Raw genomic sequence first — 60,948 nt, 5'->3', positions numbered from 1 at the left:
CCCTCTCCTTTCTCTCTCTTTCCCATAGTCCTCTCCTCCTTCTACAGCAGAAAACTCCCCCGTCTCGCTCTCTCTCTCCTCCTCTGCGCTCCTCTCTCTTTTTTCCTCTCTCGCTCTCCTTCTCCTCTCTCATTTCCCCCTCCCTCTATGCGCGGTCTCTCTCTCTCCTACATCTCCTTTCTCTCCTCGTCTTCTTCCTCCTCCTCTTATTTCCGCTCTAGTGTGTCCCCTCTAAAATATGTGCGTGCGAAATCTCTGACTCGCCTCGACCTCAAAGTGTGCCCGCCCTCCCTCTCCTGTGCCTCTCCTCGTCCCTCCCTCTTATCTCTCCCCTCTCTTGTACTCCTTTTCTCCCCCCCCTCCTCCCCCCTCTCTTTTCCCTCTCCTGTCTCTCGGAATCCTCCTGGAACCTAAATCTAGTTTTCTCTCGCTTCTTTCCTACTTTCCTCCTCTCTCGCCTCCCCTCCCCACCTCCTCTCGGAATCAAAACCCTCTTTCTCTCTCCCTTCTCCCTCTCTCGCTCCCGCTCTCTCTTTCTCACCCCCTCCTCCATCCCCCTCTCCTCCTCTCTTCTTTCCCTTCCCTCTCCTCTTCTCTCTCTCTCTCTCTCTTCTCTCCTTTTTCTCTAGAAGCTCTCCCTCTCCCCTCTGTCCCCTCTCTCACCCTCTCTCCTCTTTGCCTCTCAGCTCCTTTCTTCTCTTTTCTCTCCTCTATCTCTCTTGTTCTGTCTTCTCTCTCTTTCTCTCTTCTCCCCCTCCCTCTCATTCTTTGCTCTCCCCCCTCCGCTCCCAACGATAGTGCCCTTAACTCGCTATATCCTCTGCTTCGCCTCTCTAGATCCTCCCTCTCTTTTCTCTCTAGATTATCCGTCTCCTCTAGTATCTTCTCTTATTCCCAATCCTCTTGTTCCCTCCATCTCCCTGAACAAAGTCTAGGCCTATCTCTCTCTTTTTTCCCCCCTCCCTCTCCCAAATCTCTCCTCTCCGCTCTCTCCGCTCGTCTCCGCTCATGCTCTCTTTGTCTTTTTCGCCCTCCTCTCTCTCCCTCTCTTTCTCTCTCTCATCCTTCTTTCTCTCCTCTCCCTTTCCTTGCTAAAAATATTTCTTCTCTGAAAAGAAAAAGAAAAAAAAGGAAGTTTCCTCTAGTTTTGCCTCATCCTCTCCCCATCTTTTTTTTTGTGCCTCGAGACCTCCTCTCCCCCCTCCCCTCCCCCTTTAGAATAGCGGTCCCGTGCACAAGCTTCCCTTAATTCTCGTGTTTCCCGTCTTCTCGCTATCACGCTCACGCTCGCTTCCTTCCACTCTAATCGTCTCTATGATAGACTTCTGCCTACCACTCCGCGCCCATCTGGATATCTACGTCGCGTCACTTCTCCCGTATCGCTTCTCTCTCTCCCTCCGTTGATTATCACTGTTATCTATCCTCTCATTTCTGCCTCTACTTTCCTCTCTCTCTCTCTCACATCTCTCTCCTTTCTCCTCCCTTATTCTCCCTCTCTCCCCCCCCCCCTTAAGGGATTTGTCCAACGGCAAACACCCAATGGGATTAAAGAATTATTATATGACAGGCGAGAAACAACATTTATTCATATTCGCCTCACTACCAAACCTCTATATACGGTTGCCACGAATCACTACTCCTTTTTACATGAATTACATGTAACGTTTTTGAGTAGAATGACGGAATCTACATGGTACAAAGATCTCAGGTTAGTCACCTTTTCGCCCGAATATCTCTATTATTTTTGCCCGAATTTGACGGTTTTGCTCCAGGACCGTTGTAACCGTTATGTACACTCCTAACTATTACGTTACCAATAAAGTTCTATAACGCGGCGGCTCTTATATGGCATTGGTGACTTACTCCTCTATCGATAATTTCAGAATTTGGAAAAAAAATACAAATTCGTACTTACATACTCTCCAGCACAAAAGATCGCCATACACAATATAAGTTACGTCCATTGTATCTATGACGTCTTTCACGGGTGATAACTGTTGACTCAGTACGCCGGCGTGCTACCTATCCTACATCCTGTTTTTTTTATTGTAGTCCCCTCCCCCCTTAGCGCCTCTCTCTCTCTCCTCTCTCTCTCTCTCTCTCTCTCTCTCTCTCTCTCTCTCTCTCTCTCTCGCTCTCTCTGCTGTCCTCATTGGTGCTACCATTTGAAATGGGAAAATTACATAGAGGTTCTAATAGACCAATCAATTCCTATCTGGCATAATTTTAACCTTAACTCTCGCTCTCTCTCTCTCTCTCTCCTCTCTCCTCTCTCTCTTACATCTCTCTCCTCTTCCTCTCTTCTCTCCTCTACTCCTCTCCCTCTCTCCCCCCTCTCCTCTTCTCTGCTCCTCTCCCTCTCTCGAATCCCTTTCTCCTCGTCCATCCGGGCTTTTTCTTTCCTCTTCAATCCCCCCCTTTGGCGATCATTTCTGAAATGTGGACATGAATATAGAGGTTCTAATAGAGCCAAATCAAATTCCTATTGCCATCTGGTTAACGTTTAAACTAAATAAAACTGATATAGGCAGCGTATCAACACACACCGGAAGTACAGCAATATAAAGTGTGTGCCCCTACAAAGTCTTGATCGTACCCTGGCATGAAAATGGGGGGGGGGTGTAGGGGGTGGAAGGTTCACGTTTCATTTAAAAAGATTTAATTGATTTTTTTCAATAACAACCGGCCAGATTTTTACTGAAAATTACACAAACATCGATCCTTACACAAAATCAGTTAAATGTGATGGGTTTTCTATCCTTTTGCAACTACAAATTGGCACGGTGTAGATTGCCGTTGGTAGACCCATCGGTCCTATTTATCGCTCCAACCAGTGCACCACGACTTGTAATCAAGGACCGTGGGTATGTGTGTGTAGTCCTGTCGGGTGGGATTGGTGCCTATACAAGATCCCTTGGTAACAAATAGAAAATGTATGCTGGGTTTCCCTCTCTAAGACATATGTCAAAATTACAAATGTTAAAATCAATCGCCCATGATTAATAAGGCAATGTGTTCTAGTGGTGTTAAACTGGTGTGTTTTTTAATGGAGTTCAGTATATTTAATTCTTCTTTACTTCATTTACTTTGCATGCTTCTGTCCAGGTAAAAGTTCAAGTGCACATTTTCCTGGCAACACTGCTCAGTTGTCCTGAACTTGTCTGTCCAGGACAGAAGCTAATCGTCATTTCTTAGTGGTCATTGAGAGAGACGCTTTATGTAGCAGCCACTGGGATGTTAAGACTCACTATGGGTTGAAACAGAGCTTAAGGCCAAAAAAAAAAAAAAAAAAAAAAGGCCCTCCAGTCCCACCCCTCCCCCGCTCCTACGACAGTGTGTTTTATGAATAAATAATTTTTTATCCAGATTCGAGCATTTTTGTTTAATTCGGGGGAAATTAGCCTACTCCATTATCCCCTCCCCCCTAGAAAAATGGAAGTCCGTAAGCCTATGTCACATGTGGATCCTTAAACTGAAATTAAAATGTGTTAAATACATAATCATAGGCGTATCGGAAGGCTTGGCTCCAATGTTTTGTAGGAAGGGGGGAGGGAGGGGACAGGCCGGCTTTTAAAACTAAAATGTCCGAATCAGGATAACAACATTTATTCATATTAGCATCACTACCAAACATCTCATATACGGTTGCACACGAATCACTACGCCCTTTTTACATGAATTACAACTACGTTTGAGGGTAGAATGATGGAAATACATGGTACAAAGGGCTCAGGTTAGCACATTTTTCCCGAATATCTGTATGATGTTTTGCCCCGAATTTGAAGTTTTGCTCCAGGACCGTTGTACCGTTATGTACACAATAACTATTACGTTACCAATAAAGTTCTATACGCGGCGGCTCATATTATGGCATTGGTGACTTACTTCTTCTATCGATAATTTCAGAATTTGGAAAAAAACTAATTTGTACATACATACCTGCCAGAACAGTCTATACACAATATAAGTTACGTCATGTGTATTATGACGTCATGGGGTGATAAATGTTGACATAGTACGCGGCGTGATACATATGCCTACATTTGGGTTTTTTTTTTATTGTAGTCCCCTCCCCCGCTAAGTCACGCTCTCTCTCTCTCTCTCTCTCTCTCTCTCTCTCTCTCTCTCTCTCTCTCTCTCTCTCTCTCTCTCTCTCTCTCTCTCTCTCTCTGCTGTAGTATTTGGCGACCATTTTGAAATGGGGAAAATTAGCATAGAGGTTCTAATAGACCAAATCAATTCATATTGCCGATAATTTTAACGTTTACTAATAAAACTGATACAAGCAGCGTATCAACACACCCAGGAAGTACAGCAATAAAACGTGTGGCACCTCACATCTAATCTAACTGCATGAAAATGGGGAGGGGGGGGGGAGGGGGGAGGGGGGTCACGTTTCATTAAAAAGATTTAATTAATGTTTTTAATAACAACCGTCATTTTTGCTGAAAATTGCAGTTCCATTTTTGGGGGTATCCCGCATTAGTTTCAACCTCTGGTATATACTGCATAACAACTGTATAACATATAAAAGTGTATTTATTTATTGTCAATGAATAATAGTATTTACACATATAATGAACGTCACATATTACTACCAATCACACCCACAGCTGCTTTTACTCCATAAATATTTCACGGTGCACCTCGAATTTTGACACGGAACTCTCTTCTTTGGTACTATGCAACCTAGAGAACTCTCTAGGCCTGATCCAGCATATCACGAGAACAGGGCCAGAGAACACTCAATCAGTGCTCTATCAAATAGCTGCACACCACTCCCACATAAGGACAAATACATGATGCAAATTTTAAGAAATAGACATTTTGGGAGCAGACAAATCAGAAATGAATGTGATGATTTAAGAAACCAACAGAACACTTAAAATATTTGAATAAAGTTTATTGATAAAATGGCACAAATTTATACATACGAAAAGGTACATTTAATATAACAAAATATATACTATATATTTACAAATGGCACGACTCCCTCAACTAGAGTATTGGAATATAGCAGGCTATATTGTTTTTGTTATCATACACAATACCATCCCATTGCCTACACACTGGAATACAATAGGAATATTTTGTTATTATATACTTAAGACCACTTCTCTTCCATACGCTGCAATATTGCAGGTTGTATTGCTTTTATTATCATACATAATACCATCCCTTTGCCTATACACTGGAATACAACACTAATATTGTGTTATGTACATAACACCACTTCTCTTCTATACACTGCAATAGAGCAGGCTATATTGTTTTTGTTATAATACATAATACCATCCCATTGTCTATACACTGGAATACAACAGGAATATTGTGTTATGTACGTAAGACCACTTCTCTTCCATGCACTGCAATATTGCAGGTTATATTGGTTTTGTTATCATACATAATACCATCCCATTGCCCATACACTGGAATACAACACTAATATTGTGTTATGTACATAACACCACTTCTCTTCTATACACTGCAGTAGAGCAGGCTATATTGTTTTTGTTATAATACATAATACCATCCCATTGCCCGTACACTGGAATACAACACTAATATTGTGTTATGTACATAACACCACTTCTCTTCTATACACTGCAGTAGAGCAGGCTATATTGTTTTTGTTATACATAATACCATCCCATTGCCCATACACTGGAATACAACACTAATATTGTGTTATGTACATAACACCACTTCTCTTCTATACACTGCAGTAGAGCAGGCTATATTGTTTTTGTTATAATACATAATACCATCCCATGGCCCATACACCAGAATACAACACTAATATTGTGTTATGTACACAACATCACTTCTCTTCTATACACTGCAATAGAGCAGGCTATATTGTTTTTGTTATAATATACTACTCAAAAGAATTTAAGGGTCAAAAATATAACCAAATAAGTTTCAGAGTGTATTAGATTGATGATGTAAACTACACCAAAAATTTAATTTATTGTTCCATATTTACAAAAAAACACAAATAAACGTCACTGTATACAAGAAAGTCACATGATATGCTGTCAAAGTTGAAGGTTGTCAAACATGGATTTTACACATTAGAACATTCGTTTAATAGTGTGTGAATCAACCCCTGGCGCGAATACACTCGACACATCGTTGCCTCATGCTGTTGAACAGACGTCTGAAGAACTCTTGGGGAATGGCCTGCCACTCTGCTATAAGAAGTTGACCCAGATCATGAAGGTTGGCCTGAGGGGCATGGTTATCCCGAACTATCCTGCCTAATTGGTCCCAGGCGCTCTATTGGGGCCAAGTCAGGCGAATATGCTGGCCAATCCATCCTGGCGATACCTTGTTGTCTGAGAAAGTCCGTTACCACCCTGACGCGGTGGGGTCTGGCATTGTCATCCTGCAGAACTGCCCCGCCGCCAATCTGCTAAAGGCCTGGGAGAACCAACGGCCTGATAATCTCATTCAGATAGCGGATTCCATTCAGATTGCCATCCACCACATAGAGGGGGGTCCTGTGGTGGATAGAGATGCCGCCCCACACCATGACGCTGCCACCACCGAACCGGTGACGTTGTCTAACGTTAACGTCAGCGAAGCGCTCCCCAGGACGTCTGTAGACACGAACCCGACCGTCGTTGAACTGGAGACTAAACCTGGACTCATCAGTGAACATCACTCGACCCCACTGAGTACGTTGCCACCGCAGATGAAGTGTGCACCAGTGACGTCTGGCCGTTCTGTGACGTGGTAGGAGTGGTGGTCGAACAGCCTGGCGACGGCAGCGTAGCTTATTGGCTCTCAGACGATTGCGTATGGTTTCATCAGACACTCGAGTTCCAGTCGCAGTCCGCAGATTGTCACGTAATCGGCTTGCAGTGGTTGTGCGTTGACGTAGAGCCATATTGGTGATGTAGCGGTCCTCTCTATTTGTAGTGCTTCGGGGTCTTCCCGAACGTGGACGATTTCAAAACATAATTCGTTGCTTGGTACCGTTGCCACAGTCGGCCAACGACTCTGACTGACACCAAGTCTCAGAGCAACATTTCTTTGCGTATTGCCACCCTGAAGCCAAGCAATAGCCCTTCCTCGATCTTCGATAGTCAGTTGACGTCGTACCATTGTCGAATTTGGAGTGTGCACCGTACACGAACGCAAGCTCCAATTATACGGAATTCAGCATTGGGAACATGGAATACACGTGCAAAGCGTGCAAATGAAGCGCTTTGTGAAAAAGCAAGTTATGGGCACTTAGCAGACCTTTCGCTTTCGCCCTAATTTACGTGCAAATGTAAGCATGTTTTCGCCATTAGAACTAGTCGACAGTGTCAATGACAGTGGATTTTAATTCATTTATGGGTTGCTTAGACCCACTTTCGTCAAAATGGAACAATACCATGTACGTACGTAAGACCACTTCTCTTCTATACACTGCAATAGAGCAGGCTATGTTGTTTTTGTTATTATACATAATACCATCCTATTGCCTATACTCTGGAATACAACAGGAATATTTTGTTATGTACGTAACACTACTTCTTTTCCATACACTGCAATATAGCAGGATGGTTTGTTTTACAATTATACATAATACCACCCCTTGAAGCTTACCATCATACACTGGAATCTAGTAGACTACACTCATCCACTGTGTATTACACATATGAACACACCCTGCACTCCCACACCAAAATACATGGGATTATTGCCGGCTATATATTTTTTTTTATTATATATAACATCACCCCTCTCCCAAACATTGTAATATTACTGGAGTTTGTTTTATAATTATACATAACACCACTTCTCCAATGTACAATGAAATAGGACAGATTATGTTCGTTATGTACAATAATAAACGAACATAATCTGTCCTAACTCCACTCTTAACCCCATTCACTAGAAAATGGCACATCATAATGTTTTAGCTATTATACATTATAGTTGCACATACTATACACTGGAATAGCTGGCTGCAAAAATGTTGGTGGGAAGGCGGGCTTTTAAACTAAAATGTCCGAATCAGGACAACATTTATTCATATTAGCATCACTACCAATTTTTTTTACATGAATTACAACTAAGTTTGAGGGTAGAATGATGGAAATACATGGTACAAAAGTCTCAGGTTAGCAGATTTTGCCCGAATATCTGTATAATTTTTGCCCGAATTTGAAGTTTTGCTCCAGGACCGTTGTACGTTATGTACACAATAACTATTACGTTACCAATAAAGTTCTATACGCGGCGGCTCATATTATGGCATTGGTGACTTGCTTCTTCTATCGATGTCAGAATTTGGAAAAAAACAAATTCGTACATACATACATGCCAGAACAGTCTATACACAATATGTTACCTCATGTGTATTATGACGTCATGGGGTGATAAATGTCGACATAATACGCGGCGTGATACATATGTTTTTATTGCAGAGGTCCTCCCCCCCCCCCCCCTCTCTCTCTCTCTCTCTCTCTCTCTCTCTCTCTCTCTCTCTCTCTCTGTCTCTCTCTCTCTCTCTCTCATCTACCACATTTCTGGTATAACCTCTGCAATGTTAGTAATAAGAAAATGAAAAAACTATAATAAATAAAAATCTTTTATTACAAATAATTTGAAATAAATCTAGCCAGAGAGCGTAGTCCTACTACAATGGCAAATAATAAACAACTAGCAAACTATTACTTGGTTTGGTCACTGTAAAGTTCAGTTATATTTTGTAAAACTAAATTGTGTTGTATATGAAAAATAAACAAAATAAAAGAAGAAAATACAGCATCTTTAATCACAAGAGTCCCACTTAGGGACCATACGCACCAATGTGGAAAACCGATAAAAACCAAAAGAACCCCATTCTTTGCATACCTATTCCATCACATTTGTGTTTCAGTGGTGTTAATAAAAAACAAAACAATGCACGTTATCAGAGGGGATACAAGCTTTGTTTATAAGGAAGAGCAAGAGTGCAATAGTTAAAGATTTTTGCATGGATATTTTGTGTATAGTTTTTTAATCTAGGAAGCTCACCATAATACCATATAGCAGCATCTTCTGAATCATGTATAGCATTGTTTTATAATTTGTATATCATCTGAAACATGCATCACATTGTTTTATAATTTGTATAGCATCTGAAAAGTTTTATAATTTGTATAGCATCTGAAAAGTGCATCACATTGTTTTATAATTTGTATAGCATCTGAAACATGCATCACATTGTTTAATAATTTGTATAGCATATGAAAAGTGCATGACATTGTTTTATAATTTGTATAGCATCTGAAAAGTGCATGACATTGTTTTATAATTTGTATAGCATCTGAAACATGCATCACATTGTTTTACAATCTAACAACTGAAGAGCAATTTTACAAAACTTGTCAAATCATGATGTCAGTTTGCAAAAAAATAATCTTATGTTAAAACATATAGAACTTCATGAAAATACCATTAGTTTATAGCTATCATATAAAATGATTTAATAAATTTTGATATAACCACTGTGCATGTTATTTTTCACAGTATATTATTTTCATTTTCGCCTATATTGGACATAAAATTGCATTCTTGAAGTTACAGGTGTTGCTGATAAATAGTTAAAAATTAATTGATCCCGCATATAATCCTTGCATAATTAAAGTTAAATTTGTTTTGTTTAATGACACCACTAGAGCACATTGATTTATTAATCATTGGCTACTGGATATCAAACATTTGGCCATTTTGACATATAGTCTTAGAGAGAAAACTAGCTACTTTATTCCATTAGAAGGGATCTTTTATATGCACCATCACACATACAGGATAGCGTGGCTTCCTCAAGAATTATTAGTGAAATTATAAAATATATAGAAAGTCTTCACGGTGCATCAGGTCCGTAGGTTCACCAGTTTTTATTTCGGGACTTTAAAATGACTTATAATGCTAATACGGAAACCTGATGATAGAACAACCATAAAAATTAGCCCTCCTTCCCCCCATTCATTAAAACAGCTGTGCCAGTTATTTATCAATATGGAGATGCCAATCAAATTCAAAGAATGGGGCCGTTCAAATATTATATAACACTATTTATGTCAAAATTACATACCCTCCCTCCACCCTGTAATGCGAAACCCATACACTCTGCAAAATATTACATAACACTTGAAAATGTTTTCTTTAAGGACACTCTCAACACATTTTATTTATGGTTATATGGCGTCAGACATATGGTTATGGACCACACAGATTTTAAGAGGAAACCCACTGTCGCCACATAGGCTACTCTTTTATGACAGGCAATAAGGGATCTTTTATTTACGCTTCCCACAGGCAGGATAGCACAAACCATAGCCTTTGTTGAACCAGTTATGGATCACTGGTCGGTGCACTCACTCAGGGTTTGGAGTCGGTATCTGGATTAAAAATCCCATGCCTCGACTGGGATCCAAACCCAGTACCTACCAGCCTGTAGACCGATGGCCTAACCATGACGCCACCGAGGCCGGTCATTCATAAACAAATCATGCGATGGGTGCAATATAATTTTAACACAATGTTTTGCAATTTGGGAAAGCGCATATATGCATTTCAACTCAATTTATAATCCATATTGTGTGTATATACACATCTAGCTATAACTACCTATGTTAATTATTGTCGACATGATGGGAGCATTTATAAAATAAAATAAAGATTTTAGTAATAAAAAAAAAAAGGTGTGATACGTGATGCTGTTCAGTACACCCACCTGTAACACATTTGGACCTACAACCACCGACCACCCTTGAGCTTTACATATTTGAATGGCCTCTAGCACTAACCTGTCTGTCACCCTAACTGAATTTTATATTAATATATATTTATAAATGGTAATAAATATTATTTAGATGTAATTTTTTGTGAGCAACTAATTCAAGGTATAAAACTTCATATTTCAAAAAAAAGTGACTAAATATTTTGATCATTATATGCATCACTAAGACTGTTCCTTTAACAGGTTTTGTAAGGAAACACTTCAGTTGGTTTAAAATCTGAGCACACAGTCTCATGTTGCCAGTGGCGTAGTGTGGGCAGGGCCACCTGGGCAGTTGCCCCAGGTGCAAAATTCTGTACTGGTGGAAGGGACTCAGAGAGTGCCAATGGTCCACTGGTTAGGGGGCACAATACTTGCCTTGCCCCAGGTGCTGGCAACCCAAGCTACACCACTGCATGTTGCAGAATGGTCAGAAGTGAAAAGGAATGTTTGAAATATGTTCTTTTCTTTTTTGTAGTTTTGTTTTAACTAGTTAAATGATGATTTATATTTTTCAAAACAAAGAACTGTAAATGAGGAAAACAAATCAATGACATTGGTTTCAATTACCCAAGCTGTCCTCTGGTGACCAGGGGCCTAATTCACTAAACTCTCGTAACTTTGCGATCTCGCAGTGTAATGCTAAAAGACTTGCTAAGAGGATGCTTTGTTGTCTAGCAGAGCCGAAGAGACCTTTGTGAATTAGACCCCTGAGCTTTAGTTACAGTTGAAGACAAGTCAGCTTTTTGTCCTCACCAATTTACTGTACTGTACTGTACTGTACTTGTTACAAAATTAAGAAGTTGTCTACACTTTACTGTAATACACCATAGTACACTACATTGTACAGAACTTGTTAACAATTGACAAGTATTTTTACACTGGACTGTACCATGCTGTAAAGGAACTAACGATGCAATGCAATAATGAGAAAATTAGTCAAACTATTGCAATAAAGCTATAGTTTATCAAAACAACAACATGTAGGTGGAAACAAAAACTAAGTAATTGTATGATTCAAATAGCACCATTAGAATATAATAGATTTTAAAATTTAGAACTTCTAAAACAGTTCAAATGTGGCCCGTTTGCCAGATAATAGAATAAACATATTTTTTACTCAGACACAATAATATATATAAAAAAAAGTGTTGGCATGAAATTTTTTAAAAACAAATAAAACAAATAATTAAAGTACTCATGATACACTTTGCCTACAAAGACTATCTAGCTATCAGAACGGGAAAATTGTCATTTTTGGCTGGTCTAGGACCAATACAATCTTCAAAGACCAAAATAAACAACTGAAAATTAATGTGTTTTGTGCCATTTTTACTTTTTCAATTCTATTCAGTCGAAATATTGGTCTGTATAAAGTTAGGTTGATTTTTCTTGATGTAACTAATTAAAATACGATAGTAAGTCAGGATATTGAAAAATTAGTTAAGTTTCACATTTGGGATTTTTGTTTTGTTGAGTAACAATATGTTAATTTGAAAAAACATTTTAATCCAATTTATTCACGTTGCTATTTTATTCAAACAATTATTCTTAAAAGCTAATTTCTTCACATCATTTTACTCGCACAATTCTTAAAGCTAAATGGTGTTGTGGTTGTGATGTTGATGGTAGTGGTGTTGTGGTTGTGGTGTTGATGGTAGTGGTTTTGTGCTTGTGAGGTTGATGGTAGTGGTTTTGTGCTTGTGAGGTTGATGGTAGTGGTTTTGTGCTTGTGAGGTTGATGGTAGTGGTTTGTGCTTGTGAGGTTGATGGTAGTGGTTTTGTGCTTGCGAGGTTGATGGTAGTGGTGTTGTGGTTGTTTATGTTGATGGTAGTGGTTTTGTGCTTGTGATGTTGATGGTAGTGGTTTTGTGCTTGTGAGGTTGATGGTAGTGGTGTTGTGCTTGTGATGTTGATGATAATGGTGGTGTGCTTGTGATGTTGATGATATTGGTTTTATGCTTGTGAGGTTGATGATAGTGGTGTTGTGGTTGTTTATGTTGATGGTAGTGGTTTTGTGCTTGTGAGGTTGATGGTAGTGGTGTTGTGCTTGTGATGTTGTGATTGTGAGGTTGATGGTAGTGGTGTTGTGCTTGTGAGGTTGATGATGGTGGTGTGCCTGTGATGTTGATGGTAGTGGTGCTGTGCTTGTGACGTTTATGGCAGTGGTGCTGTGGTTGTGATGTTGATGGTAGGAGTGATTGGCATTTTCACTTTTTTTCTTGCTCTCATAGCTATAGTAAACTTGGAAGAGTCAACTTAAAGACAAAAAGCTTAACATTAATAAAAAATAAAATACCATGACAAACATAACAAAATAATTAAATTATAGCAAAAGCAATGACTAGAAATTCCACTCCAGTCTAACAAATAAACAAAAAGTCACATTAAAACAACTACAACTAAAACATGATTATAGCAAACTTGCATAGGATGAAATGCAATAAAAATATTTATTAAAAATCACATTTTGTAACATAATTTGAATAAAAACATATTTTTGCAAAAGTAACAAAAACAGAATAGCTAAAATAACAGTATCTATGATTACAAAAGTATATTAAAAAATAAAAATATCACAATCAATTTTTTTTATTAAAACAGTAACAAAAACTATGACTAGAAAAATTGAAACTTCAAGACCAATCCTCTGTCTGTGTGACATTTTGCACTTTTTATTGCTAAAATTGTTATTATAAAAACATTTCTTCCCTGCTGAAGAAGACTGCATTGATTGGGTTCAGTTCAAAACAAAATAATTTAGGAATTCTCCTTCACAGTAAAATATTCTTTGAGCGGTGACAAGATGTGTTTTATGACTGGCAGGCACCAGGCTTTGCCAATCAGCTTCTGTCTTCGAGTTGTTGGCAAATTTCCTACGTCTGTGTAGTGCGAAGGAAACCCAAATACTCTGAAAATAACAATGACATTTGTTGCTGCACCTGGCCCGAGCTTATAAAACCTTTTAAGTCTAGATTAAGACTCTTAATAATCTAAGACTTTAACGTCATGGCAACACCATACACATTTGTATGTGTGTGAGTCATTCGAAATTTAGTCTGGACTCTAAAAGGTTTTATAAAGACTTTCTTAATGTCTGGAAACTTTAACATCAAGGCAATGCCATTGACATAGCCAGGCTTTTATATTAAAGGCACCTACATTAGGGGCTGGGGTGGGGGCTATCATACTGTCTATGAGTCATGTTATGGTGTGACAGGAAAATATAAATGGTGGTGGGGGAGTAAAAGAGGTATGATGGGGTGATAGAGCTCCCATGTCCTCCAGGCTATGCCAATGGGCAAATTGCATTTGTGTGATGTCATTAAGATTTAAGTCTATACTCTAAAGTTTTATAAGCAAGGGCCTTGAACTGAAGAGCCAACAAAAAGAACTAGAACACTATTTTCTACATCTCATATGTGGTAACTTGACTTTAAACCATAAAATCTATTAGTTAAAAAAATTCATTAACATTAATTATGATTGCACTCAAATTTAAGAGCTAAGAAGAATTTAAAAATGGAAAATCAATATTTACAACTAAATGATTTAAATTATTAAAAGATTATAACATATTGCATAGTTAACACATATTGCATACTGTTTGTCATTTTAGTATTCCAAAATTATCTCCCCTTAATCTACAAAAATCTATATTGAAAGTTCAACGTATATAAACAAAACTAAAGTAATTTCATGAAAAATCACACTTTACCACTAGGCTACGTCCCGCCCGAAACATTATGAAGTAAAAATGATTACTTTTTTTCATCACAATATAGGGCCCACTTCTATTTTATTTTTAGTTGCATGACTTTACAGTTTAATAAGGATATGAAAATGTGAACAAACCTTTCAAGTTCTGGTATCCAAATCCCATCATCCATTCCGTCCATCTGTACTGGGAAGTATTCGTCTTTCTTGCCGAACTTGAGACTGTTTGTACGAGTGGTCACTGTTCGCAGTTTGGGTATAACAGCCTGGCGGTTACAGTTTGCCTGCAGGGAACTGTCCAGAGACACAGATTTATGCAACTTTGTCGAAATCTCTGGAGTGCTATAAAGAAAACATAGAATTATAGAAACTACATATTACTACTTGTTACAGTGTTATTTTGTTACTGCTGTAATTTTGTCGTATTTTTAACAATAAATATGAACACGGTCAGTCACTCTTCTTGAAAACTTAAACAATTTACCAAACATTTTAAAGGGATATACCCTAGTTTCAAGCCGTGAAAATTAACACTAAGTTTAGTTAATCTACAACCCTGTAACACATTTGGATAAAGTTACAATTCAGTGAAACATGAGTCTGTGACTTTGAAATGGTGAAATACCTTCTACAAATATACTCAAACTCGACACCCATAACTGTTACTTCTCAGACACACGTGCGTTTTTAAAAATATGAGAAAGGTATTTTGTGAAGTTAAAAACACCAGGATGAACAAAAACACTTTGAATGTATGGAAATTGATAATCTAAACAATAAAATCTAAGTAAAGTATGATTTCAGTTATCAAAAATGGCTATAATTGTAAAAAATATGCCTTAGTGTTTAAAAACCAGGGTATGTCCCTTTAAGTTACTAATAGAATACATTAGGCACAAAGAATAATGTCAATGATGTTATGGCTGTGTCTGTCACTGTATTGTTGTATTCAAATGCCAGAATATTATACAACAAAAATGCAAACAATTCCTATCGGTAAACAATTATTAAATGCATCACTGGTGTACACTCCAACTCCAGATTTGAAAGAAAAAAAATCAAACTGCCAAGCCCAATGCAAAACAAAATACTTCAACAGAACATGTGACAATGCTGTATTTTCATGTCAGTCGACTTTACTTTCAATTATGGTTCAAGCATATTGTTCTGTGCACACACGTCAGCATCCTGGGCTGTTAGTCAGGACAGTGGGTTGAAAGTTAAAATTTTCAAAACTGACACAGGTAAAAATTCTTAAGTTTGAGCCCTGGCTTAAGCACTATGGCAACATGACAGGTGACTGGTGCTAAACAAATCTAGTGCTTACCTGTACAGACCAGGACCCTGTTCCATGAAGCGATCTTAGCACTAAGATAACCTTAAGTGTATAACGACTATATACACATAAGGTGACCTTAGCGCTAAGATCTCTTCGTGGAATGAGGCCCAGGGATGTTCCCCCAAGTTACTGCTGCTAAACAAATCTAGTGCTTACCTGTACAGACCAGGGATGTTCCCCCATGTTACTGCTGCTAAACAAATATAGTGCTTAACTGTACAGACCAGGGATGTTTCCCCATGTTACTGCTGCTAAACAAATATAGTGCTGACCTGCACAGACCAGGGATGTTCCCCCATGTTACCGCTGCTAAACAAATATAGTGCTGACCTGCACAGACCAGGGATGTTCCCCCAAGTTACTGCTGCTAAACAAATATAGTGCTTACCTGTACAGGCCAGGGATGTTCCCCCAAGTTACTGCTGCTAAACAAATATAGTGCTTACCTGTACAGACCAGGGATGTTCCCCCATGTTACTGCTGCTAAACAAATATAGTGCTGACCTGTACAGACCAGGGATGTTCCCCCCAAGTTACTGCTGCTAAACAAATATAGTGCTTACCTGTACAGACCAGGGATGTTCCAAGTTACTGCTGCTAAACAAATATAGTGCTGACCTGTACAGACCAGGGATGTTCCCCCCAAGTTACTGCTGCTAAACAAATATAGTGCTTACCTGTACAGACCAGGGATGTTCCCCAAAGTTACTGCTGCTAAACAAATATAGTGCTGACCTGTACAGACCAGGGATGTTCCCCCAAGTTACTGCTGGTAAACAAATCTAGTGCTTACCTGTATAGACCAGGGATGTTCCCCCAAGTTACTGCTGCTAAACAAATCTAGTGCTGACCTGTACAGACCAGGGATGTTCCAAGTTATTGCTGCTAAACAAATCTAGTGCTTACCTGTACAGACCAGGGATGTTCCAAGTTACTGCTGCTAAACAAATATAGTGCTTACCTGTACAGACCAGGGATGTTCCAAGTTACTGCTGCTAAACAAATATAGTGCTTACCTGTACAGACCAGGGATGTTCCAAGTTACTGCTGCTAAACAAATCTAGTGCTGACCTGTACAGACCAGGGATGTTCCAAGTTACTGCTGCTAAACAAATATAGTGCTGACCTGTACAGACCAGGGATGTTCCAAGTTACTGCTGCTAAACAAATATAGTGCTTACCTGTACAGACCAGGGATGTTCCAAGTTACTGCTGCTAAACAAATATAGTGCTTACCTGTACAGACCAGGGATGTTCCAAGTTACTGCTGCTAAACAAATCTAGTGCTTACCTGTATAGACCAGGGATGTTCCCCCAAGTTACTGCTGCTAAACAAATCTAGTGCTGACCTGTACAGACCAGGGATGTTCCAAGTTATTGCTGCTAAACAAATCTAGTGCTTACCTGTACAGACCAGGGATGTTCCAAGTTACTGCTGCTAAACAAATATAGTGCTTACCTGTACAGACCAGGGATGTTCCCCCAGAAATACCTGGCTCTGTGCTGTGCTGTGAAGTACTTAGAATCCCACAGGGCTGGCTGACACTGAAACAAAAGAGTTTAAAGCTCTTTTTTTTTGTTTAATGACACCACTAGAGCACATTGATTAATTAATCATCAGCTATTTGATGTGAAACATTTCATCATTCTGACACATGGTCTTCAGAGAAAACCCGCCACATTTTTCCATTAGCAGCAAGGGATCTTTTACATGCGTTTTCTGATACAGGACAACAAATACCATGGTTAAGCATTGGTTGGGACAGGAGAAACCCAATGAGCCTATCAAGGAGGTTCGATCTGATGACCCAAGCTGCTCAGATGCGAGCTCTACAGACTGAGTTAAATTCCCACATCCAACTCTAAAACAAGTAGCTCAACCTTGTTGAAGGGACATTCCTGAGTTTGCTGCAATTTTTAAGATGTTATCGACTAACAGAGACTTTTTAATCGATTGTAATTATACATCAAATATATTTTTCTGCATAAAATATTAGTGGCTTTATATTAAACTTGTTTCTGATCGTTCTAATATTTGTACTAGGTTAAATTTCATTTTATTTCGTAAAATAAATTTTGAAGACAAAATCCAGTTTCAGCTTCTTACACATATTAAGACAACCAGAAACACATTGAATATACACACTAATATTCTAACCAATAAATATATTTAATATGTAAGCTTAATCGTAGAAATATTTTATTAGTCGGAAACATCTGACAATGGAGAAAACTCAGGAATGTCCCTTTAAGTATGAACATGGATTGGGACATTAGCTTTGAAACAGATATTTGTAGAATAAGAACATATAAAGACAATAAAAAATAATAACCACTGCAACATTATGAAAAAACCCACACAATCGGAATGGTATGTGAATGCTGCTTTAAAAAATTATGTGACAGAATAATTTGCCCCTCTTTCAAAAATTAAGTAATTAAAGAAATAAATCATCATGTTATTAAAATCAACTCCATCAACAGTATGAAAAAAAAGATTTTCTGTAATTTACAAAATGTTTAATATTTGTCCCTTCGTCAGAAAGTTAAAATGTCATGAAAAAAAACAAATCTGCAAGTATACTCAAACATGACGGTTGAAGCAACACATTTAAATGAAATAATTACAAAAAAAAGAGAAGGTTATCAGCAATATAATATGTAAATATTTAAGTAAATAAATACTTAGTTAATACATATTTTTAAAGGCTGTAGTACACGTCTAATATAAAATCTAAAGATTGATTAAAACTGACATCCAGAAATCTTGAGATGTGCGCCATATACTCTGTTTTCATTGATGACACATTCTCATACAGCCAGAAGAGATGTCGGTCTCTGTAGTTAGTCTGCAGGTATTTCAACACTCGGAAGAAGTCGAAAAACAAAACACCCGAACCACCTGGAAATCACATAGGATAAATAATATGCTGATGAAAAGAAACCAGCATTCTGAGAGTACTACTAAAGCAATACAGGACTTCCCTACCAGACACCACAAATGTTTTCTCAAGTTCAAGGGACATAGCTTTGTCAAACAAGTAAATAGATTACATTTCTAACAAAGTTTTGGCCCTTGAATAAATTCCCCACAAATGTTTTCCTAAGTTCAAGAGACATAACTTTGTTAAAAAAGTAAATAAATTCCATTTTTAACAAAGTTATGGCCCTTGAATAAATTCCCACGAAAGTCAAACTTAACTGGCCATAATGCTTGTCACAAATGGATAAATTCCCATGAAACTCAAATGTAATCTGTAACTCTCTACATGATAAGGCTATCTACAAAATTTCTACTTTTATTAATTGTAACCAAAACCCTCATCCGCAGTATCAGGAAGTTAACTGTGTTACCGGAAGTCAATCCCACAGTACCGACATTAAATCAAACAATTATGACAACTCTGTACTTCATACAGATATAACTATTCTAGGAGTGAATTAAATTTAGTCTCGGATAACTTGTGTTCCCTTATTTCATGTCATCGGTATACAAATATTACTGTGTACTGGCTTTGTAATATGGAAGGTAATATGATCCAGAATAAGTGGGACCCTCCCCCACCCCCACCACACACAAATACATGTAAAACTCACCAAATCCTTTCCTGTCAGGATTAGCCAATGAGAAGTCGTTGCATGGTGATCCTCCAATGAGCAGGTCGACAGGACCAATCTGAGGTAACTGTAAGAACAAATAATGTTATCTTATATTAGCATTTTAAAAATCTGCTTACACGCAAACACAGAAAACAATCATGAATTTCTATACTTTGGTCTTTGTTAGATTACTTGTCAGAGAAAAATATAGTCAATCTTATTAGAAATGGGATAAGGTGTGTGTGTGTGCCAAGATGGAAAATTTCTCACTAGAATGTCATACCAGTATCTAGGTGAAAAAGTTTGTTTTGTTTAACGACTAAATTGTTTTAGTAACCATCAGCTATCGGATGTTAAACACTTGGTCAATTTGACATGCTATATATTTTTCCACTAGCAGCAAGAGATCTTTTATATGGACTTTCCACAGACAAACCTTTAATAAACTAGTTGCAGCACTGGTTTGGGATGGGTTTAACCAAACAAAAAATCATGAAAGGACTCTAGCTGCTTAGCTACATTTTCCCATAACATCAGTAGCAAGGAGTCCTTTATGTGGACTTTCCCACCAGTTTGGATACTGGTCACTAAAGCACAGTAGTATATTTACTATCGGCTATTGGATGTCAAATATTTGATAATTCTAACATGTAGTCTTTACAGAAATCCACTAAAATGTTTCCATTAGAAGCAAGAGTTCTTTTATAAGCACTTTCCCTCCCAGTTTCGACAGACTCGACTGTATTTAAAACTGAGTCCGATGATGAGAAACCAACAAACCTGGCTCTTGTAATTGAGTAGCTGGACATCTCCAATCTGAACAATGGAATCACCATGGTTAGCTCGGGTTACCATCAGAGCATCCTTGTCAACTTCTGACGAATAGTAGACATCCACCGCAATTCCCAGCTGATCAAGAGCAAGCTTACCTAAAATCAAAAACCAATACCACGGGCATGGGTAAGTGCCAAAAAGTGGGGGTGGATGGGCACACACATATATATATACAAACAGTATGCAATTTTGGTTTAACAAATTTAAGTGTCATAAGGACTCCCTGTTTGCAAGGGGTGGGATGTAGCCCAGTGATAAAGCGTTCGATTGATGCACGGTCAGTTTGGGATCGATCCCCGTCAGTGGGCCCATTGGGCCATTTCTCGCTCCAGCCAGTGCACCACGACTGGTATATCAAAGGCCGTGGTATGTGTTATCCTGTCTGTGGGATGATGCATATAAAAGATCCCTTGCTGCTAATCAAAAAGAGTAGCCCATAAAGTGACGACAGTAGGTTTCCTCTCTCATGTCCAACACCATATAACCGTAATTAAAATGTGTAGAGTGTGTCGTTAAATAAAACATTTCCATCAATTCCTGTTTGCAAATCTTGAGAGCCCGCCACCAACCCAGTGAGCCCTGTCGAGCGTCTTCAGTAGAACAGAAGATACCCGGTATGCTAAATATTTTGCATGAAACCATGGAAAAGACTCTGGTGTCCCATGATTTTAAGATATATGTTGACTGTCATTATGAAGAATCAATGTAATTTGTACAAATAACTTTTACGAGCCATGCGGGCTCATATGCTAGCCAATCTAGAGCGTCCTATATGATTTTTGTGTGCCTTTGGCTTCCGGACTCTCCTCAAAATCGCACACTGTATAAATACATGTATAAATATATAAAAACCATCACTGTTGCTCAAAAGTGGCTACATATTTATATAACTATTAACACCAATACATATAAGAGCAAAACATTACCCTCTCTCCACTAATTCTAAGTTAATGTGCTAATTGATCTATTCAGAACACTGAAATAACAATAATCGTAAACAAATTGTTTGCTGTAACATGCCTAACTTTCATTCTTCCTTTATTAAATATAATATTTAAAACCAACCGACTGACTACTCTTAGCAAACATCATTTTATAAAAGATTTACTAAATAAATACTCCAAATTAAAAACTTGCCAACCCCACTGTATCCATGTCAAGAAAATTTACAGATTACAAGTCTTATTACAAGTAAAATGTACTTATCAGCCCATAGTTATTTGTTACTATGCTGTTGGGAACTAAAAAAGAAAAAAGAAAAAGTAAAGTTTGTTTTATTTAACAACGCCACTAGAGCACATTGATTTTTTATCTTATCATCGGCTATTGGACGTCAAACATATGGTCATTCTGAAACTGGTTTTTTTTTAGAGGAAACCCGCTGTCGCCACATAGGCTACTCTTTTATGACAGGCAGCAAGGGATCTTTTATTTGCGCTTTCCACAGGCAGGATAGCACAAACCATGGCCTTTGTTGAACCAGTTATGGATCACTGGTCGGTGCAAGTGGTTTAAAATCTACCCATCGAGTCCTAATCCAGTACCTACCAGCCTGTAGACGAATGGCCTAAACACAACGCCACTGAGGCCGGTCTGTTGGGAACTAGTGTATTACAATTATATTAAATAAAAATTAATGTATCGAAACACTGAACTCATTACATACATGTTCCAATTCCATCAAACAAACTCAGCACTCTGATTGGTCTCTTTTCTTTGAAATAATTCAAATTTGGTTTCTAAAAGAAAACGAAGCATAATTTATTTCAATTACAAAAGTGTACAATGAAACAGTGACAAAACAGGTTTAGAAACATGCTTAAATCTGCATTTATTTACCATCAATAATGATTATATAAGTTAATGTAGATTTTATTGTGATGAACTCTGCATATATTTACCATAAATTTATAATGAATATATAACAAGTTAACAGATTTTATTGTGATCCATTTAATCCTGTTCTGTAAGTCAAATGACAATAAACTACTGTAAGAGTTCACCTCAATTCTGTAGCCTGTATCAAAGAAGGACACCATTTCTTCTTCCCAGTTGGTCTTGGGCCGCAACATCCCGTGAGTAGATGGCTCGAATGGCGAGCACAAGAAACACATCCACGATTTGCGTGCTTGGATCTGAATTATTAGTGACACAATTAAAGTTCAAATTATAGCTCAATGGTTAAAGTTTGTTTTGTTTAACGGCACCACTAGAGCAATTGATTTATTCTTCATTGTCTATTGGATGTCAAATATTTGGTAATTTTTACATATAGTCTTAGAGGAAAACTGCTACATTTTTTCATTAGTAGCAAGAGGTCTTTTATATGCACCATCCCACAGACAGGATAACACATACCATGACCTTTGATATACCAGTTGTAGTGCACTGGTTGGAACGATAAATAGCCCAATGGGTTCACCGATTGAATCGATCCCAGACCGACCGCGTATCATGCGAGCGTTTTACCACTGGGCTATGTCCTGCCCCTTATCTCAATGGAAGCTTTCTAAATATTGTTAAAGTAATATATTTTACTTAGCCTTCAAAAAGGTGAAGATAATTTTACCAAATTGCTAACACTATTGCTTGTTCCAGCTTAAAATCTGGAGTACTTATGTCGGTAGAAATTTACAACATCAGTTTCAGAGTATATATAAAATATATTAAATTAAACAATTTCTCTTCCAAGGCTTAATGCAACATATAGGAATATTAAAACTTACATTTGCTGAAATTTCTGGTCCACAAAAATCACCAACACAGTCGAAACAGTATACTCTGAAATTTGTAAAAATAAATTGTTAAATAATTGTGCAAAAAAATGGAGAATTATGTGAATAAATAAATTATAATTTGGGCTAATTAGTTATTATGCATATTTTAACTTAATGGTTGAAATCCATGAATGAAATGTTTTTTGTGACATGACTGAGAGAACCTTAAATTGTTTTGCCTCTGCTTGGCTACAAATATTTTAAAATTACAAACTAAGGGGGGACAACCAGAACTGAACATGTCTAAAATCATAGTTTTCAGGAGAAAGATTTTTAAGCTTTGAAAACTACAGAAAAATCAGAAAACAAAGCAATTTAATTTAATTTATTCACATTACCGGTACATAACTTTTCCCCAAGAATATATTAATTAAAAAAGCAAAAAGAAAATTGTGCTATAGTGAACTCTACTCATTATGGCCAAAAATGAACACAATCAATTCTGGGGCTCAATTCACAGGCCCCCAATAGGCAAGGTAAGAGCTACAATTCGGCAAACTAAGTTAAACAACTCCTCAGTTTTACTTTCAATGAACTGTTCCAAATCATGCAATAAATTACCTCATGAAAACACCGCAATTTTTAATATTTCGGACTTAATCCTACAGGACATTCAAAATTCAATAGCACAAGTGCCCCCCCCCCCCCCCCCCCCCCCCCCCCCCCGACCCTAGTCGGGCTGCTGGTGCTCTCTTGCACTTGCCAGTGTGGTCAGTCCCTCCTTCCACCCACCCCAAACCCTTTCCTGTCCTGGACAAAGGAGCCGATATAAGTAAACACCTGCGCCATGACAGGCGTGTGCTAAAACAGCTTGCTCTGAATGTGCACATCAAGCCCTATGACCTGGCCTGAACGTAAATCACAAAGCTCTTTTAATCTCTCTTAAGCAACATCACATTATCCTTGCAAGTCTTTTTGCAGTGTGGTTACTAGGTCACAAAGTTATAAAAAATTTAGTTAATTAGGTCACTGGTTGTTAACACGAAATAGGAGAGTGGTGAAACTGCAAAAGGCTTTTCACTCATATCACTGATTTTAATAAATATTCTAAATATGCCACAGCATGATGACCACTGACCTGCTACATGCGAGAGAGTCGCAGATGAACAGTTTACCACCGTGACCACAGATAGTACAGTAAGCCTGAAACAAAGAGCTTTAAATACAGTTTCCAATACTTGTTTGCAAAATGGTGTACAATATAGTACACATAAACTACATCTCTAAATAAGTCAAATGACTTCTTTGTGGTTGATTTTTAAAGGAATTTTATTGGCAAAGTATTATATTTACTTTTTTAAATTTGTATTTGCTCATAAACATTTGGTAACCATGAACAGCTCCTAAACATTTTATAAAGTTAAGTATTAAAATGATGTTAACTGTTAGTAGCTCCTAAACACTTCATAAAGTTAAGTATTAAAATGTTAACTGTTAGTATAGCTCCTAAACATTTCATAAAGTTAAAGTGCTGTGCCAGACCATACACTAAAATTTCAAATTCCATAATTAAATGCTTTCTTAATTCATTGCAATAATATTTTACACCGATAGGTAAAATCAATAATTACGAAAATGCCCCATAAAAGTATTAAAACATCACTCCCGTAGAACACTGCCGGAAACGACCGAGTAAAATTCTCGGTAAAAACATTTGCCTGTAAATAGCCGTGACGTCACGAAGGGAACGCGCTTCACTGAAACCTACCACGAGATGACTTCCAGCGCAAGCGAAAGTGGGACCGACAGCGACTGCCAAGCTCATTGATCATGCGATTCTTCTTTCGATGATGAATAGTGTAGTAATGACGACTGGACTAATATTTGTGCAACACAACAAATAATGCCTTATCAGTTTGAACCTGGAACATCTTACGACGAACCACCGGCCTGACAGATGATGATGAAAAAGGTCGTGGAGACAGCTTACCACTAATTTACAACTTTTATTCTTGTTTTGTTCTTTAGCTTTTCGTGCGAATTATTTTGCTACACTGTATATTCTAATACTTGTGATGTAGTAGAAAAGACAATAAATAACTCTTGAATTCTACGAGTCAAGTGGACCCGATATCGGTAATTTCAAGAAATAACCAAAAATGACTTTTAGTCCGTCCCATCCCTCTATGAAGATGGTTTTTTTGTGAATAATTTCAGTTTAGTTTGACGTAAAAAAAAAGAGTAAAAGTGTTTTGGAAATAACAAAACAATACTATTTTTTGTGTGCAGTTGTGAAAACAGTCTGCTCAGAAATAAATAACTTATTTTAATTTAAAAAAATAAACAAAAACGACTTTTAGTCCGTCCCATCCATCTATGAAGATGTTTTTTTGTGTGAATAATTTCAGTTTAGTTTGACGTAAAAAAAAAAAAGTAAGTGTTTTGGAAATAACAAAACAATACTATTTTTTTGTGTGCAGTTGTGAAAACAGTCTGCTCAGAAATAAATAACTTATAGCACATTCCCTAGTATGAAAAAAGGTTTTCTCTGTGGGAAGGTATAGTAAAATTAATTTAATGTATTTTCTTCTTTTTTTTTTACAAAAAAACCCCTACATTTTTGTAGGATGGGACGGACTAGGCTATAGATACTTACTTGTCTGTACTTTATTGTTTTAATGTTCACGAACTGTAAAGAAAAATCTCACAAATGAACGAGATGCAAACGACAACAAATCGGATCTCGATGATTGCACGAACTGTGCATGAGAAAACAAACTGACCGGAGTTGAAAGCATAACGCAATTTGGGACATTGACGATACGCACCCCAAGGTCGTTTCGGTGTGGATGACGTCGGCTTGTTGTCATTTGTTTTGTGTCGCAGAAAAATTGTTGGTACGGTATCTTTTTTTAAAAGCCATAACACATGGTATTCCCATATCTCGCTTAAGCCGACAAGCCAGTTAGGATGAATCGCAACAACGGTCTCCGGCATTTTCTTCCTGTCCAGTATTTCCACGTTGTTTTAATCAAATTCACACACAGCTTTCTCACAGCAACATTATTAGGAAATGTGTGAAGACTAAATTTATCGGTTTTTGTATTGCTACAGCCGCCACCAACACACCGTTTAACCATAATAAACACAAAAGAAGCAATGAACAATGGCGCGGACTATCGAAAGGAGTTCCCTTCATGACGTCACGGATCAAATCTTACGGAAATTCCCGAAACGAATTCAGCTGGTTCTGTTTTTCAGGGGACTATTTTTATGTGGAAAATATACCGGTATATAATTTTTTTTATTTTTTTTTATAATTTTCTAATCATATTAAATAATATCTTGATTGATATAGCTCAATACATCATACATCTGGAACAGCACTTTAAGTATTAAAATGTGAACTGTTAGTAGCTCCTAAACATTTCATAAAGTTAAGTATTAAAATGTTAACTGTTAGTAGATCCTAAACATTTCATTTTGTTAACTGCCGTGTGTTAATGACATGTTTTTTTTGTTTCAAAAGACTAACATTTTGTGTTTAACGACACCACTAGAACACAATTATTTATTACTCATTGGCTATTGGATGTCAAACCTTTGAAAATTCTGACATAGTCTCAGAGAAAACCTGCTACATTTGTCCACTACCAACGCAGGAATCTTTAATATACACTTTCCCAGACAGGACAGCAAATATCATGACTGTTGATTTACCAGTCATGGAGCATTAGAATGGAATCCAAAGGATTAAATCTATCACCAGTTAGATCAAAGGCTTTTGTGATGTGACAGAAGACCTTGAGGTGAGTGATTAATATAGCTCCCGACTTAGATCATGGGAAGCCAGTCAAGACATTACCATACTGGAACTACATAAATTTACATGCTACGGGGAGCTGAAAATTACTCTCCTTGAACTAGTCTCAGGGGAGGGGGTGATGGGGGAGAGAGAGAGTGATAGATCCCCTCAAACAGCGAGGTTTGGATATGTATTTTAACAGAGAAATCGTAACTTACATGCAGCCCGTCTTCTGCAAAAGCATAACAGGTTTCCATAAGTGATTCCTGATAATGAAAAAAAACAAACTTTTACAGACATCATGCAGTTACAAATAGGTTTTGGAGTATGCTAACTCTGTAAAGCCAATTTTAACAAAGAAATTATGTCACATTATAGTTAAAGTTTGTTTTGTTTAATGACACCACTAGAGCACATTGATTTATTAATCATTGCCTATTGGATGTAAAAAAAAATTGGTAATCCTGACATATAGTCGAGGAAACCCGCTACATTTTTCCATTAGTATCTTTTATATGCACCATCCCAGACAGGATAACACATACCATGGCCTTTGATATACCAGTCGTGGTGCACTGGCTGGAATGAGAATTAACCCAGAGAGCGGACCGACAGGGATCGATCCTAAACCGACCGTGCATCAGGCAAATGCTTTACCACTAGGCTACGTCCCGCCCCCATGTCACATCAGGGCTTTTACTGGAAAGAATTTTGAGTTAGCCAGTTTTCATATGCAGATTATTTCCTTGAAAATTATTCAAAAGTGGCAAATTTAAAGCAAATTTTATTAGCCAAATACTTAATGTTATAGCCACTTTGTATGAATATTGGCAATTGGCTAATTTGGTAATGGGACAGGGTGAGCCCTGCACCCGTTTAGATCCACCACTGGGCAGCTACCTTGCACTGCTGACAGAGTCCTCCTTCGAACAGAGGGTGCTGACAAACAACTGGTTCATTAAGCTCCAGACAACTGATACATACATCTGAAATAAAAAAAAAAACAGACTTAATATGTGATCATGCTGTACACATCTCACTGTATTAGCATGTTCTTCTTACTAACACATCAGGTCAGGTCAGGTAAAATTTAGTCATGCTCATATGCCACTAATCACTAACACATGGTCACCCATGAATCTGCTAACATTTGAACTCTATAACCATGTTATGTAGATGTACTTTTTTTAATGATGTTTTTTGCATGCATATTTCAGAATACAGTGAAACTTGTCTAAACCGGATCACGCTGGGGACCTAATATTTATCTGATTTAAATAGGATCCAGTGTTTAGAGGATTGCGTTTTAGAATTTAGAAAATTCAGGACCATGAAATTTGGCTGGTTACGACAGGATTCGGGTTTGTTCAGACAGGTTTCACTGTATAATACAACTGTAAAAATGGCTATTCTTGGCAATAAACTATGTGAAGGGAGGAACAAAAACTTGTTTAGCAAGTGTAAGAGTCAGTCAGACGACCCTTTGAAATACAGGGAACATTTTGTTCAGTATCACATCGCAATTCGCTACACAAGTTTCAGAGATCTCTACACAATTTTAAAACATTAAACAGTAGTTACTAGAAATATTATTAATCAAAATGTTGAAAACAAAATGTTTCCTGCAATAATGCTTATTGTAACCCAATTGATTTATTAAACATGCCAAGGCTTAGGGTTTTATTTCTCACAATTTCTGTCTCCTTTTTTAGCATTTGCTAAGCCAATACACATAACAAAATATTTTAAAACCATACTGATTTAAAAAAAATCTTATTCTATATTATAAATTTAAGCAAGTGTACTGTGGAAGGTCTGTATGAAACATACATGAGCATCACCTACATTTGTGCATTTATGACTGGAAATATGAGGGAATATCACGTACATTGGATTTGGTGACAATTATGGCATGGCTTCAAAAAAACCCACCCCATACATCTTAAGATCAGTTGTATGAACCTGTTCTCTGTACTAAATAACATAATTTAAATATTAATTAATTAATAATTAATTTGTGAACACCATCTAATATTAAACTTTCAATTACATTTTTAGAATTTAATAAATATTAAAACATATTTATTAGTTTGTGATGAATGGCCCACAGAATCATAGTACCAAGTTTCAGAATTATTTCATCCACATCCTAGGAGAAGATAAATTTTAAAATGTTCAATGTTACATTTCTGTTTAAAATTTAAGAAAAATTCAAACATTCACAATTTGCAATCTATTTGTTTGTGAAGACTGCCCCTGAGAATACTTACACTAACTTTCACAACTATCCAATCAAAACTGTACAAGAAGATAAGACTTTTTCAATGCTAAATTTCTTTTTAAAATTATCAAGTATTAAAAAAAATTCTAAATTTCCAAAATATCTTTCTACTAGTTTGTGAAGACTGCTCCAGGGATTCACAATACCAGGTTTCAGAACTGTTACATCACAATTCTAGGAAAAGATAAGACTTTCAAATTCTAAATTAAAATTTTAAAACATTTAATACAAATTCAGAAATTTGAAATGTTCAAAATCTCTCTATATTAGTTTATGGAGAGTGACCTAGAGGATCGTTGTACAAAGTTTCAGAACAATTATGTCAAAACTGTAGAAGACAGATTTCAAAGGAAACATTGATGGACAGCAGACAAATTGGTATTAAAAAAGCTCCACTGACAAACATCATAGCGGATCTAATAAAAACTGGGACAAATATCCACAGGAATATGATCTCCTGAACTGTCTTAGTCTCAATTAAAGAACTATCATTGTACAACTGTATTACCAAGTTGAAACCTAGTCTTTAATTGCCTTTAATGACATACAGTATAACCTTGATTTAATGCCAACTAATGTACCAATGCAATTTTGGCGTTATATCAAGTTGGCATTATAGTAAGAGTGCCTTGGGTTTACTACCAAACATATATTGTTTGAAGATGCTAAATGTCAACAGAATGACATGTTTTAAATAAAACTAACAGCCAGTAACAAAAATAAAATAAAATAAAAATAACAACCAGGTAAGAAATTATCAAATATTTTATGTATTTATAAACATTGTTACGTCAAAATGTTGATTCCCTTCTACAAAATGAAAATTTTGTTTTAATGGCATCCCAGGCACTGCATGGCCACTGACAGAATGGGCTCTGGTTCAGTGTCGACTCTTTCACTTCTTGACACTTTCAACAATCTGCTCATCACTGAGACCGGCAAATGTCTCAACCTCTATAGGGTGTATACTACCAAATCAAATCCCATAGACGACAATAGTAACATATGCGGCTAAAACTCCTACCTGCAACGTATCAACCGACATAAACGCCACGGATATAAATACTACCACCCCTTACACTTAAAGTGAATCAGAAAAAAAATTGGGGTCAAGCTGCTCGTTTCTGAGATAACGGGTAGCGTTCATGACTACCCTAGTTTCGCACAAAATTCGAGTACTTTTTTTTACAGGTACCCCATACATGTTTCAAGCACAAGGCTACTTGACACATTGGTACTAGATGAAATAAAATTGCACATTTATTTTACCCAGATGAAACTATTATTTTTTACAACCAACACACTCACATTTATAACCAATCACAGGACTTGTGGTGTTCACTTCTCTATCAAAAGTTGGGTGCACCTCGAACTTTGACCCAGCCGGACATTATTTGGTATAGTACTACCTTTACCAACATTAACAAACTCATCAAAGTCCATCCGCAGTTCATTGTTGATAAAAACTAAACAAACCTGTGTGTTACATTACCAACCATCTTCATAAATCAAGGCTAATATTCGTTCCTCGTATTCAGCCTTGATACATGTAGTCAAGATTACTGATATCCACTACTAGCGCCCTCTATTGGAAGAAAATTTGTAACACCGATTATGTCCCTTACACGATGACATCGCTGACCAATCACAGCATCGGTAACATGTGACAATCTTGAAAGCAATATCAAAAATTAACCGCCGGATGCTGACACTGCCATCTTTGTTTACAATAACAAGGGAATCTATAAGGACCGTTGCGATTTGTTGCAATCAGATCTCATCGCATCCAGTGAAATTTAAGCATTTTGTGGCACGATTTCTTGACGACATGTATCAAGGCTGAATACGAGGAACGAATATTAGCCTTGATTTATGAAGATGATTACCAACGAAATCCCGTAATGCTGTCGTTTCATTGGCTGGTGCTTCAAGCACTCTGCGTGAGGCTCTAGAGGAATAACCTCTGTATGAATCCAACAGTTTTTGATGGTCGTGGCACTGACAATGTCCCAGGCTTGTTTTACCAAATGAATGCCATCACTTAGTGGTAACTAGAGATCATTACCAGACCTGGAGTAATTAATCCATGAACGAACTAATGAATCGAATGCACCTATTTGTCATGTGATCATTAAACTGTCGTTTGCTCCTGTTCCGCGAGCGCTATTTGGACATGAACACTGCGGCTACCCAAAGCAGTTGTTGCTACCTGCCACTTAATAAGACAAAGCACATTTACTGGATAAAACTAGTGGTCATCGGGGTTATATTTTTACCAATCAACTGGTTAAATCACACTCTCTGATTAAATGCTGACCACACTGTTGGTGGTATAGAGGGGATTATAATGACTAAATGGAGTTTGGTTCAAAAAAGACTTTGGTGGATGGCGGATGGCGAACATGGAAGTAAATCGAGGGAATTAAACAGAGATACAAACGGTACTTGAAAAGAAGTTGGTAGTAGGCGGGGTTGGCATTAAATCAGGGGTGGGGGGGGGCAATAAATCGAGGGTACACTGTACCTGTAATTGCCCTCTGTTCAGACCCGATGGCTTCAATAGCAGAATCTGGAAAAAAGAAATTCAAATCCAGAAACATTTACTTAAAAGATTCAGATTAAAATATTAAATTTACAAAGGTCAAACTGATGTTATTACTTCAAGAAGTTAATACCTAGTTTCCAATCTAAAATTGTATTTTTATCAGATGGAATAAAAGGAGAGAAAGAGAAGAGCGGGCAAGAAATCAGGTGGAACATCTGTCGAGTCATTACTTGTTGTAGCAGTTTAATATAGTCCGGTTTAGGATACAGTTCTTCATTAAAATATAATATATTATAATACTGAAATGCCTTTTCAAATGTTTCTTTAATGATTACAAATAAGTTAACGTATATATTATGTCTGAAGTCACTTGTCATTTGTGTCATTAATATTAAACAACTGTCCAAGTGGTATGCTGCACTTATATAACAGGTAAATAAGGCGGTGCTCTGGCATTAGGGTGGATAACTCACAATATTCATGATCAACCTATGCTAATCAGAGCTAGCTCTGGCACTCACCAAATTCGCCAACTGCGAATTTTAAAAACAATTGCCGGATTGTATTTTCATTTGCCGAAACAATTTCATGTAATAACTGATATTTCGTTGGAAAATGACTGGGTTTCTTCAGTTGTTGAAGTTTAATTGATAATTTGGCGAAATATTCTACTCACCCTGAGCTTAACTGTTTTTGCATGGAAGTCATGCAGCTGATGTATTTCCTAAAATTAGTATTCATGTAGCTCTTTCGACCATGTCCTGTTGTGTACAGAATATCTACTAACAGAAATTGTATTTGCAATGCATGCAAAAATAAATCGTGGTGTGCAACCTTAAGGTGTGACAGTGACTGTAATAGGAGTGGGAGGAAGTGTGGATGAAGAAAGGAAGAGGTAGAAAGCATTGACTATATACCAGTGTCATGTGTCTCAACAGAATATGGCTTCCTTGCAGCCCTATTTCTTATCTCCTCACCGATCTGCTTCAACCTTGTGAGGATATATTCTGGGATTGGGTTGTCTGTAAATGGAGAAAAACAAGAGAAAATTAATTTTTGAAAATAAATATCAACAAAAAACAAAAAGCAATACTATAAAAAAAAGTAAAGTTTGTTTTATTTAACAACGCCGCTAGAGCACATTGATTTTTTATCTTATCAATACTATAAAGAAAGTCGGTAAAATATTGCCAAACATAAAATGTATTTAAAAATCACAATCAATTCCCTAAAGTAACAAAATAAAAACAACAGTCAAACATTAAGATACCAATCTTTTCAGCTTTCTGCCAGGCTATCATTAACATATCTAATAATACATGTATTTAACAATTACATTTTTTAATGCTCTTGCAAAAATAACATGGTAATGTATCTCAAAAAATTATTATTTTTTTTTTTTTAAATTATGGATTTACTAGGAAGTAGATTTTTTTTTTTTTTGATTTTTTACTCAATTTATGTGGATAAGATATTTATTTAAACTTCCCGGAAAAATGCAATAGACTTGGGAAATTTAGAAGAATTTTAAAATTCAATTCTCCCACCTGGAACAGGTTCAAATGACCAGATCCTCGATTTGTTTGAAAACTTGAATCCTCCGGCTGCAAACTTCAACAGAGCTTCTTCAGAATCCAGATCTGAGGGGGAATCGTTTCTCCGCCAATATTCCTGATAATATTTTTAAATAATAGAGGTTAAGGATTTTTAAAAATAATAAAGTCCTGATAAGGATTTTTTAATAATAAAGGTTAAGGATTTTTTTAAATAGTCGGACAAAGGCTTCCTTCAAGGTTCATCAAGTGCATTAGCTGTATAACAAGGATAGGGTAAAATTTTACAATATATATATTAATGACATAACACAAACAATCCCTATCAGTCGGCCCATTGGGTTATTTCCCGTTCCAGCCAGTGCACCACAGCTTGTATAACAAAGGCCATGGTATGTGCTATCCTGTCCGTGGTGTAGTGCATATAAAAAATCCCTTGCTACATATTGAAAAATGACCAAATGTTTGACATTCAATAGCTGATGATTAATAAATCAATGTGCTCTAGTGGTGTCATTAAACAAAACAAACTTAATTTTTCAGTAAATGTGGGAGAACAAATCTTATTTAGTTTAGAAAATGTAAATTAACAAAAACACCAAAGAAACACATTTCAAAATGGAAATCTTTTGGCCCATGGTTATATAATATATATGTATGTATGTACATACATACATACATACATACATACATATAATAATAATAATAATAATTTTCTTGTTTTACACAGGCTAGAGCTTATACAAGTATATAATATATTATAAAAGTCTTCTCCTGATAACGTCATTGAGAAAATTTCTATTCATTTGTTTTAGAGGGAATTTATTTTTATCATTAGAAGAGAATAAAAAACAATAAAGTGATGAACAAATGGAAGCTTGGTCTATCAGTACAAACAGTCTTACTCTACCATGTATGAGCTAGTAAAACTGAAGAAAACTTGAGGCTCAGGGAAAAGGAGGAAGTTACAGTCGTGTGACCGGAACAGGAAAGACTCAGTAAAAGACTTTTAGCCTATCCCACTGGCTGTTGTGATGTTCACACCAGACTACTACCCTTACCCAAAGAGCTTCCACAGCAGGCTTTTTCACCTTCTTGTTAAATTTTGAACTATATCCATCAACAAATGGCATAATCTGCTCGTGAGCAATCTGAAAACAGAAATTAATTCCAGTTTTCTCCACTAAACATCATGTCTCTGATTTTTTCACCATGCCACTAAATTAAAAAACTTTAAAATTTTTTTTTAAATTCCAACTTTTTTTTATATTTGCTAACTTTTATTACCAATTAAAATAAAATATTATATTTGTATAGGAATGATTATATATATCAATGTTTCTTCATATATGGGAGTGTAGAGTGAAAAAACAGATACAATTTTTAAATACCCATCAAGAACAAAATAAAATAAAAGTAATTTGTAATCACTCCAAAATATATTTGAATGTAATGCCTACAATGCATAAAATATGATCTACCTGAAAGCACCTTCAATGAAAACATCTGCATACAATCCACCATACCATGCACATTAATCAAATATTTCATTTGAAAATGTTTATACGTATATGTATATGCACATGTATATCGAAAATGTGCAATTTTTTTATATACATGTATCTTAGATGCTGTCAAAAATAATCTGGATTTAATAGCAAAAGCTGCTAGTGAAACTGGTTATCAAAAATCATACTGTGAATTTTATATGAGTCTTGTCTTGAGTAAATCACTGCACAGAGTGCATAAAATGTAAAACTTGTTAAAATAAATTAACCTGCGATACTTTGTGGTCTCCAAACCAAAAGATCCAAGACATGTTTGTGTTGTCTCCCTGTAGATAGACCTGTGAACCCTTGATCACCATGCCTGGCCACCATCTTTCCCCGGCAAGACGAGCCCACACTAGCTTCCCATAATTAGGTTCCTGAAACAAATAAACACACCGTAGGTGTAGTGTTTAATTTTTAAATGATATTACGGTTCATAAAATTTCACTTTTGTAGATTCTGTGCACAAAATAACATAAATTGCTTATTGGTATTTTTGAGGAATGTGTCAAACAAATCCAATATTGCTATTAGTGTTCACAACAGACTATTACTGAATATTAATTCAAAACATTAAAATACTGTTGGTAAAATATTTTTACCAAAAAGGAAAAGGACTTTTAAAAAATTTAATGACGCACTCAACACATTTTAATTACAGTTATATAGTGTCGGACATATGGTTAAGGACCATACAGATAATGAGAGAAGAAACCCGCTGCCAACATGCAATGGGCTACTCTTTCCAATTAGCTCATGGAATCTTTTATATGCAGAAACTCACAGACAGGATAACACACACCATGCCCTTTGTTACACCAGTTGTTAAGCACTTGTTGGAATGAGAAAGAGCCCAGTGGGCCCAACAACGCAGATCAATGTTAAGACCAACTGTGCATCAGGTAAGCATTTTACCACGTGGCTACATCCCACACCTTATTTTCACCAATTAATATGTTTACACTCTTAAAATAATTAGTATTAAACCGACAAGTTAAGAACAATTATTTACATTTTCCATGACTGAATTCATCTGCCGATCATTTTCCAGAACTATTATATTGGTTTTCCTTTTCTTTGGTGTGCATTCTGGCTTGGAGTCAAATGATAGACGGTTTTTGGATTTCTTTTCTCCCGAGTCTAACGTCAGTTCAGCATCTTCTCCAACAGGTGTATTACATACACCAGCAGAACTGTAAACAAGTGATATTCCAAACATATTGCCATTGACATAAATACTCAAATTAATGATGGACAAAAACCTCAACATATAAAATGACAGATGGTTACAAAACAAATCCAGATATCATAGTATTGGTAGTCAAGTGCTGCGATTAGCCCTACGGTCACACAATAGTCTGAAATGGCAATCCTCATTCAGAATGTATGCAAAGTAACAACAGAAACCATATTGTAAGGTTTGGACAGAGAATAACTCGGAAACATTGTGTACAGAGTCAGAGACATTAAAAATCCAGAATTCCAGAAGGTCATCTCTGAATACAGATGTCTAGGTTATCAAGACTTTCAAAGTCTTTTGGTTCATGAAAGATTATTGTTCAAAATATTTTTGTCACCTGGTACAACATCATGTAAGTGATCTTGTATATATTCTCTGATTACGATAATATATCAAAGATGTTAATCATGAATTTCAAACAATTTAACCAATACTCACATTGTGATTCTTTCTTACAGGGCTTCTAGATTACGGTAGCCCAGTCCTATGGCTAGTGATATTCAATGTTGGGCTAGTAAATAACTGCTATTGCCATGCCTGATGGCTAGTGAAAAAAAAAGCTTTCAAATGCTGCATTTAAGTAAATATGAAAATCCTGCCCCCAACCCCACCCCCAATCATAGTGTTTTAATTGCTATCTCCCTCTTTAGGTAACATATCTGATCATTACTATTAGTAAAATTGTGTTAAAAAAGATGGGCTAGTGAATTATTTTTAATCGTGGCTAGTAAAAATTTTAAATCACTGATCCCATGGCTAGTGGATTTTGTAAAAATTCTACAAGTCCTGTTTCTTATATTGTTGACTTGACTTCAGTTAAATATGATTTTGATTTTCACATTTCTGACATAGCCTTAGATGAGGCTCACATCAAAACCGATTTCTGCCATTTTAAATGTTTATAATATTTCATAAACATAGAAGTTCACATTGATGGAATTTTCTTAAAACACCAGATAACATACAACCTTGATTTAGTAAAGAAAATGTCATGTAGTCTCACCTGTAGAAATACAACAGGAAGTAAAAACAAAAAATATATCTAGTAGTGTTCTGCATAGTTACCTAGATCTTCTTTCATTCTTTCTGCGTTTTGGAGATCTGGGGTCATGACCAACTTGCAGAATGTTTGTTCTGGCTGGATGTTGTCTAAGACTTTCCTCCCAACCAGAACTGCCTCTCAGCTGCTGTCCAAAGTAGGTCTTTGTTCTCAGAGAACGGACATTTTCCTGAAATAATCATTTATAAATAGACATCATAAAAAGATAATTAAACAAATCCTTAAAATTGAATTTTTATGAAGGTAAAAACAAGTTAAAATCAAAGACAGGGGTGATATAAGTACATAATATAAAATAAAAACTTACATATATACAGATATGGTATACACTGAAACCCCTAAAAACTGGACCCTCAGTAAACCAGAATTCCTTCAAAACCGGATGTTTTTCATGGTCCCCTTTTAAATATCTGTACAGAACAGAACTTCTCAAAAACAGATACCCTTAAAACTGGATATTTTAATTGGTTCCATGGGTGTCCAGTTTAAAGGGGTTTCGCTGCATTATATAAAATAATAATTAAAAAAATAAAAACTTACGTATGTTATGTAAGTATTTCGTCTGTTCAAAACTGGAGTATGAACTGGATGCAGGGGCTCCTCTGATTCTGATGATGGGTCATCAACAGGAAATGTGGATTTACCTTGGTCTAATGATGACTCTTGTGACATATCAGAATCAAGAGGTGATCCTTGAGACTTGTCAGACTCTGGTTGAAGTTCACCCAGTGTATCGCAATCAATGCTTTCGGATTGCAATTTCCTATGCCGATAGAGCTGTGAGGTCCTGCCAGTATCTAGATCCTCTGTAGTATCCATGGAGAGGTCAGACACTTCCGATATATGTGTAACTGGATCAAGTACTTCTTGGTCATATACATCACTGGATCCACACATTTCTTCCAGTTCAGCATCATCTCCAAGCAGGTTTCTATTCATCTCTTTCAAATCGTAAGAAATCTCACATGGCATTTCTTCACTCTCTTCTACAGGAATCTCAGTTATATCCTCGAACCAATTCTTTCCTGTAACCATACTTAAGCCAGGCATTGTTAGCAAACAGGCTGCTTCTTTGTCTGAAGTGTTACTTTGCACATTCAAATTGACATCCGTTTGGCAAGCAAAATCACAAGTTCGCAGAGTGGGTCTTTTCGTAATGAATGTCTCACACGTGGAAGAATTGGGCTCTTTATCTTTGTATTCTCCAGCAGCAGCCAGTGTTGAAGCAGAGACATCACTAGAATTATGCCTGAAAGGTAAGTCTCTTCCAAGAGTAAAGCTATCATCGACTGAATGCACGTTGCTTGTAATAGCACCATCTGCTGGATCACAATAATCATGGTACTCATACTCTGTGTCATACGTAAACAGTCGGTGACAACATTGGCCAACTTCTTCATGGTCATCTTCCTCAATGTCTCTAACACTGGGTGGTTCTACCATGTGGGTTGTGCACGACAAACAATCACACTGTATTTGATCTGAAGACAAAGATGATGATGTATGGCCTTTCTCATCATCAAAAACAACCCTCGATTCAAACTGTTCCGTTTGAGAAAAGCCATCGGAAGCATGTGTACCAGACTGCTGTGGTGGTAGACCTAGTGAGCTTACTGTTATACCAGCATCAAGAATGGGACGATTGTCAAACTCAGTTTTCTTATTCTTTAATACCGCATTAGCAGAATTTGTTTGATCATTTACATCTGACCCACCAGTAACAATAGTTTTCTTTATTTTAGTTACAGATGCTCCCTTTTTGGAACTGCTTGTATTTCTTTGTATGGTTTCTTGAAGTAGTTTTGTCTTTCTTGTTTTAGTGTTCAGACTGGCCTGTTTTGGTGTAATCGATTTCAACTTATTTGTACTGCCAATTCCACGAGTTTCTAAATATGTAGCTGATGCTGAACCATCAGCATTATCAGGTGATACAATATCTGAATATGCAGCCAATCCTGACCTCAACCTTTTAGCAAATCTAACTTCTGCAGTTTTCTGCACCTTCTTCTTTCCATGCAAAGGTGTAGCCGATCTTGACATGGATCTTTTATCAAAACTAACCTCTGCTGTTTCTTTTGGAGTAGTGTTATTCATCCTTTTTCTTCCAGTGTTTAAGTTAATAACTTGAACCATTTGTTTAGCATAAGGACCATGTGAAACTTCTGAACATGACACTGTCCTGTGTCTTAAGACTCTATCGGACTTCAAAATACTGGAATGTCTATCTTTCTTTAACCTTTTAGAACTTGTGTGTAATGTCGTATTTTTATGTTCTATTGGTATCAGTTTTGCCATCTGGTCAGTTGTTATGGCATGACATGATCCACCAAGCTCTTTATTTGGAGCAATCTCTTCAAGTGCAAATGAGCTTGGTATTTGATTAGTCACTTGAAGATCTGCAGTTTTATCTTGAGCTAATTCTGCACAAAGTACAGGAGTTGCACGCATGCAAGCATGTGCAGTAGATCTAGATCTTGTTCTAAGGCACCTTAAAGAATGAGACTCCTTCAGCTGATCCGACGTTTCCAATTCCTTACTTTGTGCAGTTTTAAGACATGCCACAGACCGTGATCGTTTACCTTGAAAATATTTGTTAGTGTGAGAATGTTCTTCACTCCTCGTCTTTCCCAAAGTGTTAATATATGGTGTTGACCTCCGTTTAGGAATCTTGTCGTTTGCTAGAACACTGGACATTTTATTATACTTTGATTTATCAGTCTTATTACTTGGTGTACATTCTGGTTGTACAAATGACCTTGACTTTTGATGAATGTTTAAAATGTCAGATTTGTTACATGGTGTATCAGCTGTATTACTGTATTCAGTAGCCGATGCAATCTTTGACTGAAAACAAGAATTTGCACCATGAAACCCTTTTATAGACTCATAACATGGTACAGTTTTTTTATCTGCAGCAGACCTCGATTGTGTTCGTTGCATGTGTTTTTTACAATATGTGTGCCTAAGTTGCCTTGACCTTTCCATATCACTCCTTAACTTTGAGGGCGTTTCTGAAGGACCAGTGGTCTTTAATCTGATATCTGAACACTTCGAAGAAGGTGGGAGGTGCTCAATTTGAGTTGACCTTTCCATCTTATTACTGGATTTAATCTGTGAATGAGCGAGGTGCTCCATTTGATTTGACATCTCAGTCTTACTGTTTGATGAAGTCTGTTGATAGTCAGTAGACCATGACTGGGTAATTCTTCCAAGCTTTTGAGAACAAGAATTTCTATTTGATAATCCAGGCATCACATTTTTCACTGAATATGGTGGCTGTAGCACGGAAGGCTTTGACAATGTAGGTTGTGCTTTGGTAACTGAATTATTATTTAGTTGATCTTCTTTGTGATGAAACAGGTTTTCATCTTCAGTGGAAATTTGGTGTAGAGTGTTAGTTGTACCATCTGGATACAGGTCTGTTTGACAAGCTGTAGACTTGGAAATCTTTGGCTTGGCCTTCATCTTTAGTCAAATCTGAGGGAAAATGAATGAATGAATGAATGAATGAATGAATTGGTGGATGGATGACTGAATAGATGACTGGATGGATGGATGGATGGATGGATGACTGGATGGATAGATGGACGACTGGATGGATGGATGGATGGACGACTGAATGGATGGATGGACGACTGAATGGATGGATGGGTTGATGGATGGATGGATGGATGGGTGGGTAGATGGATGGATGACTGGATGGATGGATGGATGACTGGATTTCTGGATGGATGACTGAATGGATGGATGGATGGATGGATGGACGATGGGATGAATGGCCGAGGAACGGATGGACGGATGGATGACTGGATAGGATGATTAGATGGATGGATGAATGGGACAATTGGATGAATAGACAATGGAGGGGTGGATGACTGGAAAGGACAGGCCTGAAAATAAAAACAATTGTGGTGCCTGTCGAAATTACTTATGTCAAACAATTTGAGCCTGGAAATAAATTAAAATGTGCTGGTCACCAAATGTTGAAATAATGTTACTATTGTCCTGCACTATTACATATCTCGGGTGGGATGTAGCCCAATGGAAAAGTGTTTGCTGGATACGCGGTTGGTCTAGGATCGATCTCTGTCGGTGGGCACATTGGGCTATTTCATGTTCCAGCCAGTGCACCATGACTGGTATAACAAAGGCCGTAGTATGTGCTATCCTGTCTGTGGGATGGTGCATATAAAAGATCCCTTGCTGCTAATCGAAAATAGCCCATGAAGTGGTGACAGTGGGTTTCCTCTCTCAATATCTGTATGGTAATTAACCATATGTCTGATGCCATATAACCCTCAATAAAATGTACTGAGTGTGTCGTTAAATAAAACATTTCCTTATTACATATCTCCGTAGAACTACTTTTATGATGCAGTGAAGCCCATCTGATCCCAATGTAAAATGTGGTTTTGATGGGTATTCAGCTTACAGGGGTTTGAATTGAGGTAAAAGTCTGCGATGTATTCTGTTCACTATTAAATATAAAAAAGTAATAAAACCAGCAAATAACAACTACAATCAAATGTGCATAAAATGATGCAATTTATAATGCACTTGCATTAGGGGGGTCTTCATAATCAAACAAGCTGACGTTCCGTCAGACTTTCTAACATGCTGCATTTTCATTTGCAAATGAAACAGTTGATATCTTTCCACAGTCTTGATAAATATAGACAGACAGCTAACCCGGAGCAAGCACATATCGCACTACGTGTCTAATCGGCTTTAAATTACGACCGAAATCTGCAGGACTGTGCAGTTTTAGAGGTATAACTTATATTAAATTAACACAATGGCACTAGATTATTTGTCCACTGTTCAGTAGTGTTAAAAGACATGTTGGTTGCTGAGCCATTCAGAATACATCAAATCATCAGGCTTGCTTAAGTTTATTAATAGACATGGGAAATCCTTTTCCTGGCAAACACGAAGGCTTTTTAGCAGCAGTTCCATAAGCATGTGCATGCTGCATGACATGGTAAAAAAAAACTATTTAAAATATGTTTCTGCAGATAAATCCTTAATTCTGTGTCAGACAAAATGACAGCTAATATTAAGTTTGTGACAGTCAAAGTTTGACAAATGACAAATTTGTACCGCACAATGTCTGTGACTGGCCATTTATTTTTAGGCTTGTCGGACAATAAGATGAATGGATGATTAGATGAATGATGGATGGATGGATGGATGGATGGACGGACGGACGGACAGAAGAGGGATGGATGGATGGACGGACGGACTGACGGAAGAAGGATGGATGGATGGATGGATGGGCAACTGGAATTTATGCAGGGGGTCTAGACTGTGCCCAGCAAAGTTTCTATGGGGGTCAAATAATGTTTCCCTGTATAATATATTGAAAAAAAAAAAAAAATTAACTTTGAGCAAGTGGTGGGTTCAACTCCTGAACCCCACACCCTGGTTTTAGTGACACAGCATATGCCCCAACAATCACACCTCTTTTTTCCCCCACCACATTATATATTTTCCTTTCCTATGGCACCATAATTATGACTCGTAGACAATGTTGTTGCCCTCCAGCCTCCACCCACAAACCCAAATAAATCCTGGCTGTTTTAACCTTATATTGAGCTTAGACCTCTATTTATGAAAAAGATATTGCTTGTTTAAAAAATAAAACAACAGCAAACAGATATAGGTATAATGCGATCCAGGCTCCTCATGCAACAACCCGTTAAATATTGCTGAATCAGCTGTATCACGCGTAGCACGTGCGCGTGACTGTCTACAATTATTCCGACCACCACCACCCTCCCATCCTAACAAAACAAAAGTAAATAAATATTATATCAACATTGGTGACAATATAACAACAGGTCAGACTGAAAAATATTAGTGTGTAATTAGTATATTAAAATAATTCAGTGACATACTACCTGAAACAAAATAAACGTGTTGCACGCTGCCAAATGGTCGGTCGATTTCCTTTGACGTTGAACCGAGCAGTCGAACATAGCCTTACCGAGGGCCGCAACAAATTACTTTAATGTGACTGGGGTCCTATATGGTACGCCGTTTGTGTTTTCTGTATTAAATTAATGTAATAAACATTACATATAAAACTTATAAGTTTGCAAGTACGTATATGTCCGGCGTTGCCCAACTGGGAAATGCCACAGGAGCACACCCTTCCACCGACGGAAATACACCATAAAATATAGCGTTTACCGAACGTTTAGTTTACGTCAAAACGGAACCGACGAATAACTTTTATAAAGAATGCCAAAATTCATAAAAACGGGGGGTGGGTGTGGTGTTTGGCTCCTAACGAGGCCCAATTAAATATATATATTTGTTTAAGTTAACAAATGACCATTAAATCGATTCCATGCAGTGAATAGCACCCCGATTCGGACAACTCGAGTACTCTGATAAGAGACCTAGACAGATATTTGGACAGTTATCAACACTGTCCAAATGTCCGTCTAGCTCTCTTACTGTTAGAGTAGGCCTATCCGGGCTACGATTCAGTGTTGAAATAGAATTTTTGTAACCTAAAGTACACCCAGTGGTACGAATGGATACAGAAGAATGGCGTGTTCCGGTAAGAAAACTGTATTTTAAAAATATAAACTATAAATATTATATACATTGTGGTTTCGACTTAATAATGAATTAGAAAAAAACTAAACAAAAACCGCCAAACCAGGAGCGTGTGCAAGAACGTGCTCCACTAGTTCATCAAAATAAACGTTGAGGTACGTTTGCCCTCGACGTTTATCTAGATGAGTTAAGTGCTCCCCCGAAAATACTTTTTTTTTTTTAAATGGGGGGGGGGGGGGGAGAGCAGGGAGGTTTCCCTCTACATATGCGCCTGCAAAACACACACACACACATTTTATTACCCCCCCCAAAAAAAAACCCCAAAAAACCCCCAACAACAACAACCAAAAAAACACCCCCACAAACCCCCCCCCCCCCCCCCCCGACCACCTATTTGGGGCCTTTATTAAAGTGTGGCACTTTACTCGCTTTTTTATGGAGCCCAAGCCTACAGTTGCGCCGCCCCCAAACTGTTACATAAATTAGATGTTATTCAAAACCAAGCTCTTAGAATCATAGCTAAAGTTCCATCAAATACCAGCGGACAGAGCTTAGAAGTTGAGTTTAACATTATGCCACTGAAATATCGTCGCAATCTTCAACATCCTAATTATCATCTAAAAATCCACTCTCTTAAACTAGATCACTCAGTTCAGGAACTCACTCCTATCATAGCTAAACCAGGACTAGTATTCAAAACCAATTAAAATCTTAACGATTCTGGCGCCACTAAAGCTAGTAAAATAGAAATAGAAGTAGGTATAGATAACACGCCAGTGGCACTATACCATATCAATCAGCCAGTCCACACACCATATCTAATTAAACAAGCTACGGATTCAACTCCATTTCCACCATTTAAGAAAATCCTGTTCGAAGCCGCAGCCAACGAAAATTACCCTGAGCACATCCATATCTACACGGATGGCTAAAAAAATCCAGATAACGGTAGGGTTGGCTTCGCAATAGTTGAAGAAAAAATATCTAAACACTCTAAATTAGTTAAACACTCCAGGCTGTCAGATAATCTATCAGTCTATACAGCAGAACTGACAGCCATCTATGAAGCTCTAATCTGGATCAAAACCCAAAAATACTCAAAAAGCGTTATTTTCTCAGACAGTCTTAGCTCTATCCAATCACTTCAAACTAATAAATCTACCAGACCAGACATTCTCGCAGCTATCCACAATAAACTTCATGAACTAAACCATCTCAATTTAACAGTAGTATTCGAATGGGTCCCAGCTCACGTAGGGATAATTGGCAATGAAATAGCTGACTATGGAGCCAAAACTGCACTTTCAATCACTAGTAAAATTACAACACTACCTTTAGAAATTTCAGAACTCATGTCAAAAGCAAGAAAACATTACATTAATCAATGGCAGGCCAACTGGGACCTAACAACCAATACATGGCACTATAACATCAAACCACTAGTCAACTCTATCCGACCTAAACACCTAAATTATGTGGATAAAATAATTACTAAATTGCGCATAGGTAAATCATCGCAGCTCAACAGCTGCTCTTTCACCAATAAAAACCCTGACTGTGAATGTGGCACCCGGGAAGACATGAAACATTATCTCCTGGATTGCACGTTACACGATAGTCAGAGAAAACTAATGATAGAATCAATAACCGAAGCCAACTATAACAAACCAATTACGCCTAACTTTCTACTTAACCCTGATAAATATCTAAAACATAAAACCTTCAAAGCAGTATATCAATTCGTCCAGTCCACCAAACCAAAACTATAAGTGCCACGTACTGCCCGCCTTGTCAGCGTTCAGTCGACGCGGACCCCAACCCGACTGATCGCAGGCAGGATGGGAAACCGTAGCACACCCACCGGGCTCCTGACAGTCATAAAGTTAAAAACTAAAACTGGAAAATGATCACAAACCACCCGCCTGTACGTCTCCCGGAGGGAAGAGCGACCTTCTGCACTCGACCAACATGCACTCCAATCCGGGGGACCAACGGAGGGAAGGTGGCGATCTATAATTAAGATAAGTAATTAATACGCTGCTTAACTCGTGACACCCGTGACTCCCTGGATGGAACATCCACCCTACGCACTCAAACAGACCACGTATTCCAACCTTGGGAGAGAACGGTGACACGACAAAAGTAAAAGCATATACCTAGCCAAATTAACTGGCACAAATTTAGCAATAAATTAACAATTATTCAAAACCACCCGCCTGTACATCTCTTGGATGGAAGAGCGACCTTAAGCACTCGACCACACAAGCACTCTAACCCAGGGAACAACGGCGGAACGGTAACGAATGATTTAAGAACCGCTAGATATGACAATGCTTGGATCGTGACACCTGTGACCCCCTTGGTGAAACATCCACCCTACGCACTCGAACTGACCACGTATTCCACCCGGGGGAAGAACGGTGAAACGACAAAAGTAAAAGCATATGCTCAACCAAATTAGCTGGCATAAATTTAGCAATATAAATTAACAATTACTCAAAACCACCCGCCTGTACATCCTTTGGATGGAAGAGCGACCGTAAGCACTCGACCAGGCACTTCAACCTGGGGATTAACGGCGGTACGGTAGCGAGTGATTAATAACCACTAGATATGCCAACGCCAACTAGACCTAACCACGATAACCATATTATTCTACTGTAAATATATATATATACTACTCAAAAGAATTTAAGGGTCAGGCGATATTTTCGACATTATTTTCTGAATGTCAATTATATTAGCTAGACCATAATGTCACGCATGGTATTGTTCCATTTTGACGAAAGTGGGTCTAAGCAACCCATAAATGAATTAAAATCCACTGTCATTGACACTATCGACTAGTTCTAATGGCGAAAACATGCTTACATTTGCACGTAAATTAGGGCGAAAACGAAAGGTCTGCTAAGTGCCCATAACTTGCTTTTTCACAAAGCGCTTCATTTGCACGCTTTGCACGTGTATCCATGTTCCCAATGCTGAATTTCCGTATAATTGGAGCTTGTGTTCGTGTACGGTGCACACTCCAAATTCGACAATGGTACGACTTCAACTGACTACCGAAGATCGAGGAAGGGCTATTGCTTGGCTTCAGGATGGCAATACGCAAAGAAATGTTGCTCTGAGACTTGGTGTCAGTCAGAGTGTCGTTGGCCGACTGTGGCAACGGTACCAAGCAACGAATTCTGTTCGAAATCGTCCACGTTCGGGAAGACCCCGAAGCACTACAAATAGAGAGGACCGCTACATCACCAATATGGCTCTACGTCAACGCCCAACCACTGCACGCCGATTACGTGACAATCTGCGGACTGCGACTGGAACTGAGTGTCTGATCAAACCATACGCAATCGTCTGAGAGCCAATAATCTACGCTGCCGTCGCCAGGCTGTTCGACCACCACTCCTACCACGTCACAGAACGGCCAGACGTCACTGGTGCACGCTTCATCTGCGGTGGCAACGTGTTCAGTGGGGTCGAGTGATGTTCACTGATGAGTCCAGGTTTAGTCTCCAGTTCAACGACGGTCGGGTTCGTGTCTACAGACGTCCTGGGGAGCGCTTCGCTGACGTTAACGTTAGACAACGTCACCGGTTCGATGGTGGCAGCGTCATGGTGTGGGGCGGCATCTCTATCCACCACAGGACCCCCCTCTATGTGGTGGATGGCAATCTGAATGGAATCCGCTATCTGAATGAGATTATCCGGCCGTTGGTTCTCCCAAGCCTTCAGCAGATTGGCGGCGGGGCAGTTCTGCAGGATGACAATGCTAGACCCCACCGCGCCAGGGTGGTAACGGACTTTCTCATACAACAAGGTATCGCCAGGATGGATTGGCCAGCATATTCGCCTGTCTTGGCCCCAATAGAGCACGCCTGGGACGAATTAGGCAGGAGAGTTCGGGATAACCATGCCCCTCCGGCCAACCTTCATGATCTGAGTCAACTTCTTATGGCAGAGTGGCAGGCCATTCCCCAAGAGTTCTTCAGACGTCTGATCAACAGCATGAGGCAACGATGTGTCGAGTGTATTCGCGCCAGGGGTGGATTCACACACTATTAAACGAATGTTCTAATGTGTAAAATCCATGTTTGACAACCTTCAACTTTGACAGCATGTCATGTGACTTTCTTGTATACAGTGACGTTTATTTGTGGTTTTTTGTAAATATGGAACAATAAATAAAAAATTTGGTGTAGTTTACATCATCAATCTAATACACTCTGAAACTTATTTGGTTATACATTTTTGACCCTTAAATTCTTTTGAGTAGTATATATATGTTAATGTTCTGAAACCCGTGATTGACAACTGCAATACCCCACGTCCGTTAGTGATACATTAGATTTATTATTATTTTATTGTATGTATGTATGCCCACAAAAAACTGTCAAGTCAAATGTCGGACATTAACGTGCTTATATCAAATGAATGTTCAAGCACGCTTGTTGTGGACACAATGTCCGACTTAGGCCAGGCATTGTACCCAAAACAAGAAGGGGAAGGGGGAAAAGGCTTCTGCAAATTGCAATAAAAACAATTGTAGGTTAAAAAAAAAAAAAAAAGCCAAATAAATAATTTATGTGTGGCGAGCCAAACAAATTGAGGAAAATTAGACGCAATTTTGACGGTTCTCTAATAATAAATATTTTAATTAGGACTCCTAAAATTAAATAATTTTAAACCAGAAGTAAAAGCAGAGTCCTAAAATAGAACCAAGGGGTAGCTCTAATGTGGGTTCTCAATTCTCACACCAGTGAGTCTAACTTCCAAAAATCAAATTCCTACAAGTTATAAAAAAAGATGTAAACTGGAAGTAATCCAGTATACGGTTAATTACTGCCATTATCAAGTTAATAATAATAATATATGGGTATACCAAGGTAACACCTTGACCACAGGAGGTATATGTCAAGGCGAGAAAACGGGAAGGTCCACTTTCATTTTAATTAAGTTGTCTGAAGCAAATCCCAGCTTCTCCTCTAAGACAAACCAACTATTAAATTAGTTACCAAATATATTCTATTACTAAAATATATTTGAAAATCAACTCGAAGGTATATTTCAAGGGCGAGGAACGGCACAGGTGCAACCTACTTTCCTCCTTCCCTTTTCCTTTTAACACATTTTTTTATTTGGTTTTACATATTCGTTAATATTATATCTATAGAGTATGTGTAAAGAGGGTGAGAGTTGGGGCTGCACCTATCCTTAAACCAAAAGGGTGCCTGGCTCACTACCACCTATCTGTTGGACCTACCAGCCCCAACTCGCACTTCTTCACACAATTCAAAGATACAAAGTAGTACTTAGACACAAGGGTTAATTTAATATCCCAGTCCCAATCAAAATTTATTAATATTATGCAGCAAGTCTTCTACGACTAATGCTGGTGAAGAAATGTTTTAATTTTTTTTCACTAAGACAGGATCGAAATCGCCACAACCCAATTGGCTAATAACCAGCCAATCAACATCGTTAGACAATCAACCAGGATAGGACACCACTAAATATCACTTCTTTTTTTTTGCAGCAGTGGTCCAATCCAACCAATCACGGATCAAGAACCCCACCACACCTAACTGTAAATAAACTGCACGAATTTGTCTTTGCACTCGCACCATGTTCTTTATTACTGAAGCATAAAATCCTAGCTGACTAAGGTAAGTCAACTAGGGCTCCAGAAGAAAAAACAAGCAGGAAAACCAGATAACCTGAAGACCAACCAAGTAAGGCTACTAAGATATTCTATTTAGGGGACGGGAATCAAAATTCTTCAAACTAAGTACCTGTCTGTCAACTGTTCTACTGTACAGTTGCTACCTGCCACTGTTAATTTCGTTTCATTCATTGGTAATAAAGTTAAGTATGCCAAACACTAGGCTTTTTAAACCAATAGGCCCTACTTACACTTTAAGGGTTCCACCCTTCAAATTAGATAGCTAGGCTAGTATAAATCCCCCTCCGTCATTGTATTCAATGCTATACAAAGATGGAGGGGGATGGGTGGTCATGAATGACCGTTGAACTCACTAGAATAGGGACTTAAGACAATAGGTACAACCTTAACACAAAACTAGGATTCACACACAGACTACACGCTCACTGCATCAGTACACATGGTGCACTGACTAACAATGCACCCGCACCCATTTAATGGCCCAGCACGTGCTCTCATAAGGAACCGGACAAAAGAATACCGGTTCCGAGTACACAATTGCAATGCACCCGGGGGAAGCTGAACAAAAGAATATCAGCCTCCCCCACCCAAACCCCCAATACTTGCTGCTGGTGATAACTTGTTCTTGGTGACACTAAAGAGGAGGACTACGCCAACAACATCACGTCGACCAACCCGGAACGACTGCCTTGCCTGCCAGTGTCAACTACACAATTGCACGAGTCTCCCCTGGGTTGTCATGCCACGACCAGAAGCGGTCAGGTCCTTTATAAGGGCCCTATGGGCAACCTAGGGAGACACCCAGCATCATAGAGGTCTATAATTAACGAGCTACTCTCGATTCAATAATATCAAAACCAATATTAGCTCTGCCATTTACCTTTCGACCGACCGTTCAAAATTGCACCAAATTTCCTCAATCAAAATTGCGCACCCCTTTCTCTTTGGCATTAACGGCTCCATTCAAAATTCCATAGCACCATCACCACCCCCACCCGCCTGCTACCGATTCGATCGGGCTGCTGGTGCTCCCTTGCACCTGCCAGTGCAGGCGGTCCCTCCTCTCCCCTCCCCCCACCTTTCCTGTCATGGACGGAGGATTGTGCCCACGACGGGCGTGCGCTACAACAGCTTGTTCTGAATGTGCAAGTAAAACCCTATGACCTGACCTTACCTGACTCGCTTTGATGTTTTTAGATTTCCCGCCATTTCATTTCAATTGTAGATAAAAACATAACGTTTTCTGCAAGTTTTTTCATTGTATTAATTACAAATAAACTTTGTACATGTAAGTAATGTGGAATATAAGCAAAAATGTGAAACTGAAGCCTCTTTAGAATCAATATATTAACAACAAGAAAGAACTATTTGTCAGCCACAACAATGGCGGAGGAATTATGGCGTTTTCTCCCTGTGGGTTTGTGATCACGGCTTGTTTTCAGTCGCTTCGCACGCAGTTTTTTTCACAACAGTTTTATTATTTGGTGGAATCATCCTTAAGTACTTACAAAATGCCACCAAGAAAAGCGAAGGCTGTAAGATTTATGTATATATATATATATATATATTATTATATGAATGATACCGGTCTGTTGTCAAAGTATAGTAAAACACGGATCAGGTTTATGCACGGACCAGTCAAAATACTAATATTTTATCTTTGAGACTGCCACAGTTAATATTATTTTTACATTATTAATATGATTATCTTTAGATAAACTACATTTATGTCCCCAACAACACATTTTTGTTTAAAATATGGTCATTGTTCCCAACTTAAAAGTTTCAGTGAAACAAAGGAGTTTGGGGGGGGGGGGGGGGGTGTCAGTAAAAAGGATAACCATACCCCAGTTGAATGTAGTTGCATTCAACTCCATAGCACCATACTCAAATATTTCTTTCTGGCAGAAACGCTGCCCACTAGTATATGCCCTTAAAGGGACAAATAGTAACAATAGTTTTTAAACATTTTTAACTGAATTTTCTTATTTATAGTAAGCATTTTGAGATCAATTAACCATTTAACCATTCTGTTTGCTATTTATTCATTGTTTCTTCTACACACTCCTCTCTTCTATTCCCCCAACTATCCGTGTTATCTTTATTGTAATAGTGTTCTAGCCATCTTGATGTATAACATGTATATTTGTTAAATGTAGGGAGAGGCCTTAATATACTAAATAGGCACTTGCCTGTTGGCCAATCCCAAATTTGATTTGCTAATAAATATCATTTAAACCAACATATTTTTGACTATTATATCCATTTTTGATAGTTTAAATCATACTTTACTTAGATTTTATTGTTTAGATTATCAATTTTCGTACATGCTAATTACTTAAATTAGTGTTGTTGGTCATTCTGGGGGGTTTTAATATCACAAAATGCATTTGTCATATTTTTAAAAATGCACACGTACGCATCTGAGAAGTTATGGAGTAGAGTTTTAGTCTATTTTAGAGTATTTCACCATTTCAAAGTCACAGACTCATGTTTCACTCAATTGTAACTTTATCCAAATGAGTTACAGGTTTGTAGATTAACTAAACTGCGTGTTAATTTTCACGGGTTAAAACTAAGGTATGTCCCTTTAAAAATGTTTTTTTTAATAATAGGAGTAGAATTCGAGATCTTGGTATAGGTCGTCCTGAAATAAGGAGCTTTTCGTGGACAACTTTGTAACTTGTAAACTAAGTTGTCCAAGTAGCAGTTATTCCAGACATGTTGTGTGCAGCTTATTTAGCAGGTGAATTAATAATGTATTTTTTATGGCCAAAAATAAGGTGATTTGGACAAGTTAAAACATTGGTTCAGAATGATTGAACTTTTGTGAGTCTGTAGATAGTTACAAATTTATTATAATTGTTTTCTTTGACAGAGCAAACGTACAAAGAAGACTGATACAGCTGAAGGTGATGTGAGTACTGCAGTGATACGACTGCTTTCAGATGTCAGGGCCTCTAGATTATGGCTAGATTAATTTATGGTAGTCCCACTCCCATGGCTAGTGATATTCAATGTTGGGCAAATAAATAACTACTATCTCCATGCCTGATGGCTAGTGAATAAAAAGTTGTCAAATGCCGCATTTAAGTCTATTTGGTAAATATGAATATCTTGGCCCCCCCCTCCCATCTAAGGGTTTTAAAGCTCTCTCCTTCTTTAGGTGACATATTCACACACACACACACACACACACACCCCATCTAAGGGTTTTAAAGTTTGTCTCCCTCTTTAGGTGACCGGCGTCGTGGTTAGGCCATCGGTCTACATGCTGGTAGGTGTACGGTTAGAGAGCATCTAACATAGTTAGGGATTCAATACAGAAGTACATACGGGGAGTTACCCCAGGCATGGAATGGTAGTCTAAGATATTAAACCTTGCAGCATACTAAAAGTGTCGTGTTCTTATTGTTTATTGTTACAAGGACTTAGAACCTGTACGCCCAGGTCAACCTAACACGATAGTAGGTACTGGTTCGGATCCCAGTCGAGGCACGGGATTTTTAATCCAGATACCGACTCCAAACCCTGAGTGAGTGCTCCGCAAGGCTCAATGGGTAGGTGTCAACCACTTGCACCGACCAGTGATCCATAACTGGTTCAACAAAGGCCATGTTTTGTGCTATCCTGCCTGTGGGAAGTGCAAATAAAAGATCCCTTGCTGCCTGTCATAAAAGAGTAGCCTATGTGGCGACAGCGGGTTTCCTCTAAAAAACCCAGTGTCAGAATGACCATATGTTTGACGTCCAATAGCCGATGATAACATAAAAAAATCAATGTGCTCTAGTGGCGTCGTTAAATAAAACAAACAAACAAACCCTCTTTAGGTGATATATCCGATTATTCTTATTAGTAAAATGGTATTTAATTAAAGTAGGGCTAGTTAATTTTTTATCATGGTTAGTAAGTTTTATAAATTGCTTATCCCATGGCTAGTGGATTTTTATAACAATTCTAGCAGCCCAGGACGTGCGACACCATTCTGTATAGTTACCAGAGGACAGTATTTCACCATCGTAGGTAATCACAACTTTGTCCACACGATTTTCACCTGCTAACTGATTGTTTTGTTATCGGAATTATATTTAGATTAGCGAATAAAATTCTGATGACAATAGAATTTTGAGTTGGGTCAAGGAAATGAAAAATGGTTGCAAAATATCCCCTCCACTCATTTAAAATAAAAGGGGAAAATCTGAAATTTGCTTCAAAAGTTCTAATATAATAATATTATTAGATGTCAGACATCTGTTAATTCTGCCATATAGTCTTAGCTGAATTCCACTACAGTTTTCCATTAGCATCAAAGGATCTTTTATATGCACTTTCCCACAGATGGGACAGCACATACTACAGTTTTTGAAATACCAGTTTTGATGCACTGGTTGGAAATTTATGTACATAGTCCACATACAACATTCTGTTTAAAACTGGTGTCCCATATTAACTTCTACATGTACATGTGTGTGTAAAACATGCAATTATATATTTTACTAATTAAATACCATTTTTGTATTCCATCTTACACATATGTATATATGAATATATTTTATTATTGTAGGAACCGACAGAGAAGAGAGACCACAAGACTGATGAAGCTGGAACAGATGTGAGATTAATTCTGTTTATTGATACAACTTGGATTAATATTATTATAATAATATGACTGGATAAAATGTGAATCGGGCCAATTATTAGAAGTTTGGTTGGTTTAAAGGGACACACCCTAGTTACGTTTATTTGTTAACCATTACGGCGTTGTTTTTCGCTATTAAACCCCATTTTTCACAAATAAAATTGCACTTTACTTACATTTTATTATTTAGAATACACATTTCCATTCACCTGAAGTGCTTTTTGGTAATCCTGATGTTTGTAAAACCACGAAATGCCTTTTTTGAATTTTTTCACGAAACGTGTTTTCTAGAAAAAACCGTTAAGCAAGCGAGGTCCAATCTATTTTTAGAGGGGATATTTCCATTTCAATGCCACAGACGTTGGTATATCACGTGACCGTTATCATTTTGGTTCGGTTTGTTTTCTCGTGCACGGTTCGCGCAATAAACATCCGATTTGTTGTTGTTCATTTGTGAGATTTTTCTTCACAGTTCGTGAACATTTTCAGTAACAATAAAGTTCAGACAAGTAAGTGTCTCAATACAAAACGTTACAAACCCTTAAACAATTTTTCCCTTTTCCGTTTCATAATGTTACAAATTCCGTTTTTTTTTGTTTCAGTATTAAACAAATTCTGTTTTTGTTTCACACACACACACACACACCGCACAATTAATTGCTGGTGTAAAATAAATATGCAATGAGGTAAAACATTTCAGTAGTTTGTATTTATTTTTGGTTTAAATTTAAACACGAATACGCCACGACACAGACTTCGGACATTTTCGGTTTTCTTTACGATATGATCGGGAAAATAATTACAAACGATCACACTATAAACCACTTCCCTTGTATAATTTATTTTGAACAAAGCCTGGCATACAATATGCAATTACTGCATTCCTTTGTGAGATCGGAAATATGGCAATGCCGCAAATGTTAAAAATTAATAAGCAAACATAACATATCTTTCACTTGAGTAAATATCAGACAATTTTAGCTCACAATGTTCGGTTTTTCCCGTTAAATCGCCGGGAATAAGTGAAGAAAACATGACTGGTAAAACGTCTAGATACTCTACATTTGGCGTAACATACAAAGGTACTAGTGTCATAGCGTAGCACAGGCAGATGTCGGTGTCCATAGTTTCTAGTGCGAAAAATAATTTTTAATTAATCAAATGCGCTATTTAAAGTTAAATAATGTTTTGGAAAAAAATCGGGAATTCCGTTTCAGATAGGTATTTCCGCGATTCCGGAAAATCAGTGCCTCTAGGGATAAGACCAGGACAGAACAGTTGGAACATGTCCAGGAGACGTGAAACGAACGCACCCCAAAGTCTGTGAAATTTGTCGTGACGTAGGCATTGTTGTGCTTCAAGCGACATCTACCGGTGACATCAGAATACTAACTTTCAAAATTATTTCAAGCAATTGGGACATGGGGATTCCCATGGTATTTATCGATATAAAACCTGCTTTTTCACTCCATTTGATAAAAACGTGATCTAAGTGTGTTACAGGTTTGTAGATTAACCAAATTATAATTTATTTTCGCTGGATGGAACTAGGGTGTGCGGCTTTAAGTTACAGAGTTGCAATCTAGTTTTAAAATTTCAATGGCTGTATATTATTATATAATGACAAGTAAATGTTGATATGATGTACATGTAAATTGATGTTTATTGACTTGAAAGTGTTTTATTTTCTTTAGGAACCAGCAAAAAAGAAAGCAAAGAAGACAAAAGCAGTTGATGAGGACGTGAGTTTACTTGTGTTTAAATCCTTCATTGTCAGATTGACTCGGTGAACTGGGTAGTGGTATAGAACTCTATATTTCTGGTGGATGAAAATGGCCTTTCAACAGGGCTTCTAGATTACGGGAGCCCCACTCCCATGGCTAGTGATATTCAGTGTTGGGCTAGTAAGTAAGTGCTATTGCCATGCCCGACGGCTGGTGAAATAATAGTTGTCAAATGCTGCCCCCAACCCCACTCCCAATCATATTGTTTTTAATCGCTATCTCCCTCTCTAGGTAACATATACTACTCAAAAGAATTTAAGGGTCAGATATTTTCGACATTAGTTTCTGAATGTCAATTATATTAGCTAGACCATAATGTCACGCATGGTATTGTTCCATTTTGACGAAAGTGGGTCTAAGCAACCAATAAATAAATTAAAATCCACTGTCATTGACACTGTCGACTAGTTCTAATGGCGAAAACATGCTTACATTTGCACATAAATTAGGGTGAAAGCGAAAGGTCTGCTAAGTGCCCATAACTTGCTTTTTCACAAAGCGCTTCATTTGCACGCTTTGCATGTGTATTCCATGTTCCCAATGCTGAATTTCCGTATAATTGGAGCTTGCATTCGTGTACGGTGCACACTCCAAATTCGACAATGGTACGACGTCAATTGACTATCGAAGATCAAGGAAGGGCTATTGCTTGGCTTCAGGATGGCAATACGCAAAGAAATGTTGCTCTGAGACTTGGTGTCAGTCAGAGTGTCGTTGGCCGACTGTGGCAACGGTACCAAGCAACGAATTCTGTTCGAAATTGTCCACGTTCGGGAAGACCCCGAAGCACTACAAATAGAGATGACCGCTACATCACCAATATGGCTCTACGTCAACGCACAACCACTGCATGCCGATTACGTGACAATCTGCGGACTGCAACTGGAACTCGAGTGTCTGATCAAACCATACGCAATCGTCTGAGAGCCAAAAATCTACGCTGCCGTCGCCAGGCTGTTCGACCACCACTCCTACCACGTCACAGAACGGCCAGACGTCACTGGTGCACACTTCATCTGCGGTGGCAACGTGTTCAGTGGGGTCGAGTGATGTTCACTGATGAGGTCAGGTTTAGTCTCCAGTTCAACGACGGTCGGGTTCATGTCTACAGACGTCCTGGGGAGCGCTTCGCTGACGTTAACGTTAGACAACGTCACCGGTTCGGTGGTGGCAGCGTCATGGTGTGGGGCGGCATCTCTATCCACCACAGGACCCCCCTCTATGTGGTGGATGGCAATCTGAATGGAATCCGCTATATGAATGAGATTATCCGGCCGTTGGTTCTCCCAGGCCTTCAGCAGATTGGCGGCGGGGCAGTTCTGCAGGATGACAATGCCAGACCCCACCGCGCCAGGGTGGTAACGGACTTTCTCAGACAACAAGGTATCGCCAGGATGGATTGGCCAGCATATTCGCCTGACTTGGCCCCAATAGAGCACGCCTGGGACGAATTAGGCCGGAGAGTTCGGGATAACCATGCCCCTCCGGCCAACCTTCATGATCTGGGTCAACTTCTTATGGCAGAGTGGCAGGCCATTCCCCAAGAGTTCTTCAGACGTCTGATCAACAGCATGAGGCAACGATGTGTCGAGTGTATTCGCGCCAGGGGTGGATTCACACACTATTAAACGGATGTTCTAATGTGTAAAATCCATGTTTGACAACCTTCAGCTTTGACAGCATGTCATGTGACTTTCTTGTATACAGTGACGTTTATTTGTGGTTTTTTGTAAATATGGAACAATAAATTAAATTTTTGGTGTAGTTTACATCATCAATCTAATACACTCTGAAACTTATTTGGTTATAAATTTTTGACCCTTAAATTCTTTTGAGTAGTATATCTAATTATTACTATTAGTAAAATTGTGTTAAGTAAAGTTGGGCTAGTGAATTTTTAATCGTGGCTAGTAAAATTTTAAAATCACTGTTCACATGGCTAGTGGATTTTGTAACTATTCTAGAAGCCCTCTTTATGAGTTGAGGTTGGAAAAATTTAAGATTGTACAAAACTTGTTGAGTCGAACATTTTGAAAAATAGAGATAACTTCATATATATTTTCAAAGTTTTTTTATAATATAGGGATATATATATAACACAGTTATAATTGTAACATGAAACATAGTGCTTCAGTTATGAACCACCTCCTTTTTATATCCAGTCCATTTACAAAGTGATGAAAACATTTATTTAAAATGTCTCCACCTGAACAGGATCTAAAACCTTGATGTATGTCACTTTATTTGACTACATGTACTTTAAACTGACCAAGATTTTTTCTATTAATTGCATGCGAAAGAAATAATGTTGGCTGTACCATGCCATGTACAAACTATTTGATATGAAAGATGGAAATACCTATATGTACATGTATACATATATGCTTAAGAATAAAAACTTTAACAGTTGTAATTTGTAGAGCTGTGCGCTTTCGAAATGTCAGGTTCAGTATTAGTGTTTTTGGGGGTGATTTACCTCAGTATCGGTACAGTATTCGCTAGTGATACAATACCGATATGGAGCTGTATTTTCGGTATACTCTGCTTTAAGTGCATGTCTGAATTGAGTCTCGCCCACAAATTTCATCTAAATAAAATTAAATTCCATACACAAGCCTTTCATCTCTTCTTTTCAGCTATTTTGTGTTCGTCGGATATATTGTTAGTGCTTTTGGTATTTTGAAATATGATTGGTACAGTAAATCAGTATTGACTTGATACTAATACCAAACAGTATACCACCCAGCTGTAGTAATATGACTATTGACCTTGATCTGTACCTAGTGGTAACACCATTTGTTAAAAAAACTAATTATGTTAACTAAACTGTCCTTTTTATTTTAACATATATATGCATATGGTAAAAAAATATTTGAAAATAAAAGTTGAAACACAACTTGCAAAATGCTTGTTTTGAGCTGATAGAGAGTTATATCAGCCTGTGTTTTATAGGGTCTCCACGAGTGCATGGGCCGATTTTAGCAAGACTCGAGTACCCGTGCAAGGAAGAGCACTCATTTAATTATATTTTTATGTAATTTTGCCATATACAGTGAAACTCCTCTATTAAGACCACCTGTGGGTCTTATGAAAATTGGTCTTAATAGTGGGGTGGTCCTATTACCGAATTACTAACATTTAGAAGGTTTTTAAAATTTTAATTGTGTTGTGTATAAAGTGATAAAAAAAACAAACAAAAGAAATGCATTACAAATATTTATTTGAATTACATAATATATTTGTCAACATGAAATGAACCGTACAATATAACTGAGCACTAAGAAAATGAAAATTAAAAATGTACATGTATATGAAGTCAATCAGTATGCATGTGTGAACTCTGGATCTTAGTTGAAAAACGTGTCTATTGTTGACTGCTTAGATGAACACTTAACATGAACAGCCCGAGTTTCAAGTTCCTCTTGTGCTTTCTGCATCAATTCTGGGACACCATCAATTTCTTTTGTCAGCCAGAACATACTAATCTCTCTTAGCCACTTAAGCGCATCTTGGTGGTTGGTAATCAAGCTAATCAAGCCTCAGTTTTGTCGTCATCGTCCCTGTCATTTACAGATGGTTCCACATTTTCCTCACTTTCCTTTCCATTGATTCTGTGCACCAGTGTATCCTCCCGGTCTTCTTCTAAATTCTCACAAACGGGCAAATCAAATACCATGTTTGAATATTCCTCAACACTCATGGGATCATCTATCTCAAGTCTACCATTTGCCATGACAACTAGCTAACGAAGTTCACTTAGGGGCACATCATCATCGGGATCATCATCTTCATTTGTTGGCGTGGCAGCACTGCGAATACCAGCCTTTGCAAAACATCGCTTCACAGTTTCCGTTCTCACATCTTTAACTGCAGCTTTCAACCACTGTACAGCATCCAACACAGATACACTTTTTGCAATATCAGCTGAGCTGACATTTTCTTCACTGTCCAGTCGAGCTATCACTGATCTGAGAAGCCGTTTTCTATAACCCATCTTCATAGCCTGGATAATGCCTTGGTCTAGTGGCTGCAATTTCGACGTTGTATTGGCAGGAAGAAACAAGACTTTCACGTTTGTTAATTTTGTACTGGCATGTGAAGTGGCATTATCAAGAAGAAGTAAAACCTTACGTTTTGATAGTCTCATGCGTTTATCAAAGTCCTTTATCCATTCTGTGAACAGGAATCCTGTCATCCAGGCTTTCTTGTTCGATTTCCATGTCACTTGAAGACGGGCAACGTTTATGTTCCGAAAACAACGTTGTTTAGCTGCCTTTCCAATCACAAGTGGCTTGTCGAAGTGACCTTCCATATTTACACACACGGCTACAGTTATTCGATCTTTGGATTTTTTGCCACCTTTGCATTCTTCACCCCGTACTCGTAATGTTTTGTCAGGTAGAGCCCGATAAAACAGTCCAGTCTCGTCCATGTTATAAATGTCACACGAAGCGTAACCCGAAACATTGTCAGGCAACTTTTCCATCCACTTCGCGACATCCTTGTCTGAAACGCTGGCACTTTCTCCACTGATTATTCCAAAGGCTATATCTGAATCTCTTTAACCAGCCATTTGAAGCCTTAAACTCACTTTCTGCAATTCCAAGTTCAGTTGCATATTTCAAAGCTTTCATTTTTAACATGGGGCCTGAAATCGGTACATCTTAACCACGCATGCATTGAAACCATTCCCACATTAATATATTCAGCTGTTCTACGGGAGAACGTACACATAAACGTTTTCGATCATTATCTTTATTTTTCTCGTAGCCATCCAAAATCTCTGCCTTTCTTTTCAATATTAACTGTACTTGAGTTTTTCCGATACAGAATTTCTCTGCAAGCGTGCGTTGACTTTTTCCTGGACTGTCATTTATTAAAGTAACTTTTTGTTTCAAAGTCAATTCACAGCGTGATTTACCCTTTTTGGGGGTTCCCATTTCAAACGTTGATATTACCTCTGCCGATATAACGGAAGAAATACGGCATTCGTAGTGTTTACCATTTACCTCACTTCGCCAGGGTCAAAAAACCCAAAAACACAACTCACTTTGTGGCCTCAGTCATTACACATCTCAATAACGGATAACAACACTTCTTTTGTTTCCTAGTGAATTAGTCGGTAAATTTATTCTATTGTGTCCTAATTATCATTAACACATTTTATTAGACTTGGTAGATTTAGGCTGTATCTTCGAACAACAGGTACATAAGCATTAAACACGTGTCATGCCGACTTCTGACCTGTATCGTTTCTTTCAACATCAAA

The 60,948-nt window shown here is 37.8% G+C and overlaps 3 protein-coding genes across 3 annotated transcripts in view; 1 reads left to right on the top strand and 2 right to left on the bottom strand.

Moving 5' to 3' along the window:
* Positions 1 to 271: 271 nt before the first annotated feature.
* LOC121369780 (vicilin-like seed storage protein At2g18540) lies at positions 272 to 1,050 on the bottom strand (the record flags this gene model as incomplete). Its single annotated transcript, XM_041494838.1, has 2 exons — positions 272 to 625; positions 988 to 1,050. Coding segments are annotated over 2 exons (417 nt in total), but the record flags the coding sequence as incomplete, so codon positions are not given.
* Positions 1,051 to 13,307: 12,257 nt separating this feature from the next.
* On the bottom strand, positions 13,308 to 35,867 carry LOC121369777 (DNA (cytosine-5)-methyltransferase 3B-like). The gene is made up of 19 exons (XM_041494836.1): positions 35,719 to 35,867; positions 34,934 to 35,083; positions 34,218 to 34,307; positions 33,151 to 33,274; positions 32,521 to 32,625; positions 31,583 to 31,627; positions 30,945 to 31,072; positions 27,678 to 27,785; positions 26,996 to 27,043; positions 24,111 to 24,175; positions 22,982 to 23,036; positions 22,259 to 22,390; positions 21,922 to 21,994; positions 20,202 to 20,350; positions 19,419 to 19,506; positions 18,578 to 18,723; positions 17,281 to 17,366; positions 14,621 to 14,824; positions 13,308 to 13,676 (listed from the first exon to the last, which is right to left on the bottom strand). The coding sequence occupies exons 1-19, from the start codon at positions 35,737 to 35,739 to the stop codon at positions 13,526 to 13,528; spliced, it is 1,968 nt and encodes a 655-aa protein (XP_041350770.1). The 5' UTR covers positions 35,740 to 35,867; the 3' UTR covers positions 13,308 to 13,525.
* A 14,787-nt stretch (positions 35,868 to 50,654) lies between these two features.
* LOC121370325 (DNA-(apurinic or apyrimidinic site) endonuclease-like) overlaps positions 50,655 to 60,948 on the top strand; it is a 19,886-nt gene continuing 9,592 nt past the window's right edge. Inside the window, exons 1-4 of the mRNA XM_041495473.1 lie at positions 50,655 to 50,791; positions 52,135 to 52,173; positions 53,821 to 53,868; positions 55,590 to 55,637. Of these exons, the coding sequence (XP_041351407.1) occupies positions 50,768 to 50,791; positions 52,135 to 52,173; positions 53,821 to 53,868; positions 55,590 to 55,637 (159 nt within the window). The 5' untranslated portion in view covers positions 50,655 to 50,767. The remainder of the gene's footprint in view (positions 50,792 to 52,134; positions 52,174 to 53,820; positions 53,869 to 55,589; positions 55,638 to 60,948) is intronic.

Source organism: Gigantopelta aegis, chromosome 4 (assembly GCF_016097555.1).
Source record: "Gigantopelta aegis isolate Gae_Host chromosome 4, Gae_host_genome, whole genome shotgun sequence".
NCBI classification, from domain to species: domain Eukaryota; kingdom Metazoa; phylum Mollusca; class Gastropoda; order Neomphalida; family Peltospiridae; genus Gigantopelta; species Gigantopelta aegis.
The sequence above is the reverse complement of the archived record's forward strand: the minus strand, read 5'-3'. Positions and strand labels throughout refer to the sequence as shown.

Coding starts and splice junctions, on each gene's coding strand:
- LOC121369777 (XM_041494836.1), bottom strand. CDS start 35,739: ATGAATTCAGTCATGGAAAAT. Junction 34,308..34,933: donor GAGACCACAAAGTATCGCAG/GTTAATTTATTT, acceptor TTCTGTTTTCAG/ATTGCTCACGAGCAGATTAT. Junction 17,367..18,577: donor ACATCTCAAGATTTCTGGAT/GTCAGTTTTAAT, acceptor CTTTTGTTTCAG/TGTCAGCCAGCCCTGTGGGA.